The sequence below is a fragment of the Amblyomma maculatum genome, chromosome 1 (assembly GCF_055883805.1).
Source record: "Amblyomma maculatum isolate TAMU_Amacu chromosome 1, ASM5588380v1, whole genome shotgun sequence".
Lineage (NCBI taxonomy): Eukaryota > Metazoa > Arthropoda > Arachnida > Ixodida > Ixodidae > Amblyomma > Amblyomma maculatum.
Genome location: NC_139344.1, coordinates 82,929,808 through 83,001,896, shown reverse-complemented (window position 1 = coordinate 83,001,896; position 72,089 = coordinate 82,929,808). Strand labels below are relative to the sequence as shown.

General features: G+C 45.6%; 1 pseudogene; it reads left to right on the top strand.

Annotated features, from left to right (window-relative positions):
• The first annotated feature begins 32,198 nt into the window (after positions 1 to 32,198).
• LOC146202973 (uncharacterized) lies at positions 32,199 to 56,945 on the top strand (annotated as a pseudogene).
• The last annotated feature ends 15,144 nt before the right edge of the window (positions 56,946 to 72,089 follow it).

Genomic DNA, 72,089 nt, shown 5'->3' with positions numbered 1-72,089 from the left:
ATTGGACGTTTGGGCAGCTGCGGGTTCCACAGTGGGACTGAAAGGTGATTGAAGCAGCCTACGAGGGCTGCTTCGGTGTGACTCACCTGTACTCTCAGTTCATTAAGAGCTACCTCGCTTCCTTTCACGAGCTTGCACGTTTATGTTTTGTAAATATGTAAAATAAATCTTCAGTTTGCTCTTCTCCTAACAACTCCTGCCGTCTTCTGCCTTCCTCAACGCCTTTCGGTGAAGTTCCTATAGCTCCCGATCCTCAGATCATATCAGACTCAATTTCCGGAGTCCTCCTCTACGGCGTCTCTCATACTGTGGGTCGGTTTGGGACTTTAAACCCCACAAAATCAAATCTGGAAAGGACTGCTTGAAATTACTGGGTTCTATCCACAATGTAATTTATGTGTTAACAAAAGTCGATAGAACATCGGTCTGCAATGACGAGATGACAGAACGACAGCGATGTTGTTTCTAATAACGTCTCATTTCCCTCTCGCGGTGCTTAATTAGCGCCCCCATAATTTTTTGTTCATTATATACCGATATTACCGCCATGAAAGTTTTGCCATAGTCTTTGTTTTTTCTTACTCCGATTGCTGAATATTTGAGTTATATTTTGTTTATTTTGCAACATATTCACATAACGTATGCGTGTGTTCGGTGCAAAGCACAAAAGCGGCCGAAATAGAGTTTCGCTCTAACGTGGTGCCGTTATCTGCAAGCTGGCATCTCGCTGCTCCTTCCGCTGCCTCAATAGGCGCTCCTCAGACGGCAAACTCATTGAAACGCCAGGGCAGGCACGATCTTTCTGACGTACACCGTATTCCATGCGGCCTTGCTTCCCTCACCTTTACATCATATGTTAACGAAGGATCAGCTCCCTTCCACGCGGCCGGGTGTTCCACTCGAAAGGCGACGACGCGGCGGCGGCGGCTGCGTGCACGGCCGATGTAATACACTTCGGTATTTCGCCGCGCGCCAGACAACCACTTCTACGCGACTGCCGGTCGGTGCCCTGGTTCTCACGGCTTGGATCAAGGCCGGAGGCTGATGATGAACACGTATGACGTGATCGGCTCAGCGAAGGTTGCGTGGGCGAGCTGCATGGTTGTGCGGTGAGAACGCCGACTCGACATCCGGTCGAGGAATTCCCCTCGTGTTGTGTTGCAAGCCAAGGTGGTGTTCTGCCGTACTCGCGTTCTCACGGTCGAGGCCTGGGACTTTGAATCCAATGCGCCCAGCCTGCGCCAAATCTGAATTGCGGCCCGTGACTGCAAGATGCCACAACATATCCTCTCCGAGATCATCGACCGGCTCGAACATGCGACTCGTGGGCAGATGTGCACTCTGCACCAACGGTGTGCGCGGATATTTGTTATGAATCACGTGGTGGGTGGAGCTTAAGAAGTGGCTCGAAGGTTATTGGACGATCAAGAAGCAGTTGAAATCCCTAACTCTAGGGATCTGGCGACAACGGACCGTATTTAGCAGCCCACAGACGGCTTTCAATATGCTCTATTTTACGCTTCCTATATGCCTCTCATTTGACTTTCCTGTACCCCTGTAAATATGTAGAAAAATGTCATGTAATGTCATGTAATGTCTTCTCTGCTGTAAGACTCTTCCCATTCTTCCAAACCTCCTACTGCTCACCATCTCTTCGGGACGTGACCGGAGGAGATCGACCAGAGTGACAGGCGTGAGATACGCGTTTCCGCCATCACTGTGGCCGATGAGACTAACATGTACGTAGCGAAGACAATAAAGGAAAAAAAAAGGCTCTTAGACGAGGCTTTTCTCTTTCAATACAAAATTCAAAACAAAACAACCAGAGTGTAGAACAAAAAGGAAAAGGCAGATCAGGAAGGAATTGTTTTATGGTAAGTCAAGAGGCAGTGCCCCACACTTTGAAGCTAGATCAGTGTCTCTTAGAAAGCGTAGCTAGATAAGGAAATTTATACAAGAATGTTGCAGATGTGCAGTGTATTGTAATATGTATTGAACATATTGTACTCGACTGTGATGTTATCCATCCAGAGCTAGGTAGGTTCACAGTCCCAGTCTTCGATGCCTTAGGGTTCACTGATAACAATTATGGTGTGCAAGAATCGGCGGTAGAAGTTAACGAACTTAATGAACACCAATTGGAAAAGTTGCGGCTCCGAAGAAGTGGGGTGACTTCAGGTTAGGAGTGTAGGATTAAAAATGTATTTAAAGAAAGTTTGAATATAGTGGACCAATTTAAAACACGATTAAAGAAATATAACTAAAAAAAAGCCGAGCATGGTGGCGATTGCTACCACTTGGCTTCAAAAGCGGCGCTCCTACCTTCCATCTATTCATCCACTGTGGACTCGAGGGCTGTACAATTGAAAGAACGGATACACGCTTCTCGTTCAAGGCACCGATCACGAAGACCCCGGTTTTCACATTACCGAACGAATACTGTAATCGCCACCAGTACTGCGACACGAGGAAACCAGGACTGATGTGCACAGAGCGAGGCAAGACAGGATATTGCCACATAGAAGAGGACGCAAAAGATCGCGACTGGGAACAAAACCGCGAGCCTGGAAGAAGAAAGAGAAAGCTTGAGCGCAAAACTCGTTCCAGTCGATTATTAACACCGTCTTATCTTAGGCCCTCGTTGGCGTTCAATCGAGACGTGACACTGGTGGAGCGCGCTGGGGTATGCATAAGACTCCTTCCGGCAGTCCACAGCGGACCCCAGACATCGACACGCCGGCGCATCGCGCTAGCCGCCGCCTTTTAGGCCTATCCCCGGAGTTCAGCCATCTGCCGAACGACTCTTCAAACGCCCAAGTTCACCAGGTTTCCCAAGCAATGGCGCATCCAATCCCTACGCCGGTGACTCTTCAGAACACCAAGGTGCCAGAGTGCTCTCGCGGGGAAGCGTTTGAAGATGTGGAGGACTGGCTTGACCAGTTTGAGCGAGTGGCCAAGATAAATCAATGGAGCGCAGACCAGAAGCTTTCCAATGTTTATTTCGCCCTTCCGGACAATGCAAGAACGTGGTTTGAAAACCAGGAGGCCAGCTTATCTACATGGAATGACTTTTGCCTCTAGCTGGTAGACACATTTGCGAGAAGTGATCGACGAGACAATGCGCTACGCCTGCTTGAAGTGCGCGTCCAGAAGCCGAATGAGAGCGTGGCTATGTTTGCAGAAGACGTGGCACGCCTTTTTCGCCGTGCCGACCCTGATATGAGTGAGCCACGAAAGCTACGGCATCTCATGCACGGTGGTAAAGAACAGGTTTTTGCCGGCTTGGTACTCAACCCACCCAAAACCGTGAGTGAATTCATTAAGTACGCTACGGCTATAGATTGAGTCCTCCAAGATCGGTGCCGCCAGTACAACCGACCTGTCAACTGTGCCGCGACGACTACGGTGGCGCTGACTGCAACAGATAAGACCACCCTTCGAGACATCGTTAGAGAGATTGTCCTTGAGGAGTTGCAGCGAATTATGGCTGCGAAGGCTCATTCGTCAGGGGACCTCATGGAAGCTGTGAGGAATGAAATTCGGTGCGCCCTATCATCGTCTGCACCACGCAACGAGTCTCGTCCAGTCAACAACGCGGAGGCCCTTTCCGAACCACCACGCTCCCCAACCGGTCAGTTACAAGACGGACATTCCTGCACCTTAGCACGAGCCGCATCCCGAGAGCTATGCCGAGGTCCTTCGTCGCCCACCTCCAGACCACGCCCCACCAAGCTCACTGAGCTCACCGAGCCATCAGGAGACGCTGTTCTTCCAGGGGCCTCAGTGGGCGCCTGCCAGGCGCTCTCAACTGCGCCGAACTGACAGGTGGCGCAGACAGCCGACCACTCTGTTTCTACTGCGGACAACCTGGCCATGTATATCGGTACTGCTGCTGCCGCGAAGAGGGGCAAGCCTTTCTGCCTGCTTCTGCTCGCCGCCGCTTCGACGCTGACACTGTAGGAAAACCGAATCCCCGGGCTTCCGCCGTCGCTCCTCCCCATCGCCACAACGTTATTCGCCGATGCGTCGCAGCACTGCTGACGTTAGCGGACGGCGGTCCCCTAGCCCTGGTCGGGGAAACTAACAGCCGCAACCTCGCGAGGGGAGGTTGCAACCAGTCGAAAAGTGTTAAAACCCTCACCACCACCGCAATTGCCGCCAACCCGTGCTTCTGACGTCGCCGTTAACATTGACATTACCACAATACCGCCGAAAATGCCACACCAGATGATCAGCCATGATGACGAAGCTGACAGCGCCGACCTTGCCGCACTTCCGCCGCAAATGCCGAAAGAAACGAGCAACCTAGATAACTTTGTTAGAGCTGACCTCGCCGTTTCCATTGATGGGCTGGAGGTACATGCTCTGGTGGATACCGGGGCGGATTTTTCAATTATTAGCCAGAAACTGACCGACCACACTGCGCAAAGTCAACTGAATGGATTGGGCCAATAATAAGAAGTGCTGGGGGTCAGCTACTGGCACCGACAGAGAAATGCACTGCCCGGATAGGAATAGGAAACGCGGTGTTTGTTGGCAGCTTCGTTATTCTCCCTGACTGCTGCAAAGACCTCATCTTGTGCATGGACTTTCTGCGTCTTCATGGGGCTGTAATCAGCATTCGTGACAGCGTCGTTGCCTTCACCAATAACCAGGAAGATCTTGGTTATGCGCAAGTACCACAATTGCCCTTAGGCATCGCCACTGAGGCAGTGACATCACCTCCGCGATCATGCTCTCTTGTTGAAGTGAAATGCGACGTGGCGCATACAGGCGATAGCGTCGCCGAACGGGCAGTTACCCCGGTACTCAGCCGAGGTGTTTCTATAGCTCGAGGGCTCATCAACTTGACCAATGGGCGTACCGAAGTTCTGCTGACAAACTTCAGCGACGAACGTCAGCAAATTCCGAAAGGCACAACTGTGGCCTTTTTCCACAGCCTCCCAAATGCGCAGCACTGCTGCTTGCTGCAACAGAAAGGATCAGTGTGCAAGACACCCGTAACCATCGTCGATGTGAGCCCAAATTTGTCTTCTTCAAAACGGGACCGTCTATTGGATCTCATAGATCAATTTCGAGACTATTTTGCTTCAGAATCGTGGATCGGCCAAACGCCTTTGCCAAAACATCGGATTATCACGGATGCCTCAATTCGCCCAATTCGACAAAATCCTTACCATGTGGCTCCGAAAGAACGTGAAGCCATTCAGCGCCTGGTGGCCTAAATGCTTAGAGCCGACGTCATCCAGCCGTCACAGAGTCCCTGGCCTTCCCCCGTGGTAGATGTTAAAAAGGAGGACGGCAGCTAACGATTTTGCATAGACTATCGCAAGCTCAACCAAGTGACCAACAAAGACGTGTACCCTCTCCCTCGCATCGACGATTCCCTTGATCGCCTACGAAACGCACGTTACTTCTCATCGATGGACTTGAAAAGTGGATATTGGCAAATCGAAGTGGATGAGAGGGATCGGGAGAAGAGAGAATTCGTCACTCCCGACGGATTGTATGAGTTTAAGGTCCTTCCGTTCGGTTTATGCTCGGCGCCAGCAACATTTCAGAGGCTGATGGACACTGTGCTTTCGGGACTTAAGTGGCAAACATGCCTGGTGTATCTTGACGACGTGATCGTGTTTTCGGCCACATTTCAAGAGCATCTACTCCGTTTGCTAGCTGTGTTTCAGGCGATAAGATCTGCGGGCTTCACACTAAACCCCGAGAAGTGCCACTTCGGTTACGAGGAGCTTCAGTTCTTAGGTCACGTCGTTAGCCATGAAGGTGTCCGCCCTGATCCTGAAAAGCTCTTCACAGTCGCCAAGTTCCCAACACCTACGGACAAAAAGACATTGCGGCGCTTCCTGGATCTTTGCGCCTATTACCGTCGGTTTATTGCTCGCTTCTCACGAATTGCCTGGCCATTAACTTCACTGACGCGTCACAACGCTGTCTTTCGCTGGTGTGAAGAATAGCAACAGCTTTCAATGAGCTGCGGAGGTGTCTACAGACACCACCTGTCCTGGCGCACTTTGATGACGACGCCCCTACACTGCTTCATACAGATGCCAGCAACGTGGGCTTAAGGGCTGTGTTGGTGCAGCGCCAGGATGGTGTGGAAAAAGTAATTGCTTACGCCAGCAGGACCCTATCTAAAGGAGAAGCGAACTACTCGACAACCGAAAAAGAATGCCTTGCAGTGGTATGGGCGGTTATGAAGTTCCGCCCTTATTTGTACGCTCTCCCCTTTCAAGTCGTCAGAGACCATCACTCTCTCTCTGTTGGCTGACGAACTTAAAGGACCCTTCAGGGAGACTCGCGCGTTGGAGTCTTCGATTACAAGAATTCGACATGGCAGTTATATACAAATCTGGAAAGAAGCACACTGATGCAGATTGACTTTCGCAAGAGCCGGTCGAACCTTCCACTGTGACTGATGAAGACACTGCGTTTTTAGGTGTCATAGATGACGCAACGCTTTCCCAACAGCAGCGAGAGGACCAGGAATTGCTCCCTCTTATTGATTTCTTGCAGAAGCGAACTACAGTTGTGCCTAAGATTTTCGCCCGAGTAATCTCTTCATTCTTTATTCGCAATAACGTACTTTACAAGAACTTCCGTCCTGGGGAAAACAGTCATCTTCTCGTTGTCCCATCGGCTCTCCGCACTGAAGTTTTGCAAGCGTGCCACGACGAGCCAACGCCAAGTCACCTAGGCTACACCCGCACGTTGGCTAGAGTACTGCACGGATACTACTGGCCAAAACTGCCGGCGACAGCGAAACACTATATACGTCCGTGCATAGACTGCCAGCGCCGTAAATCACCCCCTGTAAAACCAGCCGGCCTACTCTACCCTCTTCAAGTGCCAACGACACCTTTTAAGCAAATTGGCATGGACCTGCTGGGATCATTTCCGACGTCTACAGCAGGGAATAAATGGATAATTGTCGCCACCGATTATCTGACCCGCTACGCGGTGACCAAGGCTCTGCCAAGGGGTTCCGCTGCCGAAGCAGCTAGGTCCTTCGTTGAGAACATTGTCCTGAGGCATGGCGCTCCGGCACTTATTATAACTGACCGAGGAACTGCATTTACAGCCGAACTTTTGGAGACCGTTCTTCGCCTCAGTGGTACCAGTCACCGTAAAACTACAGCCTATCACCCTCAAACCAATGGGTTGACGGAACGCCTGAATAAGACCCTCGCAGACATGCTTTGCATGTATGTCGACGTGAACAATAAGAATTGGGACGAAATACTTCCCTACGTCACGTTCGCCTACAATACGGCCCGCCAAGACACCACTCGCATGACACCATTCAGCCTCCTTCACGGGCGACCAGTAACAATTATGCTGGATGCAATGTTGCTCGCGAATGCCGACACCGATGATCTCGATAAGGACGCCGAGGAATTCGCTCAGCGTGCAGAGGAAGCTCGCCAACTAGCGCGTGTGCGGATCAAAAATCAGCAGGAGCATGATGCACGACGCTACAATCATAGACACCGACATGCAATGTACGAACCTGGCAACAAAGTGTGGGTCTGGACGCCTATTCGCCGCCGTGGACTTTAAGAAAAACTATTGCGGCGATACTTCGGACCCTATGTTGTTCAGCGATGTTTAACCGACGTCACTTATGAGGTGGTGCCAGACGGGGTGTCGACGTCAAAGCGACGCCAGCACCAAGCTGACGCCGTCCACGTCGTACGTATGAAGCCGCATCACTCGGGCTGACCTTTTGTTCTCATCGGGACGATGCTTCCTGAGGAAGGGGGCAAATTCCGCATAGAAGAGGATGCAAAAGATCACGACTGGGAACAAAAGCGCGAGCCTGGAAGAAGAAAGAGCAAGCTTGAGCGCAAGACTCGTTCCAGTCGATTATTAAAACCTTCTTATCTTAAGCCCTCCTTGGCGTTCAATCGAGACGTGACAATATCATCCTTTATTAGTTATCGCTACGACATACCACGCCCTCATCCACTTCATACACAAATGTCATGGTTAATTTGTTACTTATAATGCCAGATCCCATCACGTGATTTTGGTGCCACTACCTCAGGCGGCATGTTCTTCGCATCAGGCATAGAAAGGTTTCGGCTTAAGAAGAAAACAAAACAGCAGACAAATTGATATGAATTTAGCTTGAGACAGAGCATCGTATAAGATCCCTTGTAAGGCAGATAAAAAGACTAAGGTTGAGGTTGAGGCTGTTGCTAGCTACAGGCGAATTTAGTCTTGCAGATTCTGTCACCAATTACTCAACGGTAGCAATGCTTATATATCAAGTAGTACCCGCAAGTTAGGCACTTACACACAGTCACACGTAGTAATTGATAGCCGCTTCCGCTGTCACCATATGGCGTCCAGATTTGCTAATGTGGATACTGCATTGCAGCTTTCCTAAGTGATATCTTCCTTGGGTCAGTGGACAGGGAGTTGGCTCCCCTTCTTGGCGACTTCCACGAGGTGAAGACTATTCGCTACGTCAATGACTACCTGGTTTTCATTAGCAATAGCAGCCACTCTTTGAACTCAACAGTTCAGGACGTTCTGAAGTTTTTTTAGCTCAGCATTGTCTCCTCTAACCTTGACACATGAGTTGCCAGAATATGAGTGCATTTGTTTTCTTGATATTATGCTTTGCTTCGGGATTCGACACACTTGTTGGTCATATGAACCCCGGAATAAGAAACCTGCGCTTCCTACCATTCAGCTGAAGCGTGCCATTAACCAAATAAAAAAGAAACAAAAAGTTGCCGTTATTCCGTATTGCCACACTCTCTCACATGACCTCAAGAAAATCATGGGTCGTGCAGAAGGGAAAGTGGTGTTTTCCGCTCCAGAGAAGCTATCAAAGATTTGCAATTGCGTTAACCCTCGACAAGAAACAACAGCGGTCTGCAATAAGAATAATAGAAACCGTTTTGTTCCATGTGATAAGAAACTGGTTTACTCAATTCTTTTGAAGTGCTGCATAATGTATATTGGGCAAACGAGCAGGTGTCTAAATGACCGCTTTCATGAACATAGGAATGACGTAAAAAACTGTGTCATGCCACTTATCGGCTCACTGCAAAAAATGTTCCCATTGTCGTCCGGATTTCGATGAATGTGACGACGAGCTGACAAGAGGTGATTGAGGCTTTTAGCATCGTATCTAGCAAAGACTCATGCGTCAGCGCACCATCGGTTCTTTTACCCGACAAAGAAATCTGCTACCAGGTGAAACGTTATATACGATAAGCTTTTTGACTATCTATTCCTTTTCATGTTTTCTCCTGTTGGTTCGGGTTGATGCATAGCTCGCCTAGAAAAATATGGGCCTCTGCGTTCGACCTGTCAGTTGTTAGTCAGCCCCCGTGCGTGTTTTGTTTGTGTCGACCTCTATCGTCCGCGTCCGTCGCGCTGTATCAAGAACTATGGAGTCCAGATGCGAGTCCTGCAGGAAAATTAAAGAAGGCGTGAAACCTCCTTTGTAGAAGGCCAGTTAACGTGCGGGTAGACAATGCTCTCAAGTGAACTGTTTGAGACTTCCGTTTCCTAGAGGGAAGCGAACACGCTTTTTTCTGAACTGTACCCTGGACAGCAGATAATGTAATGTTTTATCCCCGCCCATAGAGGCACATGCGGAACACGTCGGAGACGGTGCCAAAACTGTCTTATACATCCATGCAGGGGTATGAAAATATTAAAGCAGATATTCACTACTGTGGGTTTAACCGGCGCTGAAGCCAACGGGAGATCAGCACTTGACGGCAGCGTGACTCCCACCGAACAACCCTTCCTTATACATTCCTTGGACGCAGAGGCCACATCATCACTCCCTTATCGGCATAATTAGATCGGCCAACCTCGCTATATGGGTCCAGCCGGTATAGCTAGCAAAAACGCAGGAGCGAAAAGAAAGCGTGATCGGCTCGAGGCGCAGAAGGACGAAGAAAGAGGAGCTCGCATGGAGAACAAATGCAAATGCTAATTCATAAGTTATATATTATGCATCCTAAGCTCGGATCATGTATTCTATTTTTGTACCTGCGCTGAATCCTCTGAAGGTCTCCGCCGTGTACAGAGGGAAGAAGAAACGCCAGCATTATCGTGTAGCCATAATTAACAAAGCTTGGGCTTGGATAAATAAATGGACCGGGATAAACCTCCGCAATTTATTCTTCATTCAAATAAATCCCTCCTCCCCCTCCCCTCTCCTTCCGTTTGTTTTCCCTAAGCAACCTCTTTCGTGCCCTGCGGGAATAAACAACGTTGTAAAAAGAACCGTACTGAAGAACAGTGCCGAAGAACAGGTGCCGCGGCTGCCTCAGCCATTAATTGCACTTGCCTTCTCCGTTGTTTTGCTATTCCTTGTCTGTTTAATTCATGTTCATATTGATCATAACCAAATAGCCCAGGTCATCACTAAAAACAGCAGCATGCCAGGATGATTACCGTTGGTGGTACGCACAAACAATGTGGGTTTCACCAGGGCGTTGTGTAGGATGTTAATGCAAAGAAAAGCTCATGTGAAAGTAACGCGATGAGGGGGAAGAGCGCTGAAAAAAAAAATATAAATTTAAGTTTTTTGCATAGGTCGAAAGAAGCTTGAATAAGGTTAAACTGAACGCAGATGAAGTTCAAGTTAATTTTAATTAAATTTTGACTGCATACAAATACGCCTCACGATAACAACAATAAAAGCTCAGAAGGCCCGTATACATATACTCATCGCTGGCTAAGGATTTTATTATTAAATTGTTGTTTTCAGTCAGTGCAAGAGAAGATGCTAAGTTATCACCATTCGTGTATTTTGCACGAATAGGAAGCGCTCATCCAGAATTTTTGAATAGATGCTGTAATGCCATTTTGATTCTTTATATAAAAATCGAAAAACTGACCGTTAGCTTTCGAATCCTGTCGTCTACATTGGTGTCATTGTTTTCCAGGTGCCTAGTGGCATATACAACATTGAGTTTTGGCCAAAATCTTCTCTCTCGCCAAACATCTTATATTGCTTGGACCCCGCCATCATTCCCTCTATTAGTCGGCTAACATATTTTTCTTTCATTTCATACCCCCTTTTTTCCTTTTTACATATTCCTTTACGCCCTGAGGCAATAAACAATGTTATTTAAATAATTGTGACGCGTTCCGGTCCGCTCAGAGAACAAACTTTAATCTTTTTGCTGATGCATATTCGAAGGTGACACTTGCGATGTCAAGTAAAACTTCACTAGAAAACGACACTTGCAGCGCCCGCCAGCTTCAAACGGACAAGCCACGTGATCACTGCCAACCAGACAGTACTGCATTCATTTAAAATCCATGGGAGCTTTCCTACTGATAAGACGGAAGTAATCTTTTTGCGTTATAACTTAACAAATATGACTAAGTGAGCCTTTTTGTTTTTTTACTTTGCGCACCAGTAAAAAACGACCATCGCGGTTTAAAATTGGGCGCGCTGCATTCGGGAAGTCCTAGGAACATCGAAAGCAAGCGATGAATGGCCTCGACAGTATCAGAATTGAGGAAGACATCAACAGACAGGAAGCGGCGAAGAAAAAGTCCACCCGGGCCTGGCACTGTATATTCAGTAGAAGCACCGTTGCCAAGATGGCTTGCTATGACGACTCAGGAGGAAGTTGCCTGCTTGCAGAGCCACGCCATGGTGTTCTAAGAACGAGGCTAGCATGCTTCACCGCGGACATGCCGGTGGATAGCTCCCTTTGCGGCGCAGAGGAAGAAACACTGCAGCACGTGGTAGTTCCCCTGGCCAATCCCCCTTCGTGAGTATGTGCCATTTATCGAGAAAGAAGAAGAACAATAGGCTGCAGTGCAATTCAACGTCGGGCCACCACGGATTTACTATCGGCCGGGCTTGGCTTTGAACATTCTCGTGACGGAAGCGCGGCGCTCGAAGTGACGCAGCGCCATCTTGAACATTCGTGACGTGGTACATCGATTCGGACATTTCATCCCGTCGCACCTCAAGTGACTCTGAGGTTTTTGAAGCTGTTCGGACAACTTTTGTTACGCTTTTTATTGTTTTTTACTCGATGGTGAGGTCGAAGTCGCGCCTCGTTAAAAACGGCACAGCCAATATCACTATCACCATCATCGCCTTCAACAATTAGACACGACAAACACGCCACGCAGCTCGCGCATATTTTTGTTGATGCATTTTCGTGAGTATAATTAAATGCAGGGTTTTGAAATCCGCCTGGCCAGTTTGTCCACATTGTTCGTTGCTGATCGTGATCAGACGCTCTCTCGTTTGCTCACTCTGTCCTGATTCCGCAGATCTGCAAGGCACCGCGACCCGAGACGAGCTTCACAGCCATGCCTACCGACCACGCTAACGCGGAAAGCCTCGTCACCATCTTGTCCGAGGCCGAGCTGCTGTTCAATGACGAAGAGTGGACGCCGGCGTTCACCCCAGGCATCGTTGCCCGTTTTATGCCCGAACTGAGAGAGCAGAGGAAGGCCGGTAGTCTCTGTGACGTCGTCTTCGAGGCTGCAGACGGGCGAGATGTGAGGGCGTACCGGCTTGTAATGGCATCGAGGTGAGATACCCCTGTTTCTAGAATTTCATCTCATAGGGATTCGGTTCGACGTTATTTAACTGGCAGAGTTGTTACCGTTAATAGTACATCGAGAGTCCGTTATTCAAAAGTTCAGAGTCGCGTTGCGTACTCAACACTGGTCGCATTCTTTCCTCACTCAACGTAGCAGTCGACCAAGTTGACTCAATATCCGGTAATTCGCATATTTTGCGCATTTAAGAGTTTAGGAACCTTGTAGTGACTATTACAACCGTGCACGTCTGTCGGTTCAGCTGAAAATAACATATGCAGCATCTGACTAATCGATGACGGCTTCTGTGCACGTGAATCGTTCAGTAACGGGCAATTTAGCGCCCTGTAACGAAACATTCACTGGCGGATCCGCGTTAAGGGCAAAAATGATTTGTGCCTGCTAATGGTACTCCATTGCCCAGTCAGTAGTTCTTGCATACTTTCTGTTCGAAAATGGCATATCATGGGCTCATTTCACATTCAGTAACCGACGAATTCTGTACCTCTTTTTGGTAGATTCATTGTCCGCTATTCAAAAGGCATTCAGTGTACATTACACGCTCGCTATCGAACAAATTAGGTTCCCCCTATTTGATGGGTTAGTGTAATTTGTGAATACAATTAGCGTCATGTAACACTCAATTTCTGTTTTGGACGCAATTATTACCTGTTACTCGTCTCTGGCATCATCAACGGACTGCAGTTATATTTAGCGCCTTCTATAGCCCGATAGCGGGAATATTTTGTCGGTAAAACACTGACGCAAATGGTCGTGATCAGGGTTGCTATGCTGTTGTTTGTTACGTTTATGTCATCGCTTGGTTAAACGTGAGATGAAGCCTCATTAAGTGTCTTGTTTTTTGACGTGAAAGTATTTTTTTTTTTCAAGCACCTTTGCGTTTTCGATGCATACTTCAGAAGAGTTCTCATTGTGCAGTTAGTATATTGTTACGACCGTGCATCCGCATTTGCGCGCTCTATTGTTCGCCTGTGGGCATGGAAAAGTATTGTGAATATGTGGTGATGGTCCAATGGCTCTAAGTGAGCCTGTTTCCAGGAATCCTGTTTTGTAAGCCTGTTTTGCTTTGTGGAGGCCTGCAAATACCAAATTGACCCTGTCAAGAGAACGTCTGGAAAAACACAAAGAAACGTCCCCCTGCGGGAAATGCAGGAAGTGCTTTCTTTCTTTTGTTCACCCTTCCAGTCGATAAGCCCTATCGTCCAGTGAGGAATGCCTACTTTCCAAAGGAGACGACAAAGTGACATGTCCGCTGACGTGCAGGACAAGAAAGGAGCATGACGCATACAGCCATTAAGTGATTTCCCGGGAATGCAGGAAAGATTTGCAATTGTCGAAAAGGGACAATGTTGGGAGCCCTATGCGGCGCGCACGTGTACTTGGGTTTCTGAGAAGTAAATCCTCTTGCCGGAACCAGCTGCCTATCGATTCTTGGCTGAAGAATAAAAATGTACCTCCTCTCCTCGCCGTTCCCAAGCTTTTCCCGCCAACAAGTGATCACGCCCAACGAAACAATGCCGGACCAGTCAGTGCTTCAGACCATCAGTGCAGTGATGTGTTCGATTGGATGCCGATATCTGAGGGGCGTGCCCTGGATTTGGTTGGTCAGCATCTTCAGAGAGGGGCTGGACATAGGGGGGGTTTTAAGGACGCTGCAGAGCACGAAATGTCGCTCTGGGCCCTGGGTAAACGGCTCATCCAGTCGCTTCTTGCTATGAACTCTTAACGCTTGCCATTTTGCTGATGTACCCTTCATTTTCTTGTAAATAATCTTGTAAATAAGTTTTCCCAAAGTGCCAGTAAACCTGCTTGTACATATTTCACCAACTTCGAAGATTCAATCCTACTTCAACCCCGAGTCTCTGCACGCTACCAAGTGAAGGCCGGGTCGACATAGCCCCAGCGTCACGACAACTGGTGTCCAGCGTTGGGATCTGAATCTACAAGCCACAACATCTGATGACTGGAGGTGGGATCTGGATCTACAAGCTACAACATCTGGTGATTCGAGGTGGATCAGAATCTACAAGCCACATCTTGTGATCGGAGGTGGCATCTCAAGCAACAAGCAGGCGCAACAATCGGCCAACAAGAAAGCAGCTCGGAACATCGATCGCATGTGTGGGTGAGTGCTTGGCTTTTCTTCTGATGTGGACCAGGTTCTAGAACAGGGTTAGATTTTAGAACTGGTAAAAAGTGTTGAAACGCCTTTAGGTTTGGTAGTTTGCACTGTTGTTTTGGAAGTAGCCGACACTCGGAGCGATCATGGACCTACAAAAGCTGCAGAAACCGGAACTGTTGCAATTGTGTGAGGAATTGGGAATTGATACAAGTGGTTTGGCACGAAAACCTTTGATTATAAAGGCAATCACAGATTTGGGAGCCGATGATGAGGAGCTCAGTGAAGCATGGAACCTCATCGCCCAAAAAAAAGGAGGAGCAGCTCAGACAGCAGAAAGAGCGGGAAAAAGAGGAAAAGAGGCGTGAGCGTGAACTTGAGAGGGAAAAAGAGGAAAGGGAGCGCGAACGTGAGAGGGAAAAAGAGGAAAGGGAGCGTAAACATGAGAGGGAAAAAGAGGAAAAGAAGCTAGACATTGAGCTCCGGAAATTAGAACTAGAGTTGAGCAAGAGGTCGGGCGATTGTCCCCAGCTAGCGGTACCTCGTCTCAACAAGGAGGCAGATTTCAAGATGTCAAAGTACATGCAGCCATATGTGATATCAGGGGATATCGGTCTGTATCTGGCTAACTTTGAGCGAACTTGCGAAAAACTGTCCTTCCAGCGAGACACTTGGTCTCAGAGATTATTGACGGTTCTGCCCTGCGAGGCAGCGGAGGTTGTCGCGCGGCTAAGCAAGGAGGACGCGGACAACTACGAGAAGGTCAAAGCTTGCCTTCTGAGAAAGTATAGGCTTAGCGCCGAGGCGTTCAGACAACGTTTTCGGAACGCTACTAAGTCCAGGGACGAGAGTTACCCTGAATTCCTGTACAATTTAAGAGTAAATTTGGGCGAGTGGCTAAAGAGCACAGATTCCTACAGTGATAGGGACGCTGTAGTCGAGCGAATTCTTTTGGAGCAGTTTTATAACTGCCTCCCAGAAAAAGAAAGAAATTGGTTACAGGACCGAGGCGAAATTAAGTCGGCAACTGAAGCTGCCGAACTTATTGAGGAGTATGCTTCGCGCCGACAATTCAGCAACCCAGCAGTGGATAGGCCCCGCAATCCCAAGTTCAGTGTGAAAAACCGTCAGGAAAGGCACTTTGCTAGAGTTGGAAACGAAGAAATGAAGGTTTCTTCAGGCAAATTCCCTAGAAAGGACGGCAGTGAGAAAAGTGGGGAAGTGACCAACGTGCAGAACACAAAGAATAAGCTTGAGGCTAGGAAGCCGCTCACATGCTTTAGGTGTAATGAGCAGGGTCACATTGCCGTCAACTGCCGGAAAGAAAAGATTGCTTTCTCGTATGTCAGGGACTGCGATGAAAATATGCAGCTTTTAGAACCCTACCTGCATGACCTAGTAGTCAACGGGAAGCCTTGCAAGGTACTGCGCGATTCGGCCGCAACGATGGATGTTGTCCATCCGGCGTATGTATCGCCTTCCGACTATACAGGACAGTGTGCATGGATCCGACAGGTAGTTGAGGAACAGAGTGTGTGCTTGCCGATCGCGAACGTGGTCATCGAGGGCCCTTTCGGCGAATTAACAACCGAGGCTGCCGTTTCAGGAAAGCTTCCTAAGTGCTATCCGTATTTGTTCTCCAACAAATCGGACATGCTGCTGCGAAAGAGGGGCATCCTTTTCGGAGACAGAGTTGTGCAAGCCTTAACACGTTCAAAGGCGCGAGAACTAGCTACACTGCTCATTCCAGAAAAATCCACAGCGGAGGAAACGGCAGTTAAAACAGTGGTCGATGCGGAAGATAGCAGATCAGAAAACTTTGAGAACGAGGCATCTCAGATAAGTCAATTTGAAAGTGAGCTTGATGAGACGCGGAATGAGGACGTTCTTGAGAGTAACCTCTTGCCGCCAGTGTCTAGTAATCTCACGAGACTTCTAAGTGCAACCCGAGAGGACTTAGCTATGGAGCAAACCAATGATCCCAAGAATAAGCTCGAAGTACAGTGGGAAGGACCTGATGAAGTCGTTGCAAAGCTTTCTAACACTAACTACGCAGTGAAAATTCCCGGTAGGCGTAAAGAAGTGCGCATTTATCATTGCAATCTTATGAAGCCTTATGTGCAGAGGGAAGCCGTGGTAAATCTAACGTTAAACCTTCCCGAGGAGATGGGGGACAACTTGATTTGCCTCAGCGGAAAAGGAAGCAACGCTCAGGAGCTTCTCAAAAAGACGGAGCAGAGAGGAGAACTAAAGAAATCCCAGCTGTCCGATCTGGGCGAGATAATAACAGAGTTTGAGGCCTGCTTCGTGGACAGGCCAGGCAGAACTGATTTGACTGAGCACGATATTGAGCTGACTTCAGACGTGCCAGTGCGATCAAGGTGCTACCGATTTTCTCCAAGGCAAAGAGAAATTCTGGATAGGGAAGTAACTCGCATGCTGGAATTGGGAGTAATAAAACCCTCGGAAAGCGATTATGCTTCGCCTATGATCTTAGTAGAAGCTCCAGGTAAAGACCCTAGGCCTGTGGTAGACTACCGAAAGCTAAATTCTCTCACCAGGGATCAAGTGTATCCTATTCCGAATATTGAGGAGAGAGTAGAACAGGTCAGTAGAGCGGCATATGTGACTACGCTGGACCTTACTCGAGGATACTGGCAAGTACCGCTCACTGAACGCGCCAGCAGATACGCGGCTTTCGTCACTCCGACGGGCAGCTACCAGCCAACAATGATGAGTTTCGGGCTCAAAAATGCTCCATTTTGTTTTTCCCGACTCATGGATAGGGTTTTAAAGGGGTGTGAAACATTCGCAGTGCCTTACTTCGATGACATTGCGGTTTTTTCCGACTCATGGGCGGACCATATGGTACATCTAAGAGCTGTACTGAGCCTTTTGCGTCAAGCTGGACTAACCGTAAAGGCCGAGAAATGTTGCCTGGCAAGGGCGACCGTGGACTACTTGGGTCACAATGTAGGTCAAGGTTTCAGGAAACCCAGCGAGATTAAGATTTCTGCGGTAGCAGACTACCCGCGGCCGAGCACGAAGACGGAAATTCGAGCATTCCTGGGTCTGACTGGGTACTACAATCACTACATCCCTAACTATTCAGCTTTGGCTAGCCCTCTGACCGACGCTCTCCGCAAGACAGAACCGACAAATGTAGTCTGGGACGAACAAAAGGAAGCCTCCTTCGTAAACCTGAAGGCTGTGCTGATTAGCCGTCCGGTATTGCGAGCTCCAGACTACGGCCGAGAATTCACGGTCCAGTGTGATGCCAGTGATCGAGGGTTAGGTGCTGTTCTCTGCCAGAGAGATGACGACGGTAATGAGCACCCCGTGCTCTACTTGAGCAGAAAACTGAGTACTAGAGAGAGGGCTTATTGCGCGTCAGAGAAAGAATGCGCTTGCATTGTATGGGCCATTCAAAAATTGCAGTGCTATCTTGGAGGGGCCAAATTCACCGTAGAGACGGACCATTGTCCCCTGGCTTGGCTGCAAACTGCGACATCGAAGAACAGTCGCCTTCTTATGTGGAGCTTGATTTTACAGCAGTACAATTTTGAAATAAGATACAAAAAGGGGAAGTTAAATGGGAATGCGGACGCGCTTAGCCGCTCTTTCTAAGCGGTCCGAGATGTTCCTCACCATGTATCCAAATTGATAATCAGGTTTTTTTTTTTTTCGTGCGCTTGTATATGTGTGACTATGTAAAGCAGCACGTTTGGTTTTCTAGGCATACGTGGGTCCTGAACGTCTTGAGAGTGGGCTTTTCTCGAACAACAATGGCAGTTTTCTTTTAACCTGGTCTCTTCAGACGGGAGCCGAGTGCTTGTTTAGACATGTGGTTGAGTTTCAGACAGCTCGAGCAATTTGGCCTACAACAATCAAGACAACGCGACAAGCAACAGCGAGCTTCAAGCGTTCACGTGCAGGCCATTAAGTCGTCTCTTCATGCAGCAGCGGCGACTGCTGCCCTCCGTGACTCTTCTGGCGGGGGAGGAGGCTGTTACGACCGTGCATCCGCATTTGCGCGCTCTATTGTTCGCCTGTGGGCATGGAAAAGTATTGTGAATATGTGGTGATGGTCCAATGGCTCTAAGTGAGCCTGTTTCCAGGAATCCTGTTTTGTAAGCCTGTTTTGCTTTGTGGAGGCCTGCAAATGCCAAATTGACCCTGTCAAGAGAACGTCTGGAAAAACACAAAGAAACGTCCCCCTGCGGGAAATGCAGGAAGTGCTTTCTTTCTTTTGTTCACCCTTCCAGTCGATAAGCCCTATCGTCCAGTGAGGAATGCCTACTTTCCAAAGGAGACGACAAAGTGACATGTCCGCTGACGTGCAGGACAAGAAAGGAGCATGACGCATACAGCCATTAAGTGATTTCCCGGGAATGCAGGAAAGATTTGCAATTGTCGAAAAGGGACAATGTTGGGAGCCCTATGCGGCGCGCACGTGTACTTGGGTTTCTGAGAAGTAAATCCTCTTGCCGGAACCAGCTGCCTATCGATTCTTGGCTGAAGAATAGAAATGTACCTCCTCTCCTCGCCGTTCCCAAGCTTTTCCCGCCAACAAGTGATCACGCCCAACGAAACAATGCCGGACCAGTCAGTGCTTCAGACCATCAGTGCAGTGATGTGTTCGATTGGATGCCGATATCTGAGGGGCGTGCCCTGGATTTGGTTGGTCAGCATCTTCAGAGAGGGGCTGGACATAGGGGGGGTTTTAAGGACGCTGCAGAGCACGAAATGTCGCTCTGGGCCCTGGGTAAACGGCTCATCCAGTCGCTTCTTGCTATGAACTCTTAACGCTTGCCATTTTGCTGATGTACCCTTCATTTTCTTGTAAATAATCTTGTAAATAAGTTTTCCCAAAGTGCCAGTAAACCTGCTTGTACATATTTCACCAACTTCGAAGATTCAATCCTACTTCAACCCCGAGTCTCTGCACGCTACCAAGTGAAGGCCGGGTCGACATAGCCCCAGCGTCACGACAATATTCTATGCTCTATAGTGCGGTTAACGCGACACTAGACGACTCCACATTTTAATTCAACGCCAGCTCTCGGACTTGCCATTGACAGTGTTCATTTCCGACTTGTTTACTTTTTATTGAGTGCGGTGTATTTACTTTCTATGTTGCATGCATCGGTCAACTCAGTGTTGTACGCGGCTTGAAACGTTACATACTGCCTAATCACTATCTCCCTATCATATGCATGCACGCCTTTGGCCATGTCCGCTTGTTTTAGCTTCGCCTGCGCTATTGTGTCCCCCTCAGAATAATGTATGGACCAATATAATTTAATGATTCGCTGTATCGAGTGATGTTTCGTGCTGTATCGAGACGACGGTTTTTTAACCATTGAGACGTAGCGTCTGTGTTTAGATTCTTCAGGTGGCATAGTTTATTTAGTTTGAGCAGCATCGTTCAAAAATGTATTAATATTAATATGCGAGAACGACTGTTCTCATGCACCTGCACATATTCGCGGATTAAATAAGGACCTCACTACGTGGCTGGAAAGGAAATCATGTGCTTTTAAAACTTTACGTCATCACTCCAGTGAACCCATTGAACCCGCATTCTCTTTACTTTACCTGGCCTTTATACATGCAATATAACATCAGTGCATGATTTTGCGAGGTTCAATACACAGCGTTTGAATTGACAAGTGCAGTATGTCTATGAGGAGACAATGGATAGAGGAAGAAGAATGGCGTTGCTATTATGGTAGCCTATCACTAGGCGACGTCGGTAAGACGAAGCGTTTAGCTTGTGAGAAAGAATTGTTTTGGCGCGCAGCTAGAATTTAATGTATGTTTGAATTTCGTGTACGAACTTCCGGAGCGCAAAATTCTTGAAGCTCGATGTGCCCGCGCTATCGTTTGATTATTTTTAGTGAGGCTTGTGGACTCTTCTGAATCAAGCTAGCATGCTTCCTCAGCTCACTGCTGCGAGAAGTGCTGACTTTTCCACGCGTCTCTCGCAGACTCATCCCACTGCAGGTTCCCAGGTTGCAGAGCGTTATTCAAGAAAATCTGGGAGGAAATGTCCAAAGGGCACTATCATGAGCAGGAATTTTTTATACCACTGATCCGCGTGGTGGTGAGAGGAATGACCAGTTACTTGCTTGAGCTGCTCGTAGACATCGCCTACCACGAGCCCCTCGAAGGACGCATCGAGTTGCACAACGTCGACCAAGTGCTCGAGCTGGCAGAGACCTGCAAAGTGAGTTCGGGACTGTAGATGAATACTCGACCGATGCGAATTTGAACATTCGCTTCCTATTAACCACTGGTGTTTGGGACGAATACAGCAAAGAACAGGAGAACGGTGAGGCGCTAAAGCTGCCACTGTCCTCCTGCTGTGCCTAAGCGTGAAAGATGCGACATACGCAACACATGTGCTGAGGGCGGATACAACATGAAAACAAAGCAGGAATATACCTTTAGCAGCATCCAATGCCACCGGCCTGTTCCAATTACGTTGCGGTTAATCGTTTTTCTCCATCCACGGTTCCTTGTAGGTGCGCAATGAGAGGCGCAGGGTGGTTGATCGCGATGTCATAAGATAAGACAGGTCGATGCCATAGGAGGCAGGACCTCCTCAGGTCGTCATTTCACTTGAATGTTCGGTTGTAGCAGAGCAGTACCGTCTTCAAACATACCACAATGAAAAAGATGTGGCTTCAAATATTACACGTGTAACGAAGACAAAGAACAGACAACGCTGCGGCATCGCCATCACCATCGCTAGTCTCCGGCGCCCATCTCTCGCACTGGAGCTGTGCCCTGCGGCTGGCAATTCTATTCTGTGCCCGAACTACTGGCAGCGCTAGACGTTCGGCCAAACTATTAAATCCACATTTCACACGGGATATACAGTGACGGGAGAATTGCTACAGACAGCAAAAGAGCAGCGCGGTCTTCAATGTAAATTAGCATACCAGGGAGAAAGAGTGTGTAGGAGCGGAGGCCAGTGCCACAACGATCGCGACATAATTGGCACTTGCCCATTTTCGAAACTTTGCGTCGCAATAATCCTTTAAGGGTATGACGCGAGAGCGTAAGCTACCAGCCCACATATAAATGAGAAGAGTTCAATGCTGCTGAACCAAATGTGGAGCGAAAGCATTAGCTGCCGGTGACCGAGCGTTCTTCTTCGCAGCTGTTCAAGGTCAAACGGGGCCTTCCCGGGATGACGCGACGGGCCGAAACCTGGCGCAATATTGCTATCGCAGTGAAATAACAATAGGCCGTAAGAAACTTCGCGGCAGGAAGACAGCTGGCATCAGGGACACGAAGACGGGCCTCCTTTATGTCGATGAGCGGCAGCTTACACCTTCGCGGCGTGTCATTAGTGACCTCATCGTTGAGGCTTGGCAGTCGTACGCGGTGTGCTGGTTAAACGTGGCTCTTGGAGGACCGATATTGGTTGCGCGATGTCTGGAGTCCAGCTTGATTGAGCAGAGAAGACATGTGCAGATGGACAGGCTCGAAAGGCAAAACCTTCAGATATCTTGCCCGTATGACAAGCTACTCAAGCTATGAGAGACGCCTTTGTGTAGGGCTCCAAAAATTTCGACCACCTGGGGTTCTTTAACGGGCACTGACATGCACACCACACAGGCGCCTAGCTTTTTGCCTCCGTCGAAAAGCGGCCGTCGAGGCCGAGACTCGATCCCGCATCCTTGGGCACAATAGTTGAGCACCCTAACGATGAACTGCGCCAGTCCGGCGGGGCTCTTGCGCGTGTCTAGTAATTGCTCTAGTGCATCATGTAGGTTCCAGCGAAATAGCAAAGGTCGCAATACGTCGTGTCGCTATTTATCTTCTGGTCACGGAACAGCGGAAATGATGATCGTCCTATATGTGAGTATGTAAGAGCGCGCAGTTAGGCTCACAGACAGTATGGTGGGGTCATGTGGTTATGACTGTCAAAACTAACGAAATGATTTGGTGTCATGCGACATTGTCGTGCAGCTGCTTGGTCTTCGAAGAATGCTGTAAAATATCACCCGGGAAAAATAATGCGACAAAAGCAACAGTCCAGGGGCAAACTGATCCTTGCGAACAGTAGGATTTGTTTAAGGAAGGTGACTCTAGGTTAACCTTCTCCGTTGGCAGATACAAAGTGGTGTAAACTATTTGCTCCTCTCTTTGTTCTGTGTTTGCACTGTTCCCTTAGTCGACTGATCAAGGCCGGGAGCTGAGGGGGACCGCCAGGACCACAGGCCTTGTATTCTGAGACAAGTCCTGGCATCCTTGAACAGCATTGTTACCGATGGAATTTCTGATTTCCGGGGAGCCCAAGGAGAGGGGGGAGGGGAAGGAGAGTGTATAGGTCGCCTTCATCTTATTCCCCGACTTTGCACCTGTTCGGGTGGGGTTTCCGGGACAAAGGTTAACGCACACAGATAACGTAAACGATCCAGTCAGTCGTTTCATTCACGAACACGCTGCGGAGGCGGATCGTTGACTGTAGCGACCGTGTCCTGACGGCCGCGAGCGAGCAGCTTGTAACCGTTGAGAGAAATGCATGGGACACTGCGTGCACGGTTCAACTGCGACGGCAGTGATCTTTATCTATATGCGTTTTAAGACGTATATTGTGGACGGTGGAGACCACGACGGCATTGGAATACTTTGTGGCATGTTGGTGCGCACAGGAACGAAGATAGGAACAGAAAATATGGTCGCCGTAGAAGGTTCACAGTTGCCACTTTCCTCTGATTGTCAAGCCTGCTGAGGGGGCACGTGACTTGCAGTCTGGGACTCTGTGTGCATGCACATCCACGTGACAACGCTGATCAAAGTTTGGAGGGATGCATATATGTTTTGCTCCGTTTATTACCCATCTATTAGTGTTGGTTTTGATCTCGAACCAATAAATGATCACCGGCTAAAACGGCTCGCACTCATGGTTCGGTGCACCTGCCTGGAACGCTCTTTGTCGTTCCAAAGTTCTTTTCCGCAACATTTTCGAAAGTAAAAAAAAAAATCGTGCTTGAGAAGCAAGAGGAGATATTGAAATCCTTTCGAAGGAAAGGCTTGACAGCATAACCCTGGCTAGATCACAGAAGGGGATAAAACCAGACACTTGTCACCCAGCATGTACGGACTCGGCGACATCCGTGTACCTGACACCGAGCATTCAAGTCAGACACAATAATTTGAACCGTGCAGCCATATGATGCTTTTTTTTTTTACTTTTTAAAGGGTCAAGAAACCTCTCAATATCAAAAACACGGCGCCCAGACTACCGCTCCTGTCTTCTGCTCAATGCATTAAAAAAAAACAGCAAGCAAGGCAGTCCCTGGTCTTTTTAAAGGCGGGAAACATTTTTACGCGTCGAAGGGCAAAACGGCGGCGCTAACAGATTGCCGCATAAATCGACGGTAAAAATACGGTACCTACCTGCACCTGGCGTTTGTGTGGAAATGTTTAACCTGTAATAAACGCATCAGTTCGGACAGAGCACACAGGCCTGAAGTTTTCACGGCACCTTTGCGCGCATGCTGCGTATCGTGGGGAGCAGATGTCGGTAATGTTGCCCTACGTACTTGTTCAATTGATTTGGGATGCAGGAGAATCTAGTTCGCAATACTGAGCCTCTACAAGCCACGCCATTGAAAGTATACGACATACGCTTTTTAGCGGCAAATACTCTTTACCATATTGATCGAACCAAAAATTACTTGCACTCCACTTGCAATCCTCAGAGCTCCTTCTCTGAAGGTTCTTTTTCGAACATTTCACTACTTGGAATGCAAACTGCATTGAACTAAGATCTAATTCGTTTCTGTCTATTGACGCAGATAATCACGGTCCGCGACCTTTGCATTACGATGCTTAAGCAGAACCTGGGGCAAGACTCCTACATCAACACTTACCGACTTGCCATCCGAAGGAATTACAACAGCCTCATCTCAGAGACATTCCGTTACATCAGACGGAACTTTGTTCAGGTGCGTACTTCAGGGCGAGATGTGACACGCAATATGGGGCGACAATGATCCGGATTGTTCTACCACGCCGCAATAAGGCGTGTACAACTTTCACCATTGCTGCCGAGAAGGCAATCTGTGATAGAAACTTCTGCGAGCGAGGGCCTCTTGCCATAGACGTTATCATTTTGATGTTTAGCTAGTAGTCGTATAGCTTGGTACGACCTTGACAGAAACTAACGGGAATGTAATACTCAGCAATGATGTTTCTGAAGGTACTGCTCATCGCTTCTGGAAGACTCTGAGGTCTTCTTCCTCGGTTAAAGCTGAATATCTATTTTGTAGTAAGACCCTAAATTCTTCTACCTTCCGCTAATTCGCTGACGGACGTATTCCTTGCCAATCTGTTTCGTTACCTCTTAAAGTCTAAACTAATGCGAAGCCTTGCCATCCTGTGGTCACTGCCTAGCACCTTTCCGATCACTTCTACATCCGACACAATAACAGGGTTAGAACACAGTATGAAGTCAATCTCAGTTTTACTCTCCCCATTAGGATTTTTTCATGTCTACTTCCAGCACGTTCGTTTGCCGAAGTGTTTTTTTCCTGCTTAAGTCGCCCATCAGCACAGTACGCAGAGTTTTTGCTTTCCCTATTGCCGATTCTGCATCTTCGTAGAAGCTTTCGACTGCCTGGTCATCAAGACTACATGTAGGTGCGCATGCCTGTACAACTTTAGTTTCTACCGCTTATTAAACTTAATTACGATGCCATCCACATTCTCATTATTGCTATAGAATTCATCTATGTTATCTGCTATATGCTTTATGCTTATTGACAAAGAACCCTACCCCTATTTCTCATCTGTTCAGTAATTAAATCAATACATGCGCGCCCTTCAGTACAGTATATGTCTTATTTGGCCTCCTAACCTCTCTAAGCCCTATGAAATCCCATTTCATGCATGCTGGTTCCTCGGAGATGACTGCTAAACTAGCCTAGCTAGGGTTCTAGCGTTAAATGTTGTCAGGGTCAGTTTTCCAATGGTGGCCTGTCCGGAGCCAGACATTATTAACACCCTTCGCTGAGCCACAGGTATGACCGAGGCCGTGGTCAGTTGCTCCGCAGCCGCTGGGGACTGAGGGCCGGAGATTTCGCGGAGTAATCATAGGAGGTCGTGGCCATTTACTGCACCAAGGTAGCCAAATTTTGTTCAGGTGAGGGAGTCCGTTTCCGGAGGTGGTCATCGGCATCAGATCGCACACCGAACCAGTTTATGGAATTCGATCTACACGCGGATTTTTTTTTAATATGGTGGAGAATTGTGCGGCACCGGGATGCAAACCACGGTCCCCTTGCAAGCGATGTTGATGTTTAACACTACGCCACCGATGCCCAATGCAAATGTCCGCCACTGGAATATTTTCCTGTAGGGTCATGCTGAACGGAATTCCTGCGCTTTTCATTTCCTCAGTGCGTCTGAATTTCAAGACCATACCCCACTTCTTTTTTTTTTTTAGTTCGGCAGCCAAAGCGGCAAACTTTCAGCGGAAGTTCGGTGCTTTCATCTTTCTGGCTACAGAACTGCTAACTGGCATTCTCGGGTCAGGGAAGACTGAGATTGCTCTTCACTTTCTTCTTTCGTCATAACGACTAAGGTGTAAAACTTAAGCTCATCTGCTGCAAAGCGGATAGTCACAAGGTCGTCACCAGCGGCTTATATCTCAGCTAATGAACATTTTCCGCTTCTCCGCAATGTGAGCTATTGATAGCAAAGGCTAAAGATAAAGCACAGTCTGGGCAATGTTGCAGTTAAGGCTAGTTGGCTTGTAATTTGTTAGCAAGGAGCAGCGTACTGCAAACGCAGGGCTCGAAAGATATGAGGCAAGCGATTGCATTTCTCTCTGTATCTCGCGTTCTTTTTCCTATGCGATGTTCCTTGAGTGCCTGTTTGAAAGTTTTACGTGGCCTTGGAGAACAGAAAAACACAGCCACCGCCGACACGCGTTGAAATGAAAGAGCGTAAGCTGTTACCATCGCAACCTCATTTCGCATAGATCTCGCTAAGACGAACCGTTTGATACCACCAGCATGTGTCTCCGACCATTGTTTCGCCAGATACGCACCCCCTGCAAAGAGACTTTTGACCATTTTGAACCACTAAAGGTTGATGGTGCGACATCCCCATTAAAAAAAGTCATGCCCGCCACGGTGGCTACTGAACCGGAGTACTTGGGTTCGGTCCCGACAGCGGCGGTCGCATTTCGATGGAGGCGAAACGTAAAGGTGCTGTTGTGCTGTGCGATGTCAGTGCACGTTAAAGATCCCCAGGTGGTCGAAATTATTCCGGAGCACTCCACTACTACATCAATGTCTCTATTTCTTCTTTTACACCCACCTCCTTCCCTTTCCTTGCGCCCCGGGTCAGGTGTTCGCCGAGAAGTGTGACAGGATACACGCGCATTTCCTTTCCGCTAAACCAATTTAACAATTTAGCGCCACGGCCGCCGGAAGTTACACCCCCGTTATGGTTACAATGACCAGAGGTCGTCGGTACGACTACATGACACATTTTAAGGCTCGACTCGACTAGAAAATTTGTGTGCATTAACCCAACGAACCGTTTAGCACCGGTCCGAACATTGAATCTTAGGGTGGAAGCCATCTTGGATTGCTAAGGGCGTACACCACCATGGTGAACACTGCTTCAGACTTAGAGAAATTTGTAGCCCCAGACAAACGAACAGAAATCGCCAAACGCGGGAAGTACTTACACTCTTAAAATATGGCGGTAAGGCCGCATGATTCGCTCCCGTTATCCCAATATAAGTCGGTGAGGTTGCACAGAAAGAAGTTTTTGCACAAATGACAAACAACGAATAGTAGTTCTGCCCTTCACTGTATAAGGAAATCGAATTTAATTTCAACATGTGCATAGAGCTTCTCTTCTGCAGTGGGTTATCTTATTGTCTTATCTGGTCTTTTTTCAACGTCTGTCTTCTGCACTGAAGAAACAATGTGCAGAAACGAGCCAATTGAGAAGGTTGACGCGAAGTATAAAAAGAAATATTTCTAGTTTCTCTGTAAGGGCCTCACATGGGCCAGTAGGGCAGTAACCTAGTGGCTCTGAGCGACGTTAGATGCCCTATGTAGTGGACTGAGGTATTACCTTCGGCTTAATTGCGCCGAGCACTTGAATGAGCCGTGTCTGTCCCCAGCTGTCAAGACACTGCCAGTTCCAGTTGTTCACCCATGAAGAGCTGCGAGCCATCCTGATGGACGACTTGGTTCAGGCTCCAAACGAGGTGGATCACACATTCCGCGCGATCCTATATTGGATATCAGCTGACGAAGAAGAAAGAAAAAGACATCTTGCCCACTTGCTGCCCCTTGTGCGATTCGTACAGTGCGATGACACGTGAGTACCGCGCCGTCGAAGCCGAATGGTCTTGAGCAGTTATCTGCAGCGAACAGAATCTCATGTTCAGCAATGGCATTGGCAGGCCTTATAAGTCGGTCTAATCTGCAAGTATGGCAGACACTTATTTCACCCTTGTCGTCACTCCTATTACCAGTTGTAATGATTTCATCTGTAATAAGACGACAGTTAACAGTGCGGTGATGGTTTACTCTTACTGCTTGTTGCCGGATCTTGGCCGTAACGCGGTTGCTGTGCTTATACCGATAAATTTCGACTACGCAATAGGAAATATTGTGGTGTCCCTAACTTTCATATTTCCCGCAGTAATGTTTGCTACTCAGCGGCATGCAGCGCCTGGTGGCAGCCGAGCAAACTAGAAACATTTGTTCCGGATTTTCTAGGTTTGTTTTCTATGCTTTTATCCAGGTTCTCTGAATGAGCCTATAAATTAGCTAGCCTTAATATTACTGTTAAATATACACGTTACCTTACAGGCCGAAAAAGCATGGAGTTAATCGATTATATGTCCATAACAAACATAAAGAGGATATTAGTATTAGACGACGAAGCTTATCTCGACATAACGGAAAGCGCAAGAATTAGCTCTCGGTAGGAATGCACTTCTACTCACCGTGAGGTCAGTCGGAGTTTCGCGTGCGTGGCTTCAATTGAGTGCACAGGGGCAGACATTATTGTAAATGCGCCTGATATCTATCGGTAGCTACCGAAAGTACTACGCAGTTTCATTTTTTTTTTTCTTTCTCGAACAGCGAGTTCGCCCGGGTGTTGACTGATCCTCAAGTACAGCCTCAATGTAATTCAGCAGGTTGGTTACTGTTCTGCATTTCCGAGGGCGTAGGGAAGCCTCGCATGAGCCTTTGGCGTTTTCCCCGTCGTCGTTTTCATTGGCTAAAATAAATTTAGGCGGTGCACCCAGCCTCCACGACTTCACAGAACGTCCACTCCGGAGCACTCTTGATTCAAGTGGCAACCGCAGTGACACGCTGTTTCATGATCGACACACTTCTAGAAAAAAAAAAAAAACGAACTCGGAGATGGTGTGGCGCAGACTCGTGAATAAGCAGAAACAATTTTGCACATTTTGCTAGAATGCAGCAGCATTCATCCAGGGTCAGAATCGGGCACAGGTAGTAAGTATACTGGAGGTCCTAAGGTTCCGCGACAAGGACGATAACGTGGATGCATGTGCGATGCACGTTAGTAAGAATTTGGTGGAAGACTAGTGACTTAAAGACGGTGCAATGGCCTAAACGTACAAATTTAGGACTGAAACGCGGTACAGAGTAAGGTATATTATTGGAAATTTGAAGCTAGAAGTTTTTAAGGCGAAAATATCGGTAAGAAATGGACAGAGACAAAATAGCGACTCTGGTTGTACAGGTTACCACACTTTATTCCACACTGCGTATTAAACGGGAGGCTCATAGCACTCATGCATCCAGCCATCTGCACGCAGCCTCACAGGTTCCTTAAGGTATTGGTCCATCCGGGTAAGTCCCTTCACGTGGCAGCATTTTCAATATTTCATGTCCCTAGCATGAAAAACCACATGATGAGAGGGCTACGTTTCCCTCCTCACGTCCAGAAAAAGGTGGCCTTAATTTGCAGAACAGGTAACAAAATGCTTTTTCGGTAACTTGAGAATTCAAATAAAGGAAATATCAAGAATATGAAACAACGGAATTTTTCACTATATGGCAGCCGCCTCTGCAGCAGAACAAAGGACTCGGAGGTCTTCCCTTTTCCCATTGTAGACGCAACTTGCCTGATATTGGTTGCTGGGACGTTGAATATGATGTAATACCCCGCCGGGGTGGCGCAGTGGTTACGGCGCTCGACTACTGTTCCGGAGTCCTCCACTACGGCGTCTCTCATAGCCTGAAGTTGCTTTGGGACGCTAAACCCCACAAACCAAACCAAACCAAACCAATTTGTAATAAATATATCTGCGCACTAGTCTATACTACATCCTTATGATCCCTCACTGACCGATTAAGACTGAAGAATATGAACGTAGTTCACGTCCGAAAACCTACACCTTGATTGTTCTGGATGCCATATTCCCTGCGCAGTCGCTGACTCGGCAGCCGGCGGCGTTTCGCGAGTGTGCTGGCGTTGACCTGTCCTCGAAGATTTGGCTCCATCCGCGCATCCCCAGCGATATACTGTTCGTCTTTGGTGGCTTGATGGTGGATGCGACCACCGATTTATACGTTTTCAACGCCCGCACATCCACATGGCGCCTCATCGACAACTGGTACACATTGCGTCGGTACGCTTACCGCGTTTTTTTTTATGCAAATACTACACAGGTTTCTGTTCTGTATTTGCTGAATTTTAGTGTAGGGTATGAAATAAAATTTCTGCTCGAGCTCAAGGAGAACAGATAGGCGTATCAAAGAAAAAGAGTTCTTGCATCCACAGACTCGAATAACGTATCAGACAAGTCCTCGCCAGCTCCCCTCCCACCTTTTTGTCCCTTTGTGTTTCTATGTGCCTACACCATGTGGTCCTCCCCGCAGCATTCTAATGCGCATGCTCACAACTAAAGCGTTAAAAAATGCTTTCAGCAAACCCCGAACCAAAACAAAAAAATATTGGAAGAAAAGCTTCAATCCGCTAGCCAACCTTTCGTCAAGAAGACTTCTCTTCGTTTGCGCAGAGTTCAATTTTGTGGGTGTTTCAGTTAAGTTATCACAACGAGGAAGATCACGAGGCAGATATTCACCACTTGTTGTGGTTTTGCCCGGCACTGAAGCCGACGAGAATTCGGCACCTGACGGCAGTGGGCCTTTCGCCGAACAACCCATCTTCATACATTGCATGGACTCAAGGGCCTTATCAGTGCTCTCTCTTGAACTTTATTAGAACAGCTAACCTTTTTTCTTTCATTTAATACTCCCTTTATTTTTTACATATTCCATTATGCCCTGAAGCAAAAAAAAAAAACAACGTTATTAAAAAAAAAAAAGAACTCTCACCGAGAGAAAGTAGGATGGGATGTGGCTGCTGAAGCGTCGCTGGTCCCACGGGCCTGATTACACGTTTTGATCCCACCACCCTTGCCTCATTACATTCTACTCCACACTAGACTATAGCCTTCCTCCTCAGAGAAAATGCTCGATTTAAACCCTCTCTAATGATGAACGTTTCGCCCAGATGAAAGCAAGTCCCCTGGTTGAAATGCTGGCTATAGCTTTCTATCGATCCTCGTTCATTATAACGCGTTAGCGTTAAGTGACACGTTACGTAAAAAAAACGGTGTCGGCGTTGGGAGTAGTAAGTGAGCGTGGCGCTGGCAGTTGGTAGCTGGCATGACCTGGAGCTGATTCTTCGACGGTTTCAACTGAACCAGACCGAGTGGTATCAGAAAGCTGGGAGGAGCTGCCCACTGGGGTGGCTCATTTCAGGTGGAAAGGTGAAATAGAATCAACCTTCAAATGCTCTGCACGCCCAGTCAGACACTCGGCGTAAGCAAGCAGGCACATTCATACGGCTTGGATAAAGTGGGGCCTTTATATGACGGGTGGTCGCCTACCCTATCGCTTCTTACCCTTAAGTATCCAACATAATTTTATTTTCTGTTTAGCAGGAATCCTATCTCGCTGGTCTCTCTTTAGCATGGTTTAAGGGAAATGCGCGCGTACAAGACTCATCTGAAAAATCTATCAAGAAAACGAACTTCTTTGCAAGTAATCTCCATGGGAGTGGCACTAAAACACCTGCTATCTTCCTATTTAGTGGAAATGGCCTCTTGTTTTTGCGCACTAACAGACCACGCTTTATGCAAGCAGCTGTTCTTCACGCAACGGTGTCTTGCACTGCAGGAAACGGCGTCACGATTAATCTGCTATTAATCATGACAACCCCTGTTTTGACGCTCTCGCGTCGATAAGAGGACCCATCTGGGTTAAACAGACCTTTATAACTCCCAGGCGAAGAAGAGACAAACTAGACGTCAGATTAGAGCTATTTTTTCTTATACTCCTATTCGCTGCAAAAACTGTGCAGCTTAGGCCATTAACTCAAATGGCAGCCCATTTTTTCTTTCGGTATACCTTATCAATTGTGCGACCGTCGGCGCTCTCTGGTTTCCTCCACCCGCAGGATGAATTACGGGGTGGCCGTTCTGGATGCTTGCGTTTACATCGTGGGCGGTCACAGTGGCATCGGGTGCTGTAAATCCGTCGTCTGTTTCGATGTTACGAGGAACCAGTGGAGTCGCATGGCCAGCATGGGCCAAGTCCGCTGCGGCGTCAGCATGGCCACCCTACAGGCAAGCTGCTACGATGTCCAACCGAATCAGTTCTATGTCGCAGTTGCTCTCGTCCGCTGTTATTTTTACGCGACACGCGTCAGCTAAACGCACCAGGTGCTGCAATCCTGTGGATTGTTACAGAAGGACAAACCATTTATCTGCCGTGGTGTATAGTAACGCCAGCTCTACGGAGAATGACATGCACGACGACCATGTATTTCAAATCGACAGCAGTTCGAAGAAGTCGGCAACTCCAACTGAGGCCACAAAAAAAAAAAAAAAAAGACTGTGTTTTGCAATATATAGTAGTGTGCCTCAGCCACTCGTAATTAACATTTCGATGCCCACAATTTGGGAATGCACGTGCCAATGGTATTGCTCCAAAACACAATCTGATACGCATAATTTAGCTTCGATACTGAATCGAATATCAATAGCCAGCTACAGAAGTAAATGAATGCGATTCGAATATCCGTATGATTATTGGCGACTTGTCGCAATATTTGTGCAAAATGAATATTCGTGCAAAACACTGATGTGACCTGATTGAACATGCAAATATTTAGAATGATTCGCATACTCTACAGAAATTTTGTTCCGAGCATCTGAAATCTTAGGAGCAAATTCACGCAACACGAAATTAACATGAACACAAAGGCAGAAAAACAAGTTTCATTTTCAACTGCGCAGAGAGGGTTTCTCATCATCCTTCATAATCTCACGTTCACAAGCAATTACTAAGGAATGAACAGGAAATATGCTTCTTCTGAAAGAATAACAATAAGATATAGTTGTGGTGTTTCAATGCGGCGCTCTGATGCTAAGGGTCAGTTTTCTCTCACCTTTTTGTTCAGTGTTCGCCAGGTAGTGAACTGGTCATTTTCAGTACATGGCTTTGCCAAAATGAAGGGCAAGCAGCGAAGGGACTTATCTTGTAAAATATTCAACAAATAAGTCCAACGTTTATTTCCAGTAATATACAGGAAATGGGCCTCGAATGAAAAGCTACAACGATAGCTTGAGAGATGCCCAAGCCCCTGTAAAGGCAGAGCAACAGGACATGTGTGAAATGTAGGCGAACATATGCATATATAACATGAAAATTATGAAGCACAAAAACAAGCAAATATACAAATGAAACAGCAAATTAAAAAACTAGCACAGTAAATTGACGGCCAACAATCATCTAACAGTATGTACGCAACATGGCAAAATGTAATGGCGCAGTATGAGCGGAAAAAATCGAGATACACCTCTTGAGTAACACTGGGCAATATGGTCTAAATCAGCCGAGAGGACAGCGGCTTGTGGTGTGTCCGATCGGTTGAGGAATGCACAATCTTAGACCTTCGACAGGTCTTTGCGCTTTGAGTAGTACTGAGTAGGACGCTCAACTTCCGCATGCGGCGTGTCATTCAGCTAACCAGTCTCCGGATTTTGGACTAGAGTGGTATAATTTAATATATAGGGGCCCTAAGGAGACTCTCTAAAGTTGATCATCTTTCTTTTTTAGTATCACGGTGACTAATCATTAAGGCCGTGTATTGCAACAATAAGCTACCTGTTAATGTTTATATGTTTTATACTGCGAGTTAGCCCATGAAACATCTGCACGGATGCATGAGGTTGCATTAACTTTTTGTAGGGGGCGTGGACCTCTGTCAAGCCTTCTTTCTGGCTTTTTGTCGAGGAACCCCTCATCTTCATGGTGTTGAATAAGTTGAAATTGAATTGAATTTGAGTTTGGTATTGCGCATACCTCTGAACGTACTGCTGTTACTTTGAAAGCCTGCTAAGAGCACCACGTTAGAAAATCTTGTAAGAAAACTGCATTGGATCTTAGCAGCCTCTCAACAAAATAGTATTGAATATGGGCGAAAATTTTGGTGTGAGCAGCGGTTCGACGTGCGGTTCCTAGCTGGATGCCTAACTGAAGAGCTCCTTTCCATAGTCTCAACTTCTGTTACAGCATGGAAGTTCAATCGCCTCTACAAGGTTCTGCTGAGGAAATAATTAGCTCCACAAAATGTCAGTGAAGATGATTTTTGTGTGTTTATTCCGTAGCTTGCTATGAGATGGCTGCCTCGTTGCAGGTCACGCCTACTAGCGTGTGGTGATCCCTGTTTGTTGAAATTTGGTGCAGAACTCAAATGCACTCACACTCAAGATGCTTCAGAATATTCACAGCAAGTCAGTATCGTGGAGCTTTCAGTCGTTAATGGGCACAGCGTCCACAACTGGGGACGCGACCTGAACACTATTACATCAAAAGCGTGGCTTTTTGGGTTTGTTAGTGCATGATCATATCGAGACTGTAGCGGACAGTACACACACGTGTTGTTCGTTTCTTCGTGTGTCCTGTCCTTCGCTGCACTATTAAATCACCGTGGAGAATTAGGGCATGCGCGTCCACACACGTGGTATTAAGTGCGCAGTTGCATCGCCCTGACCGCGGGATGATGCTTGCGTTTGTGCGTGCGTGTGCAAACGGAGCCGCAGACGCCTCGTCCCTCCGAATGGGAACCTGGAACGAGGTCTGCGGCTGGCGCAGCACAGACGGACAGCGGAAGAACAACGAGGTTGGCCCCAGAAAAGCTTCGCTCCCGAAAGGATCCTCCCGCAACCCTCCCCAGCCAGTCCGTTTCTGAGAATTTGACGGGCGCTTGCTGTCAACAGAGCTGTCATGGCCACGAACAGCCGCGACGAAACGACGACGCAGGAAGGAGTAGCCCCCAGGAGCCTGGCTAAGACGAGGGAGAGAGCAGCTTTGAAGCGAGCCGACCGACGCAAGTGAAAGAAAAAGGAGACTGGATCTGGGTGCCGAGAAGAGAGGCCTCATTCTGACAGAGAAGTTGTGCTGCAGTTTGTGTATAGTCGTAAATAAATTCTTTACTCTGTAATTAGTGATCCGGATCAATCGGGAGAGAAGTGAAATTTGAAGAGTTCAGAGAAAAGAACCTCACATATTAACTCATGGGTTCAATTAAGTTCCGCTAAAAAATGACTGCAAAAAATCGTTTTAAAGATAGAAACCTCTCCAGTTTTTGAAAGATCTGCTATGGCATAAAACTTTAATCTATGGGCATAAAATGTGATTACTTTTTTACATGGGTGCTGTTATGAAGAGATTCACTAAAAAGGGGTACAGTTTCTAGCCCGCAAAGGGTGCGGAGTTCTGATGTGGAGACGAAAAGAGTTGACAAATATTTCACATTGAATCATCCTGGATCTGGCGAACATTTACTGAGTAGCCTTTGCGCACTCCTCAAAACAATGTGAAAATTTGAAAATGTGCCTCCATCTTGAAAATAATCAGCGTCCGAGGGAAATGTACAAGTGCCTTATTAGATGCTCAATATTAAGTCAGTTGCATAGTGCCGTCATTGTAATGCTCTTAAACCATCTAAACGAAGTAATAACTAGGATGCTAAACTATTTGCTTTTTGTGAGTCGCATTTGGCCGGCACTGTGCTGATTGTCTTGTCGCAGGGGTATATCTACGCCATGGGCGGCTTTGATGGGGACGAGCACATCAACACCGTCGAACGGTACGACACCAAGACGAATCAGTGGTTCCAGGTTGCCGCCATGAAGGACATCAGGAGCGCCGCTGCTGCCACAACGGCTGCCGGAAGAATTTACATGTGAGCTTGGTCGATTGGCCGTATTTGACGAAGCCGGGTGCACTTACCGGTTTGACAGAAAACCCCGAGCTTGCATACGTGACTTGCATCCGAGTTCATGACACTAAAGTCGAAGCAACGAAAAGCGACCATTGCTGTGCAACAAAACATTGACTGTTATCTAAATACATGAAAGCGTATAAATTGTCTACTCTTACCTCCCGCCAACTTCAATTAAACTTGACTGCCTATTATAGAGAAATCTAGTTACTTATTAGTGGGCCGACTTTTTTCGCCGGAGTGTTCACAAAAACGGTAAAGCCTTTCTTCTTACTATGGTGTACGATTTAAGAAGAGAAACGCATTTTGGAAAAATCGACAAAATAAAACAGAATCAAGGTGAGTAAAAGTATTAGAATATATCGGCCATCCAGTTCGGAAGCAGGCGCCTCATGATATAATAAAAGTGTCCCAGACTCGTATTCCTATGCGGACCGCATTTAGGGAAATTTGCCTAGAGGGCGGGGGATCAGAAAATAATAGAATAGCGATAGAAGCTATAAAAATGTAGAGGCACAGTAACCTTAAAGAACAATGACATAAGTATATGCTGACCCGAAACCTCTCTTTTCCAGACCACACCCTCCTATTCTTACTGGCGTTCCCGTGATCTCAGCAATTATTCAGCAGTTTTTTTGCTATCTTACGTATGCACCTATCTACCTGTCTCTCTGCAGGGTGCTCCTCTTTTCCCCTTAAATCAATTTGTTCACCCACAAAAGCCTTTTGTTATAGGCGCTGCACAAAATAACCCTTTTTAAACTCACTCCTTTCTTTTCATTTCTGTTAGCATATCAACACGCGTTGCTGCTTGTGCCCCCATGCCATTTTCTTCTCATAATATTAACGTCTCATTTTGTCTCTCCGCGCTGCCCACGTTCTGATTTCAAGCAATTTCATTAGCCTCGAAGTTTTGGCCCTAATGGCCCCTATAACAGGCTGCATAGGTTGTATTATTTACTTTTGAACGCCAAAGACAGCATGCTGTGAATGCAACATTCCGACCCGGTGATAGTTTTCATGTTGAAAGATTATGCAGAAAATGCTAAAATGACAAATAACCGTGTCGAAACGTGTGTACGCACGATTTTGAAGCTTGTCTGGTCCTGTACATTTTATGAAAACATGGTTTTGAAAACTAGTTGTTTGAACATGCAGTCTTTTGCAGAAAGCTTCCAATGGTAAAGCGTCGTACAGCCACAACCCTTCAGAATGAAAGTGATTGTGCGCTATCGTGGTGACCCGCCCTAACATGTAGACATCGAAAGGTTAGATCAGAAAACTGTGTTACAGTAGCCAAGCCAGGCAAAGTGCAGTTCTAAATATGTCGGTCATAATGTGATACCTGCATGCCTTCTGTGCACTGAAGTAGGTATGGCTGTCATTCTGCTTCTCTTAAATGTAAACCCAACCCAACCCCAAATGTAAACCAAACACCAGCTATCTCAAGACGGGTCCTTGCTGATCGAACTCTTCTATCCGCTGCTATCTAATGCATGTTTGCGAGCAGTATTCAGTGAATTGTGGAGGAGTTGACGACATGCATTATTAGACAGTCACTATTTTTTTTTTGTGCATAATATGTATCCTTAGTCGCTTATGTGCCATAAAACACAATATGATAAGTAACCCCGTTTTTCGGATGTAATCTTGATAAGCGTATATGACGTTGGCACACAAAACTCATTAGCAGAACTCAAAACTTATAACGACGTACCTTGTCGAGCCTGTTTTAAAGTTGAAGCCGTTTGAACCTTAGACCCCCTCGAGGAAATTACGGGTATAATTCGACCTTTCTCTGAACAAATAAAGTTTACTGCTACTACGAACAAAGCTATAGTGATATCCAAGAGTCCGGGAAGGAGTCACAGTTTACGACAGGCAGTTGGGTGTTGTAAGCGTCATGGAAGTATATCTCTCCGGGCCAGGTGGTGACAGCTGATCCGTACCGCGAAAGGAAGACAGCTAGTGGAATGAGAATGGGCTGGACTGAATTGGGCAGATACTTCTATAGTGTATGAATAACTGCGCCCGGATATCCTTCGAGAGAACAGTATGTAACCATGCGGCCTTTTTAGGCCTTGCTGTGCGGCAGTATGCAAGCACGCGTTTTTAGAGATAAGCGTTACACAAAAGGTCTGCTGCTCGATTCAGGATGGTTAAGAGCTGGACATGCAAAGTCTAACGCGCGCAATCTAATGCGGACATAGTCCACTGGGGTGCGTAAGCTGATTGCTAACGTTGGACAACGTATACTTGTAGCAGTGGACTGCACAGTGTCAGTGTGTAGTTCGGGGGTTAGGATGGCCCCGATTGGCTGAGAACAGCTTTAAATAAAGACAACACTGAGCACAGCAGTTAACGCAACACTGCTACTGCTTAAGTCTATGTCTTTGTAGAGTACAGCTCACAGCCAAGGTAGAGCGAGGTTACACGCCCGGTTTCCGATTTCGCCATGCGTTCTTGAGAGCCATGAACCAGTCATGAGCCAGTCACCATGAACCTGCGTATCTGCACGTTCATAGTGACTGCATGTGTCACTTAAAGTGCGCACGTGCATTGCTTCCCTCTCGGCTCAGCGTCGGCGGCTTCACGGGTCGAGAAGTGCTGAACATGGTAGAGACGTACAACCCCGCGTCGGATTCATGGACCAGAGTACTGACGATGAGCACGCCTCGCAGCAGCCTCAAGGTCGTTGCGCACAACGAAATCATCTATATGATAGATAGGTGGTCATGACGGCATCATGCATCTGTCCTCAGGTACGATTTCTGATCCCTTTTGATAGTGTACACTTATTGCTTACTCGAATAAATCTGACCACATTGTGGGAGATTGCAAAACGAGACGGGATGAAAAAAATGTTGTGGTCGTAGTAGCAGCAATTGAACCATCTATATTGAACCATTTATTGAACAATCTAAACTAATTATTCTAAATAGCTTTCGCGAAAAAAAATTCTGGTCATGTGACACCCCTTCGAATTTCTCAAGGGGAGCTCGAAAGTTGATATCAGCAGAAAATGTACAAGAAATCAAATATCGAAGTTTGGCTCTTGAAAAATATTTGGAGATAATGAATATGCATTGAGGTTTTAATCGCACAGGAAAACAATTTGCGCACCAAATTCTTGTTTTGTTTCATATCATTATTTTTCTTCAAAAAACACTGCTTTCTCTATATTTTTATACTCTATCACGACATTGGCGAGTAACGTCATATGTTTTGCCACTTATATAAAATAGGTACTATTGCATTACATGGTTTTAAGCTATAACACAACACCGTATATTTCAAAAAAAATATCTCAAACGTAAAAAAAAGTGTCTGTGCACGAAAGTTATTCACAGAACGCTGTACAGAACACATTAAGTTCGGCATTTTGTTTTATCTGAAATATATTGTGTTGCATTATGCATCAAACCATTTAAAGAAATAGCCCGTATGGCACATGTTATAGAGAAGCGGCGAAATATGAGATATTGCTTGCCCATGTGGCGAAAGAGTAGAAAAGAAACGACAAAAGAAGTTTGTTTGTTTTTTTTTCAAAAATAATGAAATAATAATAAAAAACATTTGCGGCACTTTTTTTTTTTACGTAAATTAAAACCTCATTACTTATTCATCCGTAAAAACTTCCAAGCGCATAAGTAGTTATTTGATTTATGCCAATTTCTTTCTGTGCCACTAACTTTTGCACTCATCTGAGAAATTGTATGGGCTGTCCCATGGCCAGGACATGTTTTTCGATACAGTTATTAAGGCTAATTACTTTAGCTGGTTCAATAATGAGGCACAAATTTTATCAACAAGATCGAAGGAGGTCGAGCTCAAACTCTGGTACCCCTCTAAGGAAATCAATATTTGCAGATGCTTTTCTCGCAATGCCACTCGCTGTAATGAAAGAAGTAATGACATCTAGTAAGTATTAGTTAGGTTTATGAGAGAAAGAAACCATCGTGGTCACTGTAATTGCACAACCGAACGGTGGGCGCCCGAATCAGCGCGAAGACGAAAAAAAAAAAAAAAGACATAATGCGGCATCATGGAATATAATTCATGAACAATATTTTCATTTAAAATTTTAAACTCGCTGTAAAATTCATCTTCAGTCGTATATTTAAAACTGCCTCATTATTTTGCCAGATTTATTCTTTAGCATTATTTAGAAGTTGTCCCAGTTCGAGCCCTTTTGGAAAGACTAAAATTTCCAATGTAAAGAGAAAAGAATGCTTAGACGGCCACTTCGTAGCTTAAACATATTACGACCAATCTTTTATAAATCTTGCTTAAGGGATTAGCCCACAGTGATCTTCACGCACGTTAAAATTAATTCAGGGGATGTGCCCTGGCCAGAGAATCGGTTCACACAGCTTCAAATTCGCTTGTATTCATGTGGATTACTCTCGCGGCATGTATTCGGGTTAGAAAGCTGAGGGTGAGACTCGAGCTCTATCTTTAAGGTTATATGAGGTTACATGGCGTTAATGGCTTCCGTGAGCGGCTCCCGTTGCACATCCTCGATCGCGTATGTGAACATTGATACTCGACTAACAACGCATTAATGCTTTACTGTGGGCCTCTTTTATGTCACCCGTTCTGATTAGCGCAAGTTACCACATTATATGAAATGCCTCCCAACATTAGGCCCTGCTTTGCGAAGCCGTACGAACGTGGCTGCGTTTTCTGAACAACGGTGCATTTTACGCTATAACGATCAAAATTTCTGATGGACGTTGAAAAGCTTTAAGCAATGTATGTCCTTGCTTTCGGTAGCAGGACGCGTCTAATGATGGGAACATTTCTTTCCCTTGGAGCAAGCAAGCTTCAAAAATTGCAATGTAGACTATAACAATTAACTTACATTTTCGCTCGTTGCTTTAAAGTCATCCCAGTTCCTGTTTAAGATTGTGGTGTGCCGCTTTTGGGAAAAGTAGGCGAGAGAAATTTGCTCCTGACCCGCGCAGTGCCGCACGAACTGCACTCATGTAGCGCTAAAATGGGGTAACGAAAGGAAGACCGTAATTCGCATTTTCCAAAAACTTTTCGTCATCAGAGTAGCATACAGCTAAGAAACAAGCCTCGTTCCTTAGTTATCCTTGAGAAAGACGATATACCAAAGACGTTAATAATCGGTTAGCGTCATAATCTGACTTACAAATATATGCCTTAGAAACGGAAAGGGTTCAAGCCTGATTCGCTTTTTAAGACAAATGATAAACAATAAAGTACACTTCAAATCAGTCTTTCGAGCTTTGCGAAGGGCATAATTGTTCGCTCATTGCCAACACTCATTTCTAAGAATCATTTCGGTCTGTTTCGGGCTGCTAAATCACCCGCTAAAATGCATCTCAAAAGGAGGGGTTTAAATTCTTGTATACTCACCTTGTTCATCATTTAACCTCCCAGGAGAGTGCACCATGTCCCTGGTCGAGAAGTACGACATCGAAGGTCGTAAATGGTCTTCGGCTACGGCCATCAGCAAGAACTCCTCTCCTTTGGCCGCCTTTGTTGTTCGCGATGTGTCAAATCCACGTGAGTTACTCTATTTCGGTACAGTTAACTTTTAACAAAACTTTTATCGTGCGCAACTGTACAATATCGATGAAATTGTTGGTGCCAATAGTGATTCACTCTCGGGTAAAAATGCAAATCGTCGTGAAAGAAACAACGTAATAACAAAACGTAATCATTTGGACAATAGTAGAGTACCTTTGGGGACGTTTGATAACATTTGGCATTTAATTTGCAATTATGGGTATCGCCAAGGGCAGTTTGTCCACCTGCTAACAAATATTTTCAAGTATTCTTTTTCTTGCGACACCTCGAAATGATTTTCAAATGTTGCTGAACGCTGCTCAGTGCACTTCGAGGGTCGATATATAGAGAGCCTTCGCCGTGCGAACTAGTGCACATGACGTATAATATTTTGTGTGCTATGGGTACGAAGTCCTCAGGATTTTTGCGCTGAGCTTGTCACCACCATTGTCATTTTCCTCGTAATTTTGTAAATATTATTACCATTGCTATTTTACTAATTACCTGACTCAGATGGGTAGTTGGGCGTGAAAAACAAGTCACCAGGGCAGTTTTTCGCTGCGATATAAAATAAAGCTGTGCTGTCTGAAGCGACATGAGTGGTTCGGGAGCACCGGAAATGCGAATGAACCTAACAAAACGCACTTAAATGCGTCTTCGAAAGCTTATGAAAAAGCAACGAAGAGTAAACAGAAGACGGTGAACTTGATTTTCTAAAAAAGTGTAAGGCTAAAGTCATTTCGTCTACTGTGACTATAGAGTGAAAACGATGGTGATAATTTATAACACAAGAGCCACGTCGCGCTTCCGAAACTTTTAGACGCTGGAGTTTTTAACAACTGATCGGATCGATGGATTACAGATAGATCATGGTACAACTATTTCGCTGTGACCCATGAGCTTTTCCTTTCTTTTTTTTTTTTTTGATACGCCGACATTAAGAATGCCGTGAATGTGCACTGAGTAGTATAACTGTGCAGAAATCAGAAGGCAGGGGACAATAGCCGGCTTTGGCAAATTGCTTGCTATCAATTTTCCTTTCACATTCTCGAAGCCTACAGCATATTGATGAAAAAGAGGAGCTTCATCATCATCATCATCATCATCAGGAGCTTATTTCACTTATATTGATCAATTCCGCGCCCATTAAGAAAATCGTAAACTTTTAGAGACGTTTCAAAGCTCTTTTTGTTTTCTTTACGCGTCAAAAATCTCCAATAACGAGTTTCTGGGGAAGCCTATATCTAACATGGGTTTTGTTCCTTGTAATAAGAGACTAAATATTGGATATATTTCCGCTTCAAACCCGGTACCAGAAAAAATTTTTCATCAAGTTTTTATATTTTTCCTTGTAGCCTATAGCGGCGCTCGGGTGAGTGGTAGCGATTAATTTCTCCTGTACTGCCAATCTACTTCATTCAGGGATTCCCTTAAATATTGGACAGGTTTTCTTTTTTTGTTATTATTTATTGTGTTATTCTGGAAATACTTTTGAAATTACAAAGAAAAATTTCTATGTCGTCCATATCAGGTCCCAAGCGTACGTCTAAACCGATGTTCTGAAAGTGTTTCCACATTTCCTGTAACGATATTTTCTACTCCGCTCTTTTCAGGAAAATAAGCGGATGAGTGAAAGATGGTGCTAGCTGTTTCAGTAATTAATAATGGCGATTAACTATTATTACAAATTATCATCAAAATATTTAACAAGTTGCAGCAAACTGCATAAATGAGCTCTTGTTCGGAAGTTTTGGTACAGGCCGAGCAACAATAAAGCAGCGCCAGTTCACTCCTACGTATTATTTTAAAACTGCTCTTCAAATCGAAAACGATTTACCTACCTGAAAGTAATAACAAACAACAGACACAAAACGCAAAGATTTCGAATTCTTTCAATGGTCATTTTCGGGCTCAAACTTCGCCATCAACCAAGTAGGTATTTATCGAAGTGGATAATTGCGCATTTGACATAACGAACTCAGGATGTTAAAATTGATTTCAAAAAATGATGGGGGATCAAGCACGGTTTGAAAATAGAGATAGCAGCGAAAGCTCTGTTAAGCATGATTTTACATGGTTTGTAGCGAAGTTGTACGCAGTTTTACGGTGTGAATTAGGGGGACGCTCTGTAGCTTTACCTTGACAGGACGCGGAAGTGCCTTCAGCACCCCCTTTTCCTTACGCAATTCTTTTTTTTTTTAATTTTTGTTTAATTTGAATTCTGGAGAAAGGATGGCGTGGTACCTGTCTCACTTTTGGGTGGGCCCCTATACTTGATTAGGTCAAGAGAGGCCGTGTTTCACCTGCCGTGGTGGCTCAGTAGTTGAGCCACTCGGCTAAAGATCAGGAGTACACGAGTTTGAGTCCGACCGCGGCAGTTGCGCTTCGATGAAAGCGAAACTCAGAGGCGCCCGTGCTATGTCAGAACACGTTAAAGATTCCCAGGTGGGGGAAATTATTCTGCAGGCCCCCACTAGGGCGCATCTTTCTCTCTTCTTTCAGTCCTACCTTCCGCCCTTCCGTTACGACGCTGTTCAGTTGTCTACAGTGAAGCGTGACAGATACTGCACCTGTACTTTCCTATAGATCCTATTCATTATCAAATTTATCGTGCGGCAATTGATTGTGCGGGGGCTGCCATAGCACTGAGTGGTTCGAAACTAAACGCACAAAGAAAAAAAGTTTCCGAGGAGCTCGTCTGCCGGCCGCTGTGAGGTTCGAGTAATTCGACTTTTCCCTGCCGTGCGCCGCTCGCTCGTCCGCGGCACCCGAGACACTTCGCAACTCTGTCAAGACGTGCAAACTGAACTTTTGTCACTCCTTAATGCAATGGCAAAGTCCAGCTTTTATGGGACACCTTGTAATAGGGAGGAATTTGCGAGGTATTGGAGTGTACTGTTATGCGCAGTTTATACCAATGATCTAAGCTTATGACGCTAAGTGAAAATTCGCTTTAAAAAAAAACTTTTCTCTGCTCTCAGCGAGTGGTTAAAACTTCCATAGAAAACAACGATGCGAGTTTTGCGCAATAATTGTGAGGCAACTGAGGAATACTTTAAAATAATTTTGTAAATACATTAATATCCATGGTCTAAGCTTGCGATGCGTGATAAAAAACGCAGACGAGCAGATAAGAACAGAAAACACACACACACACACACACACACACACACACACACACACACACACACACACACACACACACACACACACACACACACACACACACACACACACACACACACACACACACACACACACACACACACACACACACACACACACACACACACACACACACACACACACACACTCACACTCACACTCACACTCACACACACACACACGCACGCGCGCACATGGATGATGTTGCACTGAAAGCTGAATTATTCTGGATCCGCACACTTCCTTCTCCCTTCACTTCACTGTCCTGTCGTTATGCATTGGAACAGGGATAAGTTTCTTAAACACACAACGCAACAGACGAAGAACAAGCAAGTAGACGGTCCCTCATCTGTTGCGCTGCGTAGTTAATAAACGTTAATAAACGTTGCACCAACTAGCTCAACTCTCCGTTTTATTGAAGGATAAGTTGACGCGAGAGATTTTAGAAGCATGAGCTAGGAAGATTTCTGGTGTAAAAATATTTCAGTATGCCTTCTGTATTTGTATTGTGGAAGGAATTGAACTTCCTACGCATACCGACAGGGCGATGAAGTAAATAAAGGGAAGAGAGGTGCGTGAGTCTAGAATAATTCAGTTTTCAGTACAGCATCGTCCTTGCCTGTGCATGTGTGTTTATTCTGTGCAGTCTGCTCCGCTGCATTTTGACCATGTTTGACCTACTAGCTTAAAGATCCGCCGTATTACTGTTGCGATGCGTACGAACTGTTTCTGCTGAAGTTTGTACCGTTTCCACATCGAGCAATTAAGTCTGCCATAAAGAACCAACAGAGCGCGCTTGTTTTCGTCAGCATTCGGATAAAAATGGAGAAAGACTCCGCTGCGTAGCAAAATGTCGCTGCAGAAGTTTGTCGTGCGATCACAACTGCCGCACGAAACCTGTCCTGTGTGGTTTCATAAAATGCTAAGTATGATATCTGCGAAGGCGGAAATTTATTGCAAAATAAGTTATTTTTCTCATTTATATCATGTCGAAGTACGCATGCATAATATAAGATGCTAAAGCTGAATTTATTATTGAGCGCTTTGAAAGCACGTAGTTGCGAGGTTTATTTTCCAAATCCTCAAACTATCTCTCCCCACCTTCGAAATATTAATGGAAAGTTTCATTACTAAGTCATTTCGTCAACTACCCGATATTTCTGTGTTCTACGGCGTTAATGACGGCGCTCAGCAAGCTGCTGAAGGGCTCTTGGGCTACCGATGAATGCACATTAGACTAAAACGAGACTACTTTCCCACCCGCATTTGGAAGGCGATAAACCCGGTAGCCACATCTTGGCAACAGCCTCCCATGTAGCTCCTATATGTTCAAGGGAAAAAAAGAATACAACAGTCACTTTTAGAGTAATTTGACCACATTTGTAAGCTCATTTCTACACTTAAGATTGACTTGTTCCATGAAAGACGCTAGCAGCTCCGCTTTCCGTATGACACAGCCACAATGGGACACTATATTTCGATCTTATATACACTCCAACCACTTAAATTCGTTTTATCCACTAACCACATAAACCCTTGACGATGGCATGGTTCTTATTCTTACCTTATTTACATTCTAGCCTAGTCTCATCGATCTAATCTAATCTAATTGCCAATCTCTTCCATCTCTCTCTCTCTCTCTCTCTCTCTCTCTCTCTCTCTCTCTCTCTCTGCAGATATGTGGCTGTGACAAAGCCACAGCAACGGCGCCAGCTTCGCCCTAGCACATGCCGACTCCCGCCCGTCCAACTTGGACGCCCTGCTGTAACCGTCCCCGGTCGCGGAGTGCACTGGTTGCTGATTCGGAAATGGATGCCGCAGCGAATAAAGAACACGGGGTTTCAGTGTACAATGCTTGTACTAGTGCACTCTGTTCCTTGAGAAGGACTGACAGGCGCACAGCGAACAATGATACTCGTGTAGCACCTAAGCATCAGCTCAGTACCAGCACATACTACATCAGCAGCTGTTAAGTGAATTATTGGGATGCTTCGAAAAGAAAGAGGTGAAACGCCGCATTGCGCGGCTTCGTATGAAGTGTTCCGCCTAATTGCGCTATGCATAGAACTTTTCTGTGCTTTTTTGTCACCCTCGTCGGACATTGCTCGGGACGCATAAGCTAGGCTCAAGGCGACTAGTGGCTGGTGTCAGCAAAGGCAATGACTTTAGACCGAAACCTGTGAGCAAGTCGAAGGGCGCAGTGTTTCTCCGCGCGTTTGTTTGCCTTCTGCTCGTTTGCCTCCTTCCGGGAGTACTTGTACTTTCGTTCGCGCTTCCGGTGACAGCTAGACCACATCCACATTAAGTCACACTTGAGCCCATTCGTCGCGATTTTCTGGATGACATGTTTTCAACTTCCACTTTTATGCACTTCTCTAATCACGCCTGTTGCTACAAACGTCGCAGTAGAAGCTCTTCACGCCTTTTTTTTTTCTTCCCTTTTGTTTAGATATCCAGGCGTAGCAATGAGACATCGAAACTTGTTACAGACTTGCGTGATTGCATTTATAACGCGTTGTCTCTCGTGCGCATCTCTGCAAATTGTGTCCATAAAGACAACAAAATGCCAGTCGACTTCTCCACTGCTGAAACGTGCGCCACAAAGGTCCTGTATTTCAATTTATTTCGTGTGTAAAAATAATTAGGTGCACATTAGACGTGTTTGCGCAAAGTAGGCAGTATTTAGGGCGCCTTTATCAAGAGGGTGCAATACGGCTTCCACAATGCATGTCCCGACCGGATCGATTTCCTCGTTTTGATTTCAGCTGGAATGGCCAAGCCGAGTTCACGTTTAAAACCGCTCAGCATTAACCCGGTCGTTTAATATTGCGGCGGTAAACGCTCTGCTGCGCTATTTTTATCTTTGCGCTGTCCCTAATCAATTGTGCGCGAACTAAATAGAACCGTCAGATGGCACTACGCGGCGCTGCTTTTCAAGCTTCTTGAGTGTCAGGTATCCAGGTGTGTCTCCCCACCGCCGTTCGGCAACAGGATTGATTTTCGGTTAATAAAACAGACGAAAGGAGTCTTTTCTTTTTGTCTTCAAATGTGCCTGCAGAGCAGAGTAGAGGCTATTCACGTGACTAAACAATATTCAAAACTGAATTCGGCTAGTTTGATGTTGCAGACGCGAGAATTTTGTTGCTATTCCATCTGTATCTTCGTTTTGCGCTTGCCCTCTTCTTGCATGCGTATTTTATTGCGGAAGCTTGCCATTAATGTTGAAGCCGCATGCTATAGCAACAGGCTCGTTGTCAGTAAGATTTTTCAAAAGTTTAGCGCGGGATAAGCGACATTAGTACTTGCACGATTCTTGCGCAAATGATAATGAAAAAGAAGAAGCTACATCGTGAATATACTGGGTGTTCTTTTCTTTAACTGTTTTAACAGGGTTTTTATACCTTGCGAGAGATATACCGGTGCGGTTTGTGCTGGTGGATAAAGAGGACAATAAAACGTGCTGTCCAGAAAGCGGTTGTCGCACTAAATTTAGCGGATTTTGCATTGTTTAGCGGGTGAAAATATTGTATTGAGGGAAGCGGAGGTTTTAGATCCTCTTGGCGTCTTTTTTTTTTTTTTTTTTTTTTTTTTTTTGCTGTTTTCATGGTACTACTTTTTTATATATATATTATAGTGCAAGTTCTTTTCAGTTATATTTTTTTCTGCATTTATTTCTGTGAGTGCATGACGTAAGTGATATCTTAAGATCATGAATATTTGAGCACGCTTATTACGTGCGCCTTGAATTGGTTTATGCAGTATTTTTTAATGTAATCGTTGAGTCTGGTAATGCAGAGCGTGCGGACCAGAGGACTGCGACCTGTCAAGTATGTGCGGAAGTTTGGGAAAGAGTGGCTCGAGGACCTTAAATTTTGAGAAACAATTGCTGCAGCCAACTGCAATAGAAGAAACCCATTCCTGTCAGCTGGAACAGCCATGAGAGCACAGCTGCATTGCACTGAATTGCATTGATAGAATCGTGATGCAACATTTGATGAACTCAACTAACAAATATTTTTATTTTAGATTTCAAGAGTCTTAAGGCTGCCAAGGTAGGAGTTTGGTCCAGTTCTTAAATAGTTTTTATCTGCAATGAATTTCGATATATATATGACGTCAAAAGTGCTCCTTTTTCATCTCGCAAAGTTGGCTTCTCGCAAGGCACATTTTTTAAATGGAGTCGCTAGGCGCAGTAATGTCGCGGAAATCACGTCAACTGCTTCTACAGCATAAAATGGACAAACAGCTTTCGTATTTTATGTATTATTACTGCAAGCAACGTCACTTCAAATATATGCACTTTGGAAATCCATTATTCCCAGCTTAAAAAAATGCATATTTTTTACATTAAATATTTTGAATCGCATTACCCTAAAAAAAAAAAAAAAAAAAAGTTGAGAACGGAACTTAGGTTTTATATTGACAGCCTTGAGGTTCTTAATACGATGTTAGCCCTTGAAGTCAAAAGTAAGAAAGTGCATTAGTTAATTTGTTGTTTAATCATTTAGTCAACGAGCTCTGCCACGCACATAAAGTCCGCCTACGATCCACTTGCATAGACCGCACCAAAGTTTTTCTCGCAAGATTAGAAAAATAAAAACAATTTGTAAACAGTTAAAAAAGCCACCCGGCAAAAAATCTAAACATTAAGGCATGAAAAGAAAAAAGACTATTTGGCCAACTGGTGCCTGCTAGGGGCGCGGATACACGAAAAAAAAAAAAATTACCTAGAGAGGAAAACAGGACAGCATAAGGGTTAGTGTGGCAGCCCTGGCAGAGTTGCATTTTAAGAGGTGCACAAGACTGACATTGGAATTTTACTGTGGAGAGCACAGCAATAATGAATGCCTTTGTTCAGAAATATTACTCGTTTTTGGTATTCCTGAAGCAAACAAGTGACATCACAGGCAATCTCACGAATTCTAAGAAGGCGCCCATTAGCAGGCAGCTTTAACCATATACCTTCACAGATAGCACCTTCTCTAGTGCCCTCGGAACAGACCCTGTGTCATTATTATCTTTATTTTTTTTTCGCACATGCAGTCCAAGCAAAACGAAAGTGCCGCATCGATATAAATTTTATGACCGTCTGCACAAGTAGCAGTGTTTCATTAATACAGTTTGATCACAAGAAGGGCAAAAGGAAATGTATGTTTGCGCAGCCAGCGTTTGATAATTTTGTTCACCTTGTCGAGAAGACAATATTTCGTGTGTACTAACTGTTGATGCTATTTGCGTCTCTGTATGGTCCCTAGATATATGCTGTATTTTTCTGAGGCCCTAAACAGCCGCCACAAAATGATGGATGCTTAATGATGTTTAACGTCCGATAATATAGCAATACTGTAGCTGTTTTCTTCGACATTACTTTTTCCGGCCCTCAGCGCTTGCACGTGCAAAGACATTGATTATCTGAAGATATGCGACGCCACTATTGGAAAGTGTTCGGACTGCAGTGTGGTATCGACAATGATATGTAGAGAACATTTTTTTTTTCTAGAAAGAGTAGACAGAGTAAGGAAACTGCGAGCCAATGTAAGTATCTTGCGCTCCAAAGAAAGGGCGTTTCTAGCATGGAAGAACCTAATTAGAAAAATAACAACCGTCTTCAATTAATATTCGATTGAATTAATCTTCGTTGCCTTGTGCCATGAAATTCAGTTTATTGATTGTACGTTACTGGGCCGTTGCTGACTAACAGGTATCACCAGCAACGGGAGCCAGGTACACTCGAATAACCACCAGCAGGTACGTTCATACGGTTTGTTTAAAGCGAGGCTTTTTATGTCAGGTGATAACCTACGCTCTTCCGTCATGCCCCTAAAGGCGGAGCTCAAGTGTTCCCCGTGGTATTTTATTTATTTATTTTTTTATTCCTCAAAGGTCCGGGGTCATTGCAAAAGACAATTAACATGAATACGGCTGATCTTCGATGGCGGTTTTGAAGTTACTGAAGTTGATCATGGTTGCCATTTCGGATAGATGGCCATTCCATTCTCGGGATGTTTTCAGGTAAAAAGATACGTAAAAAGACAAGTAAAAAGAAAGGTAAAAAAATTTCACTGGGTAGACGGTGTTAGGGCGACAGTTACGATAAATTCGACGAGCGCGTGTGATACGGATGTCATATATTCATAGATTTTGAAAAAATAACTTGTAATAAATTCCCTCATGCACGACTCATTCTTAAAATTTCACGTTTAAATCTTCACTATTTGGTTGTGGACTGAGTTCATGGTTTCTTATTTGGTTGTTATCATAGGAATGTTTTGATTCTGGCGTGCATAATATCATCAAGAAAGAGATTAAGTTGTACGTCACAGGAACAAACTTCGCGTAAGCCATGTTGGTTAAGATGAGACAAATTATGGGATGACAGAAACTTGGTAGTATGGGAATATATTACATGTTCCGTGAATATTCAGCAAACACTTGTTAGCGAAATTTGTCTGTAATTTAGCGAGGATGATTGGTTTACTTTTTTTTTTTTTTTTTGTAATAACCTTCCCGATCCGCCAGTCAGTGGTAGTGAAGACAAAGAAAGCGAGTGCTAGAAAATTAGAGATAATACCACACTGCTCATGACAAGTATTTTTAAAGATTTCTGGGTTGATGCCAGCAACACCGGCAGATGATGAAGTCGGTAACACTTTTATGACCTTTGATGTTCTGCTCGGCTCAAGTATAACGTTTTCCATGGAAGAGTTGTTAAAACAAGGGGTTTATCAAGAGGTTAATTAGTGAATAGAGAGAAAAACTGCTCGTATTGGATATTTTGAACACCTGAGTTGGAATATGAAAGTCCGTAATGATCAGTTATTAGCGAGACTGCGCTAGATGTAGAGGGAGAAATGGTTTGCCAGAAGCACTTTGGATTATTATGGATCATGCTTGTCAAGGTGTGTGAAGAGAAGTTGCTTTAGCTTTGGCTACTTCAGCGCCATAGTTCGCAGAGGCAGTGTAGCATTTACTTCAAGCGTGCGCCATGTTGGTTGCTTTAGCTGCTTGTAATTACCGTTTCTGTTTGCTATTTAATCTTTTTAGTGTTTTGTTATACCGCGGAGAACTAGGTTGCTCTGTTATTGTGATGACGAGAATGTGCATACCGACACAAAGTTGCATTTCGGATATAAAAAGTAACCAGTTTGTTAAAAGTAAACGAAGTTGACAATCAGGGTTAAAGTTATCGAGGAAAACAGCGAGGGGATGGTTAAAACTGTCGGAATCCCCTTTATCATAAATGGTAAGCGTTTTCTTTTTTTCATTCTACAGACTACATGAGATTGTAGAATGAATAGACAGATGGTCGCTATAAGACCTTCTAGATAAGTTACAGGCGAAAAGCTTCCCGGATCTGATGCCAGCACAATATCCAGGATGTTAGCAGAATGATTTATTATTCTAGTTAGACGATTTATTTTTTTCTAACCCAAAAGTCAGGCAGGTCTGATGAAATTTGCTATCGCGATTATTTTTGAAAGCGTGGATGCAAGATCGGACCAAACTATGGAAGGAAAAGTGAAGTCCGCAAAAGAGTATGGTAGTTTATAAGCACTCTGTAGTTTGCCAGATGGTCGCTGAATGCGCTTTGGATTAACTTACAGTTTGCTGTGTGACGGGAGAGAAAACTGTGGCCGCTTGATCAGCTGGAGCGGCTGTTATCTTAAGGGAAAGTTCAAAGCGGGGCGAAGGCTCCCCTTGGCCCGTGGACTGGCAGACTGCGCGCGTAATTTGAATGGATCGGTGGCTCTGAAGGTTATCTTTGCACAGTCACGTGCCAACAACTGTGCCGCACAGTAAAAGGCGGTGGCGTAGAAGCGATAAATACTTCTCTGCTTCTACGCGTCCACAGCTAACGTTGGATACTAGGTTCGCTGGTGCACTTAAATAAAGCAGCCTTTAATGCATCCTAATGTGACCTACAGAGACGAAAAGACATTTTTGTGCTTAAAGTGAGCTAGGAAGTAAGTGGTATGCGTTTTGACACTGCAATAAATAGTTGGTTATACGGTTCCACGCCTGTGCACCTTCCAAGCAATTAAACGAGTTAGAGTACGTAGTTTCTCCTTTTTCCGTATAGTTTTTCTAGGTCACACATTGTGATCTCTTTAACACATTGACCATGTCAGTGTTTCAGTTCAAAGGAGCCTTTGGTCTAGTGTATGTTTCGTCGACACCTCCTACAAAGTCCACTACGCGGCAGGAAAAAGAACCTCGTTAATGAAACTGTGCACAGCCATTACAACAAGAACGGTGCATCGCCCTCTTTCACAAGAGCCAACGTCACGACTAGCGGATGGGCGATGGAAACTAAGCAAATCAAACTGCGTGCATGGGCAGAAGTGGGAAGGGGGCAGCCTGTGTTTCGACTCCAGTAGACGCTAGCAGATTAATGAAGGTAGATGTACCCTGGTAGCAAAGGCTAAATAGACACCCATGCGTTCGAAACATGGCGGCGCAGGTGCCAGCTGCGACGAGTCTACGTTTGTTGGTGGATATTAGAGAGTTTTAGCAAAGCGGATCTTGCGTGGTTGCGTGCTCAGCGGAATAACGGACCTAGAGCGCACAAAAGCAGAACGCCAGCTAAGAACTAGCGCTAGAGTATGCACGCAATTTTCAGAAGTTTGCGCTGCGGCCTTTTCCAACTCAGCGTGAAAATATGGCGGCGTCCTTCCAAGCGAGAGGCTCTCACTTCAGCTGAATAAGATGTTAATAGAGTGCGATTTGAGACTTTTATCAGTACCCATTGGCGTTGACGCTTTTCGCTGTCACTGACCTTGTTTCGACGACAAAGTGAGGTTGTTTTTCAGCCATGGAGGAAGTAAAAAACTAAGAGGGAGCGCCGCGGGCAGGGATTAAAGCCTAGTCATAAAAAATATAATGAAAAGCATCATGGTATTTAGCCGTCACGTGACACTGCAAGCGGTAGGTGGTAGCTGGTTTCGGTTGCGGTTTCACACGCTCCTCTCTGGAGAAATCCAGCGCCGACGATGGATGGAACTTTGGACCATTAGACGGGCCGATGCCCTAGGAGTTGCCACAGTACACACGTGTATTTCGCGACGTGTGGTTGGGTCCCCTCAACTGCGTCCTATGAATTGCTTGCGGGGCTCGGCGCACAAACACGAGAACAAGAAGCACGAAGCGCTTATCCGCTTTGTCCAGTCGTCCTTCTTGTTCTCGTGTTGCGTCTTTGTGCACTCGCAAGCATGGAATCAAACCAGCTAGTCCAACGACAAAGCTGTCATATGAAATGCTGCGTGCCGGGATGCCAGAACTACAGAGGCATACCGCCCGGGGCTGTCGCTCTAACGGTTAGTATCCTGTTATGCGCACTCCTCGAGAAACGAAACGTTTGCTTGTCAGGGTATGTGCACGCATTGTTCGAGACGAAAATCGGCTGCTTCATTTATGAAATGCAGACCTCAAATACATGTGCTGGTGCAGCCAGCTCCCCATGGCATGCAACGTTATTTCGAATCCGTAGTCTTACTGACGAACCCGTGGAGGAAAAAGCTACAAGCAGTTCTTACCACTGTGCCTATAAAGACGGAGTACAATGCAACATTTGTAAACAAAGTAATTTGAGTTACGACGAGACGCGTGACTTTCGGTAGATCACTCCAGTAGGCTTTCCGCTGGGGCATTCGCAGTCACTATGGAATACCATGTACCCTGCTGCTTTTGAGTCTGGCAACTGTCTTGGCTAAATTCTCAAGAATCGTTGCGCGCAAGAGAAAGAAGGGAGCGGCATCAGGGGAGGTTGGCTTGCGAAGGCTGCGCGCGCTCCCGCCTAGTCTTTTTCTTTCTCCATGTTTTCAGCGCATTTTCAAGACACACTCTTGATTATTGCCCTTCGAATATTATTGGGGCCGCCACTAGCAATGCTATCGTCTCCAACTCCTCAGAACGAGAGAGAACTGGTATTAAATAAGATTGAACCTTCCTGATGATGTTTTTAACTATTTAATACGGCAATCTAGAAAAAATTAGCGCAAATATCTCCAGCATTGCATCTCATCAAGAGAAATGTGTTCTTGTTGTAGCGGCTTTTGCTTTGCATTCTTTTACCCAGATGGCACTGATATAGGTTTACGCTTCGTCCTGCGCACAATTTTACTCCTAGAATTAATACAACTAAAACTAAAGAAAAAGCGGCGGCGGCATGCCCGTGTAAACCTTTCCACTCCTTTGCTAATCGTGCTCGCAGCCATCATGGTACTTCTCGCATGGTAACCTGCACTTTCCACGCGAAGTTTGGACCAATCTAGCTGAAATCAAGAAGTACCAGCCTGGCAACATTAGTCTGGTTCACTTTAACCATGGAAGCCGCGCGCGTCGCAGACGCATTACATGCAGTGCGGTGCGGCGCATGAAACGGTGCTGCGGCGCAATACCAAAGCTCAAGTTTCGCCGCGCGATGGCAGCGCCGCAATCCTGGCATGGTGGCGAAATGTGAAACGATGGGACGTCGCCGGAGCAGACGCTCCGCTAGCTTCCTGTGCACGTGCGGCGATCGAGTTGCGCCTGGCGATTATTTGGAGATACAAAAACGCTTCCGCTAATGCGAAACGGAGGTACTAAGTAGCATTGTGTCATGGGTAGCCACAACAGTAGGCGAAGCGCCAAACGACGAGGCTCACTTGTGGAACTTTGCAGATTTCATTGGAAGCGTTTCCACAAGACCTGTTTTCCAACCGCATGACAGCATCTTGAGAAGTCTCGCGTTCTTTGTGGAAACGAAAAGGGCCAATTTTCCCCTTCTCCATAAACTCAGAAATGTTCGACAGTTGACAAAAACGTCTTAGAGAGGCATCAAAAGAGTACAATGGTTTAACACCACGTATACGAAGTGACGGGGGTGGAGGATTATCCTGCCATTCGCTCCGCGCGTGTCTTGCTTTGCCGATTTTCTGTGCTCTCTCCCTGCTTTACGAATGCTCTGAAAGCAACCAAATCAACAGATACCCAGCGTGCGACGTCCACGATCGACAATGATGTGTGAATGTGCTCTACGACCAAGAAAATATCTCGGAACGAGGCCTTTATTTGGGGGGGGGGGGGGAGGGAACATGCTTGGCTGAGCCGCTTTTAAAGATTTCCGCAAATTGGCCAATAAATGAACCAACATTATTGTTATTCCTAACAAAAATATGTTGGAAGTGCAATACAAAAGCGATCCTAGTTATGGCTCGATTGACACTACTCGCACGGAGCACCCTATATTCGCGTCACAGGTTTCGTAAATGCAAACCGAATGTAAATGAAACACAGTCATTTAATAAGAACCGAAATAAAGCATGATTGTAGTAAAAGCTTGGATTTCACCTTTCATCCGAGCCAGCGAGCCAGTTTTGTCGCGTGCAGAGCGCGGAGCACGCATGTGCTTTTGAGACTGCTAGCGTTCGTGCCTTTGAAGAAACATCTCCTTCGGACTATAGCTTATTCCTCTACTGCAAGATTTGCTTTAGTAACGTCGTAATAATAAAAACAAAACCGTATATAGATATCATGCCACAGGCCAAAACGATTATCAACAAGCCAGCAGCTTTATTCCAGAGTACCGATAATACTTCCGCAGTTTTTAAACATATAATATACGACAATATAGTTACATAGTTGACTTACCTCGAGATAAACTTCCTAAGGGTAGATAATTGGGCTTGTTGGTACATGATCAAAGGGAACAAAATGTAGCGCACCAAGACAAGGACAAAGAAAGAAGACACACACAGCGCTAACTTCCAACTAATGTTTATTCAAGGAAGAAATCATGGTTTTATACCACCGCGTATCACATGCGACAAACGAACATGCGCTAGCAAGTCGTATCAGCCAGATACGCAATCTCCTTTGGCAAGAACGCGACAGAAGGGTTACTTATGCAATCATCTTTCAAAAGAGTAATCCATTCAGCTTCAACTATTTCACGCGTTAACCGGTTTTTCTGCACTTTTAAAACCATACTTTTTTTTTTTTTTTTTAGGAGAGGAATACAATTGAAAACACGGCAATGAGCCGACAAACCTTTACAACATCTGTTACTGACATCCCGGCCATGCTCACGAAGCCTATCATTGAGGCATCTGCCCGTTTAACCAATTTATTGCTTGCCACAGGATAGGGGTATCTGATAGACTACATTTTGAATGCAATTAACAAATTTTTCTTTATGTTTCTTTGTGCAGGCTATCACCTTCTTGGCTTCTGACGAAGTTTTAGTGCATAGCTGACTCAACTTATTCGAAGCCGAAAAAGCCACTCTAACTCCCGATCGCTGTGCAACTTTTTTGAGATTATGGGACAGCCTATGAATGTAAGGGATGACGGAAATTTTTTCTTTCTTACACGGGGCCTGTTGACTGGCATCCGCTTTTTTCTGGCATACTTTCTTCAGAACGCCTTCGGCCACGGACACAAGAAGATGGGAAGGGTACCCGGCGCATTCTAGACGCTTACACTGCTGTGAAAAACTGTCATGCATGAGGTGCGGGCAAGATGACTTCAGAGAATTAACAAATGAGAGGCGAGCAATGGAACGTTTCACAAGTTTAGAGTGCGATGAATTGAAAAGTAACAATGGTTTTTCGCCACGAGGTTTGAACATCCAGCACGTCCGATCATGATGAAGTATGAAGTTAATATCTCGGAATTGAATACCACCTGTTTCAGGTAATTCAAATGTTAATTCTAAAGGTTTGAAATGGTTACGAAACAGCGCGACGACATTAAAAGCGTCATCCATGAAGGAACCGTCATTTCTGTTAAGTACAATGAGGTAGTCGTCAACGTATCTAAAAATCCTAATAATATTGGTATCAGTTACTGTAACAGCAAAAGACCTGTCCAGCCGGGTTAAAAATAAATCGCTTAGGATGGGGGCTATGCACGACCCAATGCAGATGCCTTGTTTCTGAAGGTATGGTTTTCCATCCAAAATTACGAAAGTCGAAGTCAGGTAAAATCTTAATAGTTATAAAACTCCAGCATAAAAACAAGGCTCCTAAACCTCAGTGCGTCATCCACGCACTTCAAGGATTGGCTCTACCTGAGCATGTGAAATCTGTTTTGTCGCTGGGACCTAAGTTGGCCCTGGTTCCAAAACCGTCTTCAGTGGAGCGGCTCACGTTCGTACACCCGTTTTTGAGGATCCTACCGGAACAAGAGTCCAACCACTGTGTTTCCGCAGATGTAGACATCTTACAACGATGGAAGTTGCAGCCTTCTAGACTTCCTGTAAATCGAGTTAAGTCCTATCTTGAGCAGCTTTCGTTGTGTCTTCTTCCCGCAGACAAAGAAGGGGGGTTTGCTGTACTGCTGTCTGCTCTTTTTCATAAAAAAAAAAGCATGTGATGCTGTGTCCTCCGCTTTCAACTGTCATCCAAAACTTAATATGTCAAAACTTAAAGCTGGATCAAAGAAACTATGCAAGAAATTGGACCTTGGGTCTGTTCTCAAAAAGATTACAGATTGTAAAAAGGAGTTACTTCAGGTTTTCTTCAGTGCAAAGACCCATAAACTGATGTACCGGTCCGTGCTATTGTATCTGAGAGTGGCACATGGCAAAAATCTGTGACCCTGTGGTTACAAGAAAAACTAAAACTGCTTTCTGTTCAAGATCCCTTCCTTGTCCGTAACTCTGAACAGGTGTTAGATTTTGTTAATTCACATGCAGATCAAGGCATTTTTGCTTTCTCTGTTGATATAAAAGACTTGTACTATTCCATTCCGCATGTAGCTTTGCTATCCTGTATTGAAGATAGCATTGATCAGTATGGGCCGATTGCCTTTCAAAATGCTTGTGGTATATCAGTGAATGGATTTTTAGAACTATAAAGATTTTACCTGACTTCGACTTTCATAATTTTGGATGGAAAACCATACCTTCAGAAACAAGGCATCTGCATTGGGTCGTGCGTAGCCCCCATCCTAAGCGATTTATTTTTAGCCCGGTTGGACAGGTCTTTTGCTGTTACAGTAACTGATACCAATATTATTAGGATTTTTAGATACGTTGACGACTACCTCATTGTACTTAACAGAAATGACGGTTCCTTCATGGATGACGCTTTTAATGTCGTCGCGCTGTTTCGTAACCATTTCAAACCTTTAGAATTAACATTTGAATTACCTGAAACAGGTGGTATTCAATTCCGAGATATTAACTTCATACTTCATCATGATCGGACGTGCTGGATGTTCAAACCTCGTGGCGAAAAACCATTGTTACTTTTCAATTCATCGCACTCTAAACTTGTGAAACGTTCCATTGCTCGCCTCTCATTTGTTAATTCTCTGAAGTCATCTTGCCCGCACCTCATGCATGACAGTTTTTCACAGCAGTGTAAGCGTCTAGAATGCGCCGGGTACCCTTCCCATCTTCTTGTGTCCGTGGCCGAAGGCGTTCTGAAGAAAGTATGCCAGAAAAAAGCGGATGCCAGTCAACAGGCCCCGTGTAAGAAAGAAAAAATTTCCGTCATCCCTTACATTCATAGGCTGTCCCATAATCTCAAAAAAGTTGCGCAGCGATCGGGAGTTAGAGTGGCTTTTTCGGCTTCGAATAAGTTGAGTCAGCTATGCACTAAAACTTCGTCAGAAGCCAAGAAGGTGATAGCCTGCACAAAGAAACATAAAGAAAAATTTGTTAATTGCATCCAAAATGTAGTCTATCAGATACCCCTATCCTGTGGCAAGCAATAAATTGGTTAAACGGGCAGATGCCTCAATGATAGGCTTCGTGAGCATGGCCGGGATGTCAGTAACAGATGTTGTAAAGGTTTGTCGGCTCATTGCCGTGTTTGCAATTGCATTCCTCTCCTAAAAAAAAAAAAAAAAGTATGGTTTTAAAAGTGCATAAAAACCGGTTAACGCGTGAAATAGTTGAAGCTGAATGGATTACTCTTTTGAAAGACGATTGTATACGTAACCCTTCTGTCGCGTTGTTGCCAAAGGAGATTACGTATCTGGCTGATACGACTTGCTAGCGCATGTTCGTTTGGCGCATGTGATAGGCGGTGGTATAAAACCATGTTTTCTTCCTTGAATAAACATTAGTTGGAAGTTAGCGCTGTGTGTGTCTTCTTTCTCTGTCCTTGTCCTGGTGCGCTACATTTTGTTCCCTTCGATAAACTCCCTACGTTTTCGCTAACGAGGGAAACGCATTCACAATCAATATTTACTCATCGCCGTCTGTCGTCTGCTCTACAGTGCAGACGTGAATAAAACTTTTCTCGCCTATAATTACGTTTCGTCCATGGAAATACGCGGCAGGTTGTCCAATCATCAAGACGGAATGCAGGCGGCATGTCGCGATGCGCCTGCGGGGGAGCGTCAGGGCGCGTGCTCGTTCGAGAGAAAGCGCGCGGCGCACGTCGCGAAGGCAGTGAGCCGAGCCGGCGGCGCCCCAGTGTGTGTTTTTCTGCCACAGATGGCGTTGCCCATCAAGAGCCGCAGCGCCGCCTAGCGATGCTTTGGGAGCCTATTGGTAGTTGAATATTTTCTAGTTGGCAAGTTCAGGCGATTGTGTGGGTTAGTAGGTTGGTCAAGGTGCTGGCGAGCCCTAACGTGCGAGACGTGACAATCTGTAGAAATACAGCCGGTAGAAACGCAGGCAGGGAGATAGGCCCATTTGAAGGAGAAAAAATAACAGTACTCACGCAAGAAACTAACTGTCTGATCCGTTTCTGCATCTTGTTTTGGACATGGTGGTGGCAGCGTGCCGAAACTCGGTGCTTGAGGCAGCGGTAGATCGCGTGGTGCGTATCGATCTGAAGCGCTCTGTGTACTTACTGCACCTACGGACAAAACAACTGATGGGATGTCATCTGAAAGTGAACGGTTATGTTGGCTGTGTTCTTAAGCTTTCGAGCGACTGTAATCCCACTCTGGTACGGCCCACTGACTCTATATACCAAGCACGAACATTAGTTTCTCTGACGGTTTCGCGTGTCCATCTGGACGCCGGCATCGCGCCGCTAAACTGCCGACGGCTCTGAGAATCGAGTTTCTCGCACGCGATCAACCGACACCTGCACGAGGAATACCATCAACCATAGTGTGCACAGGAAACGACTCGTGCAGTACATCCTGCGAGTAGCAAAACAAGGTACACGCAGCAGACGAAGCGATACGAAGCTATCGCAAGTACACCTTTATCAGCCTTTATATCAAACAAATTCTACAACTGTAAAAAATGGAATGCTAAAAAATATATTTTCCTAATATTTAATGTTGTACAAGTTACTTTGCGCGAGTAAAGTGAAAATAGTTAGCTAGTTATTAGCAAAAACGCAGTAATGAGCGTAAGCAACCATGGGAGAACCATGATGGCGCTACACGAGTGTAGCAAAACCTTCTCGCCGCGCTTTAACCTTTTGATTTTACTTGCCGAGGAATTGCTTGCAGTTTTTGATAACGGAAATGAGCGTTACCATATTTATTAGCTCTAAATGGTATGTTATATATATTATTTTTGCAACTCAGCGGCTGTGACAACCAATGATAAACGGTAGTTCTCCTCCATGCAAAGTACACAACGTTTAACGGCGCCGGAATGCTATACTAAAGCTATATTTGGGGAAAAGTTGCTTGTGGCACTCTGACGTAATCTGTCTTTTTTTTCCCCCCGCTGTCACGCCAACGCTGAACTAAAACTCACAATATGCGGCCACATGCAACAGTAGGTCTGCACCATTCCAGTCATAAACACGACTCTCTTGCAATTGATGTCTGTTACTAATGGCTAGAACGTGTGAGCGTTCGTAGCCCCGGTGGCAAGCGCTGCTTCGGGTCGGAAGCAAAAGTGTGTGTGTGTGTGTTTTTTTTTTTCTAGTAAATTTTCGTCATTGCGCGCGTGCAGTCATGAAAAATTAAATTCCGGAGAGTCATACGAAGGGAGCTGTTGGCGTTTTTGGATGATGCATGAAGAATGGGAAAATGAAAAACGCATTCATGTGTGTTCTGTCAGAAGTGAACGCCTTCTTGCCGCGTAGCAGTGCAAGGTATTTCCAAGGCTTGTTAAAGGGTGGCTCCATATATATGCCTTACCACTGTATGCCAATGAGGACGTGTGAGATAAAAGAGGCAGGATTTAGGGGATATGGGATAACGCGATCGGCTTAGGGCATGTACGCGAACTGGCATCGACCAAGGGAACCGTAGACGTTCAAGCCTCCGCCTAAATTTTCATCACTACCGCAACAAGCCTATACCGATTCACCCACTCAACTTTCACAAATTGCAGGCCTTCATACTCTGCCTAGATGAGCGAAACTGCGCCAAATGAAGCTGAGCAAAGCATGTTATGTTTTAAAGTCGCTAACTCATAACTTTTTCAGGCTAAATCTGTCTCAATTATTAAACTTCAAACGCGCTCCTCACGCTCAACAAGTGCAATTAAATAGATTAAAATTTCGCGCACTAGTAACTGTTTTCGTACTTTTTGTTATATTTACGCGGGCGGAATGAACTGACTCCGTATATTGCTGTGCAGACAACGTCTGAAAAATTTGTTTTCTTGCTGAAGACACTATTTTGCTTAACTGCTGATGATGTCTGAACTCTGTTTATTTATTTTACCAGCTTCAAAGTAGTTTTGTTCGGGCTCTAAACAGTGGCCAGCAAGAGCATTTTTTATCATTCACTCGCCTCTTTCATTTTAATAACTCATCTAGCCTGGGCATTTTGAGGAAAACAAAAATTTGCCTTAATATCCCCGCCCCCATCTTTACGCAAAATGTAGATTACGTCAATACCTCCCAGTCATCGCCCACTCCTAGGAAACCGCGGATATCGCAATTAGTGAAAAAATGACGTCCCGAATGTCGCTATCGGAGAAAAAGAAAAAAAAAAAAACAATATGTTTTGTTCGCGCATCCTCCTGGATTTTGGCGACCCCAAAGTCAAAGCGCGGCCGTGCAGAAGAAAAACGATCGAGGTAACAAAAGTAGGCATTATTTTGTTTGCGAGCGCCAGGAGGTCTGTGCTCGATACGGAAGAGGAAAGCTCTAACTCTGCCCCGCGATGTGCAGCGCCGATACAGACGTATTCCCCATTCGATTGCCGGACGACCCTTGCACAATTTCGTTGGAACCAGTTATACGTTTGCGTGCAAAAGGTGGCGCTTTCCTTCGCAAACGATCAGCAGACGAACAATGGCGGCAGAGTAAAATGAATTTGATTTATAAAAGGAAAGGAGAAAGGATGCACATAAAATCGTACAGGCCGATTACCATAACATCTGTTATGTACAGGTTGGCCATGCAGGCGGTGAAACTAAAGGTGCAAGCATGGGTTGAAAGTAACAAGATACTCGGAGAACTTCAGAACGGCTTTAGAAATGGTAGGCGCTTAGATGATTGCCTGTCGTGCTTACCCAATGCATCGAAATATCTAGAGTGGAAAATAGACCTTTGTATTTGGCCTTCCTGGACATAAACGGGGCGTACGACAACGTAAGCAGGGAACTCCTGTGGAACATATTAAAAGAAGAAGGTATCGGTTATGAGATAATAGAGTTCCTAGAGGAAATATACCGGGATAACAAAGTAGAAATTAAATGGGAAGGAATAAGAAGTACGGAAGCTGTCAAGGTATGCAAAGGATTAAGACAAGGTTGTCCTCTATCACCGATGCTGTTCATGCTTTATATGATAAATCTGGAACGGAGGATACAAGACAGTAACCTAGGTTTCAACCTGTCATATAATTTAGGTGGAAGGGCGGTAGAGCAGCGCCTCCCCGGTTTGATGTATGCAGACGATATTGTGCTGCTAGCTGAGAGTCTGGAAGAATTGAAAGCTTTAGTTAAGTATTGCGGAGACGAAGGGGACGCTCTAGGCTTCAGTTTCAGCGCAGTTAAGTCGAGTCTGATGATTTTCAACGGCTCAACTGATCAGGGTCTTAAAATACAAGGCCATGAAATACCCAGAGTAGCAGAATATAAATATATCGGGGTATGAATAAACGAAGGATTGGCATACATTGGAAAGTATGAGCAATCACTCAAGGCCAAAGGGCAAAGAAATGCCGGGATAAGGAAGCATAGGGCATTGTGGGGATACAACAGGTATGTGGTTTTGAGAGGTATTTGGAAAGGAATTATGGTGCCCGGGCTTACTTTCGGAAATGCGGTTTTGTGCCTAAAATCAGAGGTACAGTCGACATTAGAAATAAATCAGAGAGCCGTCGGACGATTAGCACTAGGTGGCAAAGCCCCATGGCAAAGCCCATGGCAAAGCCACAAATGAGGCGGTACAGGGAGATATGGGCTGGGCATCTTTCGAAGTACGGGAAGCTCGGAGTAAAATATTTTATGAGGAACGCCTGAGGAAATTGGACCGTAACAGATGGGTAGCTAAAGTATTTAAATACCTTTACTTAAAAAGCGTTGACTGAAAATGGAGGAAAAGAACTAGGAAACTAACCAGTAAGTAAGCTGGTAAGAAGGACGAAGAAATAAAGAGCGTTAAGCAACAGGTGAAAAACACAGAAGATAAAAATTGGATAAATTCGATGAAAAAGGAACAGAGTGTGGAATTATACCGAAAGCGGAAAAGACAGATCGGGAAGGAAGCTTTCTTTGATAACGCAAGATGCAGTGCCTTACTTTTTGAAGCTAGATCAGGGTGCCTTAGAACACGGAGCTACAAAAAGAAATTTAACAATGAAGATGACGCATGTGGTAACTCCAGTGAAACAATTGACCATATTATACTCGAATGCAATGGGATCCATCCGGAAGTCGATGCAGGCGCAGCCACTCTTCCTGAAGCTCTGGGGTTTAGAGATACCAGTGACCGGGTGAATAAACCGGCGGTGGAAGCTAGCAAAAAACGACTGGAAGATTGGTGGCTTAAAAGCAGAAAAGTGACCTAATGTTAGTATAGTAGAAAAAAAAATTCAATAAATAGAATGATGGTATAGTTAACAAATCTAAAACAATACTTCAGATATAGGGAGAAAAGCCCACATGATAGCTACTGCTACGGTGCTACCACCCCGTTTCAAAGGGGACGCTCCTATATTCCATCCATCCATCCATCCATCCATCCATCCATCCATCCATCCATCCATCCATCCATCCATCCATCCATCCATCCATCCATCCATCCATCCATCCATCCATCCATCCATCCATCCATCCATCCATCCATCCATCCATCCATCCATCCATCCATCCATCCATCCATCCATCCATCCATCCATCCATCCATCCATCCATCCATCCATCCATCCATCCATCCATCCATCCATCCATCCATCCATCCATCCATCCATCCATCCATCCATCCATCCATCCATCCATCCATCCATCCATCCATCCATCCATCCATCCATCCATCCATCCATCCATCCATCCATCCATCCATCCATCCATCCATCCATCCATCCATCCATCCATCCATCCATCCATCCATCCATCCATCCATCCATCCATCCATCCATCCATCCATCCATCCATCCATCCATCCATCCATCCATCCATCCATCCATCCATCCATCCATCCATCCATCCATCCATCCATCCATCCATCCATCCATCCATCCATCCATCCATCCATCCATCCATCCATCCATCCATCCATCCATCCAGCGATCTAATAAGGCTGTAGCTTTGCGATTCGTATGCCTACTGTTTGTGTCGTACGAGTGGTACTTCTGCCTTTTGACGCGCGACGAGTAACAGCTCTTCTGGAGGTGCCCTTGCGTGACGCCAGCAGTAGATTTCACGAAGAGAGTTTTGTGAGCGAGATAACGACCCGTGAATAAAGTGAATTGTATTTCTTATCAAGCTACGCTATTTTGCAGTTTCTAAGCTTTATTGTCAATAAAATAATCGATCCCGGAGCGGTAACCTGTAGTGGGAGCTCTTGTGCGTTCGAAGAAGTAAACATCAAATACAGCGAAATAACAAATAATAACCGAAATAACCAATATAAACACCAAGACAAAAGCCAAGAATAACATATAGAAACAAAAATGCATAATATGTAGCTTTTTCCTCGTTTCCTTAATTTCGTGCCTTAGACATGGCACACGCCACCCCTATTTTTCTATGAAACCCGGGTGGTGAGAAGGTTGGAGATGACTCGGGATATTGCGGTAATGAACCTAAATGGGCTTTGAAGCTTATAGGCCCACATACAAGTCAGCACCTTTTCCAGCAACATCAGCCTCGAAAGACTGGCCAGTGTGGTAAGTGAGGGCACTAGGAGCAATTTGGTAAAATTTGGTTTGGTTTGGTTTTGTGGGGTTTAACGTCCCAAAGCAACTCAGGCTATGAGAGACGCCGTAGTGGAGGACTCCGGAAATTTCGACCACCTGGGGTTCTTTAACGTGCACTGACAACGCACAGCACACGGGCGCCTTGCTTTTCGCCTCCATCGAAAAGCTGCCGCCGAGGCCGGGATTCGATCCCGCGTCAATTTGGTAAAATTGTCGAGAAATATTAATACTTTGCATACTCTACAACCAAACCGTTAGAACACTCTTCTTTGAATGCGTGCAGAGTCCAAGTTTACGCTGTGTGTTCGTTTTTTCTTTTTTCAATAATGCCCAAGATCGACATTAGTAAGCTTGAATTGCTATTAGGTGCTTGCCTAAGCCCGGTTATTTATTTAACTACTGTGCTCTTGATTCGGTTTAGGTCCCAGCTTCAAGGGTCCAACTTTGTCTGATGGGCAAGTCGCCTTCATATAAATAAAAAGAAAAACCATCGGTATTATGCCTGGTTCATTTTTGTTTTATCCTCTCATTTAGCGCCTTAAGCAGCGCTGACAGTTGTAGCGAAATAAAACTAAAATGGAGGAGGCGGCACATAAACTCCGCCTTTAAGTGTATGACGTGATAGCTTTAGCGGCTGCCGTTTGCCGGCATCGCTTGTGGATACCCGTTCGCGTCCGTGCACTCGCTTAATCATTAATCCCTTAATCTTTGCATCTATTACCTCGCTAATATTGGTTCTCATACAGTTCGTAAGCTACCATATTATGTGAAAGACCGCCCAGCATAGATACATAAGCTTTCCTTAATCAAGCCGTACAAACGTGCCTGCGTTGCCTACCGATGAATGTCTGACTCGAATGCAAGGGTCCTCAAGTGCTTGATTTCCCTCGCCCTTCCAAATAAACTGGGAGGCCCGAGTTGGAAGTTCCTATAAATCGGTCATCACCATAAATCGGTGTCCGGCCGATCCGGATAACCTGCCGACTGCCGCTGGCTATGATTTTTCGCTCGAAACGCCAACGCTGACGTCGTATTTTCTGGAGAACGGGGCCTTTAACGCTCTCGGTGTAATAAAAATAAGAGAGGGAGAACACAAGCTCTAAACCTTTAGGAATATGGCTTTATTACTCCCGTTTTCCAGCTCCCCTTGCGGATTCACGTTCGTGTGCATGCAGTTTGTTACTCGATTAATCACTAGTCCTTTATTTGTATCTTTATTATCCCCAGCGTCCTCTTTTGCCTACAGCCGCAAAGATACCACCTCATGGGCAAGATCAATAGGCATAGATATAAATCCTCGCTTTAAGCACGCCATGTGAAAGCGCCCGCGTAGCCTAGGGGCGGCTTCTCCAACCGTTGCCACCTAAAGCCATGCCTGTAGTCCGATATGACGAAAAAAAGTTTACTGGGGAAATCAAGCCGGGGGCACCTAGGAAAAGGCGTCATGATCTAGCGACCTATAGCTGTCGCCTGTGGCGTTTCCTGCTTGTGCGCTCTGCTTTCTTGCTCCGTGACTTTGATTCAGTGATTTTTTACTCCATAAAGTTTTATCCGCTGAAATTGTCCTTGTTATGGACGGACGAGTGACCAGTGCGTCTTTAAGAATCATCTGCTTCGATATTTCGGTGCCCATTTCCTCAGAGAAAGCAACGGAGTGATCAGGCTTTAGGCCTAATGCTCGCCGACCGCTGGCAGCGTGGAGCTGCGTGCGAGCGAGTGGTTACGAATGCGAAGAAATGAAGAGGCGCATGTACTCAAGAGCATTACCCGCCTTCCTGCTGACATCTCTTTCCCGGATGTGTCCGTGCAGTATACGTACGGTAGTGGCGACAATCAGCCTGCCTGCACAAACGTATACTCATCGGTCTCGGTTGCATAGGCCGCGCAACTCACCGCAGTATAAGAAAGCAAATGTATCCGCGAAAACTGTGGTCGGAGTTGGTTTTACATTTCACTTTATCATGCATTTGTGAAGCGCTTGAGGCTTCGAAACCACCATGGAATATTCTTCAACCATGCGGCGGAATACTATTGTCCTCCTTGTGACCCGTTTGCGGTGCTAGATATTTTTTCGTTGTGTTGCCTTGGGATATCCGAAACCCGTGAGTACATTTTCTTTCACCTGTGTGTCAGACTTGTATACAAATTATTGCTGCGATAATTCAAACCTGTATATTTGCATGCATTTATTCGTTTGTTGTTGAGTAAAGCTAATGTTGAGCAGTCATTGGATTTACCTTCGTTTAGTTTGCGGGTACTGGTCTTTCATCTTTTCTTCTTGCATTCGCCACGTCTCTCGTGTATACATATCTCTGAAAGCATGTGTACAGTCGCAATAACGAAACTCTCTTCATTGTTAGTATAGGAATTAGTACTTCATTTAAAGCAACGCTGATAGTCCATATATATTGGCTCTATAGAACTCGTCGGTATGCCTTTTAATGGCGCCTCAACTTCTCAGGTACTTAGCTGCAAAGCTTTCGATGTAAGCGGGCTTTTTCGGTTATTGCGTAATGCGGCAGAACATGGCTAATTCTATTGCTTATGTGCCGTGTCGCTGTGTTGTGCTTGCAATGGGAGTCATGCATAAACTGGATCTTAACTTTATACTTTGTAGTTAAGACCTCTCACATGTAGAGTTTGGGATTGTATATGAATTAACTGGTTGGTTCCTTAAAACTTCATAGCAACACAGGCGTCGTACACGGTCAAGTGTGCGATCGTATACAAGAACAGGACAATGCCTTTCCCCAACCATTTAGCGAGAGCAGTACCTTGATATTCTTAAAAGCCAGCATCGTGCAAGTTTCAAAGCCGTCCGATTAATATCTCGTGTGCCCCTTCTACCCCTCTCAAAAAATAAAAAAATAAAAAAGAAAGAAAAAAAAAACTTGCTTATTTAATTTGGAATAGACCATCTGCTTATGCATGCATTTTGCATTATCCACCATATATTTCTAATCAAGAAAATTTTTTTTTTTCTTTAACGTATATTTGTCTTGTTGGTGATGCTACGCGATTGTCAATGTCTATATATGTGTACGTCTGTCAAGATTCGTGTTTTTCTTTTCCTACGTTTTTCTTTTCTGAGTGGAAGATACTAGAATATGCTCATTTATGAGGGGTGATTCGTTTCCTCGTTTGTTCGCATCCCGTAGCGCGCTTTTTCACCACAAATGATGTCCTCGCTTTGGGGCCGTCAGGGTGATTCGCTTGGTAAGAACAAGACAGTGGCTTGACATTCTTTGTTGTGGTTCGGCCACTTTATTGTGTGCAACGTGCCGGGAAAAATTTGTGTCAAAGAATATTTTTGGTGGTCGGCAACAGTCACGGGCGTCTGACTGAACCAGCGACTGCGCTCTTTTTCGGCAACGGGCAACAAAACGCTCGTGGCTATTATTTTTTTTCTTTTTTAGAGCCGCGACGCATAACTCCAAAGAAAAATACATTTAATAAAGTATCTCAGCATGAAACAAGCTGCTGATGTTGATTATAGCTTCCGAGGCACGGCACCCAACCGCAGGGGTAATCGTTTGTGAGTTCGGCTCACATTCGAGCCGTGGCTACCGAACCGTAGACGCCGACCGCCTCTGTTGCGTCATACATGTGGAGAGGATGGCATGGTCAGACCTTGTATGCCTGGGCCGCATTGGCCCGACTCGGAAGCCACTGTTCACGGAGGATTGGATCCCGATCTCACCCTCCCAGCGACCAGAGAGAAGGTAGATACCGTTCAGTGCTCGCCCGTGCGAGAGTTTACAACAGTTTTTGGTAGCCAAAGTGTGGTATAGGGAGCTTGCATGAAGCGATGCATGCCGGGTAATCCGCCATGATGATGTCGCTGGCAGCAGACAGCGGGGCAGCGCAGCCAGCATAAATTGAGCTAGTGCCTTGTGTTTTCGACGGTCCACCGAGCAAATACGCGGCTTTTCGTGCGCTGCTCTTACGTGCGTGCAATTGTTAGCAGATTTTTGAGGAACGTGCGCGTCGACGCTGTGCCCGAAAAATCAGGCGCGCTATGAAGAAATGCAATTGCATTGCTACGCGGACCTGTTCAAGCTACTCGACAACGACTAACTGCACTATGCGTTTGGACCTGACCGCCCGTTGACATCGCCGGCATTCATGATTTCTAGTTATAGCAAGTATATAGTTTTGTACTTGCCCGGATTGGTGTTGTTTGCGCGTGTGTTTGGCCCGTGCGAGCCGTTCGCGTCAGCGTCACTAGAGGAATCACTTGTCTTCTCGCCCTCATGTAGACGTATTGTTGGAATCGTGAAGAACCCGAAGTCGACCTGTCCGATTGCGCCAGCAACGTCTGCGCGCACTACGCGACCATGTAGACGAGGCTGTGTGGCAGTGCCGTGCCGCGTCGTCTGCTGCCAACGACATCATCATGGCGGATTACCCAGCATGCATCGCTTCATGCAAGATCCCTATATGCTACAAGTGGTATACGTTCATGTCGTGTGTTAATGTTAAAAAAAAAAATGCGCCCCGTTCTCGCTGTTTTAGGGCGAAAACATTTCTTAGCTAAAGGCCAAAATATCACTTGCGCGAGATCTCTTCGTGAGATTCCTCGAGATGTGTTCTCCTTGTCTAGTGATATCTGCAATTCCACACATGAACGCGCGCCAGGAAACGCCACGCGACAGGAGCGACGTTGTACAGTCCAAACTCACACTTGCCGGATAAAGTGAGACAGATACTGCGCCTTTCCTTTCCTGTAAACTAGTTATAACTATATACAGCTCTTCAACAAACGCGCGCCAGGAAAGAAAATTTCCACTGTGTGGCACGAGCCCCGCCCTTGCTAGCAAAAAATATACAAGGGGTGCGCGATGTACCCTGTGCAGCAGCAATGCTCAGGCTTTGGCATTTGTCCAGTGCAGATTCTGCAGTTCTCTCCGAATTTTTTATTTGGGATTTTAGCTGGGAAAGGCGTAGTCGCCAAACATTTTCCAGTCGTTCAAGAGCAAGGGCCTCTATCTGTCTCATTTTTTCGGCAAATTGTGTCTCCTTTCAAATTTTTGCGCGACAAGAAAGGCTTTTGTTCGCGCACAGTTGTAAAGTGCGTCCAAAGAATGCTTTACCAGAGTTCGTAGTTTCCTGTCAGTGCTGCACCTGGGGCCTTGAAAGGGTATTTGTAGGAAGTTGTAACCGCATTTAAGGTGCGTTCCTCTTGAGAATATAAGCAGTGTGAAACGAAAGAAATTATACAGTGATCTAGTTGATAAAGTTTTGCAGTTCCTCTGTGTAACATGGCTTACAGTCATGGCTCACGACAAGTCCTCAAAAGGTTGAAGAAAGTGCTGGTAAAAATCTCCGCAAAGTCATTTTCCTTTACTCTCCGCTCAAGCACCCTCTCGGTAAGAACATGGCTTCATGAGAAAAACATGTTTGTCCCTTGGTCAACCAGTTGCATTCTTTAAAACAAACTTGAAGCAATAGAACACGCTTTTAAAGAACGTTGAGAAACTATTTTCTACTGGGACGTGTTTCAGAGAACCTTAAAAAGATTTACCAGTCATGCCTCTGCGCATTTGCTATCTACCGGTAAAAAATGATGGCGGTGGTGGTACCATACGACATGATAACGGTTCTGAGCCTTCACAGCCCTTGCAGGACAGGAATGCAGCTCACGCCGAAGAAAATTAATGTTCGCTCTGCGTCTGAAAATTTATTGACAGTGTCACATACGTACGGGACGTTTTCAAAGCTCAGCCCGAGCCGTCTGAGTGGTTAAGCTTGTTAGGTAAATTAGCTGGATTGAAAACGTTTTAGTGTGATGTGACACTGTGATACTGGTACTGACACTGTGATAGTGTAAAGATAATTCTGTGAAACACAAGGAGTAAAAGGACGCGCAGCTCGGCTACGATGAGGTTGCCTGCAATAAGACGAAACAGCCTACCCGGGCGGGAAAGCAGCACCCAGTCCTCAGTATCACCATTAATTTCGAAGCCTGCGCTCTCAGATTGTCTGTGTTTTGAGCCTTTTCTGTGCTATTTCTGACTCCCTCCTCGGATGTTGCTTGGAAAGCATGCTTATTGGGGATTGTATAAAACTAAGCTCATGCATGGTCATATCTACTGTAGTCATAAGCGCCGTTCTATTAAAGGCGGCTGGT